Source organism: Megalops cyprinoides, chromosome 2 (assembly GCF_013368585.1).
Source record: "Megalops cyprinoides isolate fMegCyp1 chromosome 2, fMegCyp1.pri, whole genome shotgun sequence".
In the NCBI taxonomy this organism is placed as follows: domain Eukaryota; kingdom Metazoa; phylum Chordata; class Actinopteri; order Elopiformes; family Megalopidae; genus Megalops; species Megalops cyprinoides.
In genome coordinates this window covers 68225476-68296621 of record NC_050584.1, presented here as the reverse complement: position 1 = coordinate 68296621, position 71146 = coordinate 68225476, and the positions used below count along the sequence as shown (strand labels likewise).

The following is a 71146-nucleotide window of genomic DNA, read 5'->3' as shown; positions in this document are numbered from 1 at the left end:
GTGTCTCATCCTCCTTAAACTCTGCTGATACATAGAGAATCTTCCTCCCAGCCTTAGTAACTTCATCGTGCTTGTTTTGGTCATATTTAACCTCCTGTCCATCATAGACCCCTTGAATAGCTGTGTTGATGAGATCTCTAAATGCTGGAATGTTGCCGTATTGCTTTTGTAAATGACCCTTATCTTTCAGTATGAGGAATATCCTGACAGGGTCCTCAGCACACACCCACGCTGCGATCTGAAGGAGGATGCTGACCAGCAGCACTGATCTCAGCCCAGTGCGGGAGGATGCCACGGCTCGAGGCGCCATCCTTCTCTCCCTCTCTCACTCTGTAATGAGACAACAGACAAACCTTACAGTGGGCATTCTTTAATGACCCAGCCTGGCTCCAGCTCTACAGAGGGAAAGGGGTATAATGAGCCAGCCTGGTTCCAGCTCTACAGTGGGAAAGGGGTATAATGGCCCAGCCTGGCTCCAGCTCTACAGTGGGAAAGGGGTATAATGAGCCAGCCTGGTTCCAGCTCTACAGCAGAAAAGGTATATTGAAACAGAGTTATTTTTCACCCATTCCTGATGTACTGAAGATGCCATTCTCACGTATGGTTGTACATACACACTTATCTGGTATCTGCTGTAATTAATAGATGATCACTTTGAAGCACAATGGCAGGACAGCTAAATGACTGACCTTCAGAAAGCAGCTGAAGACTTGACCTCTGGATGAATATCATTTATGGTGAGACAGGGAAATTGACTGGAACGCTGATCTTTTTCTAGCAGAAGAGGAAAAAGTAGAATAGAAAAAGCATCATGTTTCACCCAAAAAACAATAATCAGATACAGACATTGTTAAAAAAACATAAAATATCACTCAGCATGCTTTTACATATATGTGCTCTCTTTGACTTTTAGCCAGTGCAAAATTCCACTATATTCCACTATTCCCCTGTTTGGAGCTGCCAGTTCTACATTACCTCGCATTTATGCTTTGGAATTGCATGCAATGCGAATGTGAATGTGTCTGTGAACATGGCAGCACTCTGTGATGATAATTCATGTTCCAGCCATGGCAATATTCACCATCAATCAATCATCATCGAACACAGAGATCTTGCAGTTGACTGCACAGCCCTACCCAGCGTAACAAAATCTGATTTGTGATAAGCAGCTAAATCCCTTATGTGACCGGCCTTTGTCTCCTCTCATTAAGCAATCACACAGCAGTGCTTAAGTGAGACGAACACAGTCCTCTCATACGCTCTGCTGGTTCAGACACGGCAAGCCTCACAGTTCTCCACAGTGAAGTAGGCACCGAGTGGAGGATATATTTCATCCAAGCGCTTCTCAGGCTGTTAGCTGATTACTGGGAGTGGTGAGATTGCCTCACCAACCTGCCCACCCTTATTCCCAGAGAAAAGAAGCTGTAGCAAAGGGCGAGAGCAGTCACCCCACCCAGCCTCAAACCTGGGTCTACAGGGTGCCACACCTGCAACTTTGACCGCGACGCCAAAGAGCCAGGCTTGTTGGTATGGCAGTCAGAGGGCATACTCAACCGTAGTGACAGCACTTTGTCACACTGCCCTGCCCTTCAGGAAGCACACCCATGCATGCCCAGTGTGTGAGCCGTATGGCGTCAGGTAATGTGACGGAGTGCCATCACTACGGTTGAGTATGCGCTCTAACTGCCATACTAACAAGCCTGGCTCTTTGGCGTTGTGGTCAAAGTTACAGGTTTGACACCCTATAGACCCTGGTTCAAAGCCAGGTGGGGTGACTGCTTTCTCCCTTCACTACAGAAGCCATTACAGCAGTTAACAAAATGCACCTCAAAAAGATACATGAATGTAATAGAGGTCAAGTGCCACTCACCTTGGGGCTCTGCAGTTGAGTCAGACTTCTCCCCTCTGTCATTTCTTTTTATTGGCATTTTCTGCTCAAGAGTGAAGCAATGGGGGGATTGTCTGTTTCATATTTGCACATTTCTAATATTTACATATTTTCATATTTCTGTTCATATCACCAAATATAGATACTAAAAAAGTAGTAAAACAAAGAATGGTATCTCAAACCAAGGATGGCTGGTTTGCAAATTCCTGACAGAGGGAAGTGTAAAAGGTCAGGACAATAATGATGATCCTTTCATTCTAATGAATTTTCACATTTGGCAAGAGTTCAAGAAAGGACATGTTTTTGGTCATGTGTGGACTGTACCTACTCCACCTATGCACAGATGTTTTTTGGCAACCAGTCCCACTTGTCACATCCATAGCCCTCTAGCCTGTGATCAGTTTAGATGCACGAGTAAAATCTCACAAAGTTGAGGGTTTTTGAGGCCCTTTTCATATGAGGTAGTTCTCAAGATAAGGACCATCATGACAGTGTCTTCAGCCTTAACTGTCCAGTCATGTAGTGGCATACCCTGCCCAAGGAGAGAATATTAATCAAACAGTGTAAAACATCAAACAAACTGCATGTTTACTTTGACCTTTGACCTCTTTACAAACAGAATTTTCCCATGTGTGAAAATACCTCAAGGTCAACAGTGCCAGGCTCAGTCACAGATCCCCACTGATTTCTGTGGGTTATTTATTCCTCGAGTGTCACTGCCATGCAGTCGGACTGTATGAACTAACAGCTGATTAACGTTACCTTAGATTTTATTCTGCGTTTTCCATGAAGGCTGGAGGAGAAGCAGCAGGCAGCAGTTTGGTATAGTGCTCAGGCAAAGAGCCTGTAGGTCACAGGTTGTTAGTCTGATACCCAGGTGAGCCCCTGCTGAAGTACTCTTGGGCAAGGTGCTTAACCCATAATTGTCTCAGTAAATATCCAGCTGCATAAATGGATAACATTGTAAGCCATGTAAGTTGCTCTGGATAATGGTGTCTGTAATATATATGAGTGCACTGGCCACTCTTTCAGTGCAGAGGCAGAGGAAAGAGTCAGGGATTACAGTCAGACAACATTTATTCCCTGTTGCTACAGCCTAACTGTAACCGAAGAGCAGAAGACGAGGATGCTGTGAAGCTGCGGGAGCCCAGCTTCTGTGGGCGAGTGTTGGAGAACATGAGCCCCTTCCGGGGGGAGGGCCCAGTCAGTGGCTCCCAAGAGCTACTGGAAGGGACTGCACCGTCCCTTCACGGGGCGGCTGATCAGGCCAGTGAGCCCTCAGCCACCAAGCACCCAGAGGCAGAGGCCCAGCTCCTCAAGAGAGCTCAGTGAGGCAGCTTTCCGGAAGAGCCCACTGGTTTGGAAGCAGGCAAGCCGGTGCCCTTCAGCAGCCAGCGGACAGGCTCATTGCCCGATTCGGCTGGCTTCAGCCCTGTGCACAACGGCCTGCCCTCCGCCCTGCAACCCTCCGACTCCACCAACACGGCCTGCCCTCCGCCCTGCAACCCTCCGACTCCACCAACACGGCCTGCCCTCCGCCCTGCAACCCTCCGACTCAACCAACACGGCCTGCCCTCCGCCCTGCAACCCTCCGACTCAACCAACACGGCCTGCCCTCCGCCCTGCAACCCTCCGACTCAACCAACACGGCCTGCCCTCCGCCCTGCAACCCTCCGACTCAACCAACACGGCCTGCCCTCCGCCCTGCAACCCTCCGACTCCACCAACACGGCCTGCCCTCCGCCCTGCAACCCTCCGACTCCACCAACACGGCCTGCCCTCCGCCCTGCAACCCTCCGACTCCACCAACACGGCCTGCCCTCCGCCCAGCAACCCTCCGACTCCACCAACACGGCCTGCCCTCCGCCCTGCAACCCTCCGACTCCACCAACACGGCCTGCCCTCCGCCCTGCAACCCTCCGACTCCACCAACACGGCCTGCCCTCCGCCCCGCAACCCTCCGACTCCACCAACACGGCCTGCCCTCCGCCCTGCAACCCTCCGACTCAACCAACACGGCCTGCCCTCCGCCCCGCAACCCTCCGACTCCACCAACACGGCCTGCCCTCCGCCCTGCAACCCTCCGACTCAAGCAACACGGCCTGCCCTCCGCCCTGCAACCCTCCGACTCCACCAACACGGCCTGCCCTCCTCCCTGTGAGAGGACACAACAGAGAACCCTCGGCATGGATGATGTGGCCCTTTGGATCGTTCAAATTTCCACAGGTAATTTCGGGGGGCTGTAGAAAAGGGCCACACTCCTTCGTCCCTGTTTGTGCACACAACCCTCACCTCTCACAGACCCTTTGCTTATGACTCTTATAACCTGCCCAAACCGGTCCTGCTGCTCCCCTTATCAGCAGGACCCCCTGCAGGTAACCTGAGGCACAGCACACCCCCAAGGACGGCCCCCAGGTCACCATTTGCCCTCTGACCTGTCCGTATCCTTTGGCCACCAATGGGAACCCCAACAGGGCCAAAGGATTTGGGACAATATAAAAGTAGTGGTGACCTCCCCCACCTTAGTACCACACCAATTCCTGTGGGGTGAAGAACTGGGGAGACCAAACCCTTGGGGACAGATTATTGTGTTGTTGTGTACGTCCACACCATGCAAACTCCTCAATAAAGTTCTGAACCGGAAACATTTACATTTATTCATTTAGCAGACGCTTTTATCCAAAGCGACTTACATAGGTTACAGTTCTTTACAATGTTATCCATTTATACAGCTGGATATTTACTGAGGAAATTGTGGGTTAAGTACCTTGCCCAAGGGTACAGCAGCAGTGTCCCAGCGGGGATCGAACCGGCAACCTTTCGGTTACGGGTCCTGCTCCTTATCCACTATGCTACACTGCCTTCCTGACCCCTGTGTCCTGACTGACACACCACTTACAACAGCAACCTTTTCCTGAACCCAGTACACAGGTGCACCTGCCCCCTCAGTTTCAATGATATTCAAAAAAGAGGCAGAGAGAAGAGAGAGGAGAAGTTCCAGAGAAGTTGCAGGGAGAGAAGATAAGCAGTGGAGTTAGTCAAATGCTTTTATAACCTATTCATGCCTCTAGATTACAGCCTAATGAGAAAAGAAACTTTTGTTTCTTCGGTTACTGATACCAGTCATGCATTTTTTGAGCACAGACGTTTGTACATTGAAAATGTTAAACTAACTTTCTCAAATCTCAAATCCTACTTAAACCTAGATTTGCGTTGCTTACCTTTTGTCAAGCGATGACGTTCCTGAGCTCCCACGTGAAATATCGATGATCGTCTCCAACTAAACTACTTTGTTCACTGCTTTTCCTTCCAAAGTTTTCACACATTGATTTCTTTAAGATTTATAAAATCAGTTACAAAACCTCGCAGCCTTCCAAAAGGAGGTGTTGAATGCTTTCATGGGGGGTTATTCTGAACCTGTGGAATCTACTACAACACAACTCCTGGCCAGGATACTGAAATACACTCCTGCTGTTGCGGTGTAGGGAGAGTAAAGAGAGTTAACTGCCTTAACACGGAGGCAAAAGGCATGAATAAAATACCAGCCAGAGCTCCGACTAGCTAAGCGGTCAAGCTGACCTCTATGGCCCGGCTTCGAGCCCGGCTGTGTCATCATTAGATGTGTGCATTAGGGTGCAGTTACATTCTAGCGCCGTTAAAACACCAAAGTAGTTACACTCTGAAGTGTTTAGATGCCAGTGTACCTATACAGTCTAGTATAGTTAGACTCCATAGCAAGTTTTGTTCCAGAGCTGATATATATATATTATACAGCACTCAGAAGAGGAAGTGGGGACATCAAACCAAACCTACAGAAACACCAGGATGGTTACCTGTTGTTTGAGTGAGAATACAGCCAAAAGGGTGGGGTCACATGTGTTGGAAAAATTATGTTTTAAAAAAAATCCATCACTGTTCCATCCAGGATTTGGACCAATTTGGAAACTTGGTGAAAAACGTCAAGTTATCTGCCTTGGATAGAGATTGTTATAAACCCGTTTTATTCCATAGGACGTATGTTGATTAATTTTAAATCTCTTCAAAAGCAATAAAACTATGTACACCACATGAAAAAATGAAATGTAATCAGTGAGTTCCAAATGCTGTGAAAGAATTTATTCATGCCATGTGAGTGAATCACAGAACAGGCATATATGCAAATATAGACACTCATGTACAATTACCTTTCAGTTACAGGAGCCACAACATACAAAACAGTGCCACCATTTGGATGGTACAGTATGTTCCTCTTGCCCTAGCTTCCATAAGGCATATTCATACTCAGAGGCAGGCACTACAGGAAATGTAATAGTGTTCTTTGTCTTATCATCCCATTTCATTCGAATCGTTATTCTGCCATATTTATACTTTTCAGATGTGAGCACAGCATTGTTCGTAATCCAAACACGAAAGGTCTCAGCATTTTCACCGTTTAGACATGATCGAATCAAGCTTTTTTCAGAGCCCTGTTTGGCATTGAGGATCTCATAGGCAGTGTGTTTTAACTGATTGGGTACATAAACGTGATTTTGTGATGGCTCTTCTGCGTATACCCACCCATTAAAAGCTATAACTTCATCTATCTTTTTATCATGGGCATTAATATGTTTTAAAAATGTTTCCAGGTATTTTCTACCTTTCTGGCCTCCAGCATTGCAGGCATACGCTATCAGTTCTACTCTTACTGATGGTCTGATATGAAGTAACGTGAATAATTCAGTCAGTGTGTTAGCTAGACCATGAGGACCTTCACCAAATACTATCCCAGTTTGTTTTTCACGTTCAAATAACCCATGAGTATCCAATTGTATGGACAGCTCTTCAGCCTGGGATACCATCCTTATGAAATTGTCATCAATGTCTTTCTCAATGAGCTCTTTTTCTCCTTTGACCATAGACTTCCAAGAATTTACAGATTTCCTAACAGCAAGCTGCATGCAGCTGCCTTTCCATGTGTGTGCTAATTTAACATTAAAGAAATTGGTAATATGTTTCTCCTTCTTATCTATGTACAATATTACACATGGGAGTTTTCCATAGACATCAATCTCTGACTTGCTCATTTTAGAGACTACGTTGTTCACAAACAGCTCTTTCTCTTTTAGGTGATCATTTTCACATTCTAGCACCACTTTAACTCTTTGTTGTGGATGTTCCTTTTTACCCAAGAGGTCAGTCAGTATATGAGCGAGACCATCCTCATTATGAGTGCCCACTCTCAGCTTACCCTGGTTTACATTACAGCCGGACTCAATGACGATGGTCACTTGATCTGCTTCCCTGATTCTCCCCTGAAACTCAGACTTCTGTGTGGATATCCATTTGTCTTTAATAAAGGAAAACATCTTCCCCCCTGTTTCATCGTGCACAACTAAAACAGTTCCCTTCAGAATGTTGAGGAACTCTTTTTCATCTGTCTTTTTAATTTCATTCACTTTGCTCTTGAGCTTTTCCTTGTCAAGTTTAAATGCTAAATGCAGTCTGACCCTCGTGCTTCCAACACCAACGCTCATGTGCTTTTCTTTGGTCTTCATTTCAAACGCCTCCATGAAATTGTAGCCCCACACTGTTTGTGTAACAAACTCAGGGAACACCACAGTAACAGAGATGTCTTTCCCCTCTGGGAAAATGCCAGAAACTATTTCAGCTAACTTCTCTGCACTTCTACCATTACCCCAAGTTACTGCCGCCTGTGTCTCATCCTCCTTAAACTCTGCTGATACATAGAGAATCTTCCTCCCAGCCTTAGTAACTTCATCGTGCTTGTTTTGGTCATATTTAACCTCCTGTCCATCATAGACCCCTTGAATAGCTGTGTTGATGAGATCTCTAAATGCTGGAATGTTGCCGTATTGCTTTTGTAAATGACCCTTATCTTTCAGTATGAGGAATATCCTGACAGGGTCCTCAGCACACACCCACGCTGCGATCTGAAGGAGGATGCTGACCAGCAGCACTGATCTCAGCCCAGTGCGGGAGGATGCCACGGCTCGAGGCGCCATCCTTCTCTCCGAAATCGACGAAATCTCGTTTCCCCGTCAGGCGCCGTCCCAAAGCTGGCGTGTTTGTGACAAAATGGAAAGCTGTAAAAAAAGCAGTGACGTTTTTGAATAACAGGCTAATTTCGATTGTTTTGTTTTTGACCAAGAGCATGCAGATTAGCACAAAGAGCAGCCTTATACTATGTGTTTGCTTTATCATCTGTTCTCTATAAAGCAAAAATGAAATATTCAGAATTGGGAGCATCCAGTGAACCATTTCCTGGTGGAGGCTACTGCTACTCAACTGCAGTGATGTAGAAATGTTATGAATCATAAATTTGATCTTCTATGATGGCAGGAAGGTAACTATGACCCTATGACCCTACTTGTATCTTTTTTTTCAAGATTAGTTTGACGTTTACTCATTATTAGTCCTGTCAAAAGCAAAAGATGTAGAAAGGCATAGTACTATAGGCCAGCTCACTATGTCTCATTGCAAATGTTTATTTGCTAGCTAACCAAATTTGAGGATGTCCGAACTAAACTAACCATTTTCAGCCTTAGTCTTATTAAATGGAAAACAAATAAATGTGCATTAGCTGGCTAACTAACTGGGCGGATGAGACATCTGACGGGACATAAAGTGTGTGCAATCAATATGGTAACATATGCCCGACAATTCATCAACCATTAACTACTTCTGAGACTACAGTAGTGCCTAAACAGCTTAGCGGTTTACATTGTATTCTGTGTAGCTTGCTGTACAATCAAGCTACACAATCAAGCTTCAGTTTGGCCAAACAGTAAATCAGTAGTAAGTTTTTTTGGCTCGTGCTGCAGTTCACTTTTGTGCTTTTCCCTTTTTGCAGCCCTGTTTGGAAACACCAGTTCTTACTAAACCAGCCTCTGTAGTTATGCAGCAGAGCTGAAACGAGAATCCTGATACACTCACAAGCAGACAGCAGTTATACAGACTACAAGCCCCATAATGCACCACAGTGGAGTGGGTATCGGCTGGAGGATAGATGCTACGCCACTGACGTTATCCAAGCACGGCAATCTGCCAATTGCTGGGAACCGGGGGACAAGGATGCCCTTGCGAAACTGCAAAAACTGGATAAACATGGCTGGTTTGGAATCTGCTCCGCGTGCATCCAAGACGAAGAATATGAATATAATAACATTTAACAGAATATGTGCCCCTTAAATGTACCTTACAAAAGAAAAGTTGATAAAAAGTTCAAAAATGACTCACCGTGGGGCTCTGCAGTTGAGGCAGACTCCTCTCGTCTGTCAGCTCTTTTTATTGGCTTCATCTGGTCAAGGAAGATCCAATAGGGGAGATTGTCTGTTTCATATTTGAATATAGATCATGCCCAGAACCAAATACAGACATTAAGAAACCAAAAAATGACAATAAAGTAATAAAACAAAGAATGGTATCTCAGACCATTGCTTGTTGAACAAATGACTGCTTTGCAAATTCCTGGCAGAGGTAGGCGTAAAGGGAAAGCATGCGCTTTTATACAGACTCACGTATAGAGTCCACTCACCCCACCTGTATGCAGATGTTTTTTGGAAACAATCACGCTTATCACTTCCAAAAACACAGTGTGGAGGGCTCATGGTCAGTCCTCATGTCCAAATCAGCCTCCTTCTCTGTGGATCCCCTCCCCTGGATGTGTTAGTAATTGTCTTGGACCAGCTAATTGGTTAATTGCCTACACCCCCAACTAAAACCTAACGTATAAACCTAACCTAAAACCTAACGTATAAACCTAACCTAAAACCTAACATATAAACCTAACCTAAAACCTAACGTATAAACCTAACCTAAAACCTAACATATAAACCTAACCTAAAACCTAAAGTAGTGAAATACAGGTGTGTGTCTGGAGAGCAGGTCGGACTTTGAGCATTTTTGCTCTCTGTGTTCAGGCTGCTTCCTGTGTTGTTGATGTTTTAAATAAATTCTTTAAGATTTTGAACAATTTTCTCCTGTTCTTTTTTACGCACTGGCCAGCATCAACACAATAACATCTTTTCAGAGAGAGGGAAACCATGGCGTTAGTAACACTCTTTTGCTAAGGCAAAGGTGGGTGATCGTAGCACTTGTTAGCAAAGTCAGAAAGGGAGAAGAATAGCGCAACAGCAGTAGTATTATCATCCCGATAATGAGCGAAGGAGTCCTGTTCAGAACACAGGTGTCTTGTTCGCTGTGAGTGGTTCGTTATTCATTGTTCATCCTACATTTCCCTAACAGCCTCTTAGGTGCGTACACTTCTCTCAGTTTTTACCTAGAGATCGTATCATATCTATAACCAGAGAGTACAGGAGTAAAACATCAACGCCGCATCGCTATGCACAGCTACCGCCCTTTAGTTCCACCTTCTCCCTTTCCTTTCCAAAACCCGTGAATGTCGTTACACTTTTTTAATCAATTGTCCTATTTTCTCACCCTGAATAACCTGCAGGACCCCAACCAGACTGGCCTCAAGGCTGACCACTCTACCGAAACAGCTCTTTTGACCCTCACAGATGCACTTCACCCTCCTAGTCTTCTGCACCGGTCCATCTAGACCTCTCTATGGCCTTTGACACAGTGAAACACCATGTCCCCCTGTCTATCCTGATGAATAGGAGAAGGTTGGGAGATATTGTCTAGAGAAGGGGTGAGCGGATCCCTTCCAAGAAGCACATGGCTGACTTTCTCTTTTCTATACCACCCTCTTTCCACAACCTGTTGAAAAAAGGGGACTCAACATTAAAATGGCTCTTTCTATAAAATGAAACATACGCGCATGTAAATAGCATGAAATAAAAGCTAAAAGTTAGTCTCTACTTTGGTCTCATAGTCATGTTTTGATCTCAAATGCAAATGCCTACAGTAGCAAAAATATCAAATTCTACTCAACTGTTAAAATACTTTTGCAGGGCACTGTAGCTTGTCAAACAGCCACAGACTGGAGGAAAAGATGACCCAGGAAATGAGAGGACAGAGAGTCTAGTGAGAATGAGGGAGAAGACAGGAGCATGAATGCTGTACAGCAGTGGCGGCTGGTGAGCTGGAAACAGGGGAGGCTGAAACATTACCTTTAAACCTATCATTACTTTCAACCTGTTCCCCTTTATCCTCCTTGATCAACAATAAAACAAATAATTCACACAATAATTGACACCAATCGCGTAAATGGAGTAAATGAGTATGCTCGCGAAAACAGCGCAGATTGTCTGAAGTTTGTGTGCTTGTGAAAGCTACAATGTGAGATTGTTTAATTAACAAGGATGGCATTTATCGATTTAAATTACATTAAATGCTCATGACACATCACAGCTTTTGTGAGGTCTGTGTTCTATACGTTCTAAATGTTCATTGCACTCAACCTAACCTAAAAGTTTATTCTCAGTAATTTAAATCGATCTAACTAAATTTAGCTCCGTTTTGTAATTTGAATTTTGTAGCACAAGAAAGCTATAATGTGAAACATTTAAGAGAAAGCTTTGGGATTACTTGCCACTTAATTGTTCAAATTGCCATCCTTGTTAATTAAACAACCTCATGCTGTAGCTTTCGCGCACAAACTACAGACAATCTGTGCTGTTTCGCGAGCATACTCATTTACTCTATTTACGCATTGGTGTCAATTATTCTGTGAATTATTTGTTTTATTTTTAATCAAGGAGGATAAAGGGGAACAGGTTGAAAGTAATGATAGATTTAAAGGTAATGTTTCAGCCTCCCCTGTTTCCAGCTCACCAGCCGCCACTGCTGTAAAGTCAGCTGAAAGCTGCTGGGTACGATCTGACAGACGGAAGAAACAACAATGGAAGAAAGAGCAGGGGGTGAGAGAATATAAAGCTTAACAGCAGTAGGTGACTGTGGGGGTGGACTCAGGTTGCAGGAGTTTAGTGGAAAGGGGAAAGCCAAGTGGTCAGATGGAGCGGGGAAACTGTGAGACCAGAGGTGGTACAGCTGCTGCTGCAGGCTGAGGTCAAATGAGTGGAACAGGGGGAGGAAGCCAGTACTGGGAGCTCACAGAAGGGGGTTTCACAGAGGAATCAATGGGGTAGCATCTTCTGGGACAGAGCTGGGCAGCATGTCCTCCTCAGTGACCTGCTAGGCTGTAGCGGGCAATAATTAAGCAATAACTGGGTGATAACCCAGTGTAATAATTGGGCAATAATTGGGTGATAACCCAGTTGGATTAGTGATCATTACAGCATGATATTCAAAAGACTAAACAGAGATGAGAGAGGGGAGGTTCCAGGGAAGTTCCTGGTAGAGGCGATAAGCAGTCCGTTCCCACCACACAACCCAGCAGCACAGGGTGTGTAGCTGCAGGTGTGTGCAGGTGTGAAGAGTTAGGCAAATTGCTTTTATGACCTATTCATGCCTCCAGATTACAGGTTAATGAGAAATGAAACTCTGCATCCTTTTGTTTGTTCACTTACTGATACCAGAGCCGGCCCTGACCAATTTTGTGACCTAGGCAAGATTTTAGCTGGTGCCCCTTGCATCGCAGCCAATTCCACCACCACGGTTAACTGTGGTTTTAAATTATTCTTTATGGTCAGAACATGACAAACACTTGCCAAACAGTAAAATTCTTTTTCAGTCCCTTTTCCTCAACAAAATAAATATCTTAATAGAAAATTTAAGTGCTGCAGTGTGATACAGCACACATGTAAGATGGCTCAGACTGCAAAGCTTAAAAGTGTTTTAAAGGATAATGTCAATAAATAAAACAATAAATAAACAAAGAAATCTTACTTCTGGTCAGCATGCCAAACCCTTTGTACAGACGGTCTGGAACATTTTGTAAGTGTTTTAGCTAACAATGTAAACAAAATAAATAGACAAAAGAAAAATCTCAACTGTGGTCAGTATCTTCTGTACAAGTTTTAAACAAGCAAAGCCATTACCCTTCAAGTTACGGGCAAGAAAGGCAAGTCTGTCTACAGTCTCAGGTTTTAAAGCTGTGACAGCTGATAAGCTTCTTGAATCCCTCATTTTCGACAGTGCTAATGGGAAGCATGTCTTTTGCAATGCAACATGTTGTTGCATTTGTATGTCTTTGTGTCTTTTCGTTTTTTTTTTTTTTCTTTGCTGTACGGCACGGTGCTAGAAAATGGTGATACGATAGTTTGCTACTGGGTACTGGCCTGGTGCTTGTCGAGGGTCCAGTAACAACACTCGTTTGGGACTGTAAATTCTTACCTTCTGCGTGTTCTAACGGGTAATATTGGTTCAAATGATGAAACAGGTTTGTGGTGTTGCTTGTCTTTGATGGCACGTGTCTTCAGCACAGTTTGCAGTGCACGCTGCTGTTTTTTGTCAGATTGTAAACAGCCAAAATATCTCCAAACTAATGAAGTTGAGTGACCTTTCTTGTCGGCGATGTCTTCGTCCTTCGAGCTGGTCATGGGCACTGCTTTTTCTTCGGTGTCGCTCATTTCCCTTATTTTGCTTATTCCGCTCCAACTGCAATCCAGTCAGCCACTGTGTCTGTAAACAATACCACATGCTGGCCTGGCTATACCTCTCACCGTGCAACCTAACTGCGCAATGCATACCTCTATTCCTGCGACATGATTGGCAGTTCATGATTCATTTCTGTGCATGTTATCTAAGCATGAAAATTAATTATATCGAACATTTGTTATATTTCTATCGAGGAAAATTATATCGCGATAATTATTGTTATTGTTTTATCGTCCAGCCCTACGATACAACTATTAATTACAAAGGGGGATGGAAAAGGAAAAGCATTTTAATTGACTATTGCAAGCAGGGCTAACGTTGGCTGACTAGAGTAAGATGTCAATAAAAATGTATGCCTGGTTTCTTGAGGCAGACAGTGGATGGTTCGTGCAGCACACTTAAAAGAAAAAGTGTATTTCTCAAAATTATGTTGTAGGTTATTCCCCAAACACCTGAATAGTCTTTCCAACTTTCCCTAATGAATTTAAGGTGGGAGTAACTGACGTTAACTGTAGCTATTTATTAAATAGCGAATGTTACTATCTTCCAAAGTGAACTAGTAACACTCTGCTCCATCGATACCTACTATGCAATGGATAAACTATTCATTCATCACATTACCTCTGTCTGCTTCCCGTTTTTCCTCCTCTTCTCTTCTTGACATGACATATATTTACATGATATATATATTTGAATTAGGCTACTGATGTTAATCATATCACGTTTTACAGTCAGTGTCACTCACTAGTTCAGATAACTCGCCCATCCCCCACAATCAGGTAAGTCTAACTAAGAGGGTCCCCCTCTTAACGGACAGGTGATGCTGAGGAAACCCAGAAAATAGGCTATGTAGTTATGTTGTTGTTGGCTTTTTTGTGATATTTTTAAATAATAGCATTAAAATAGTAAAAGTTAAAAATTTTGAACTTTTGAACTTTTTTTTCTTCCCTCATTTGGGGCGTCCCTAGCATTTGCCTACACCGCCTATGCCACGGGCGGCTCTGACTGATACCAGTCATGTGCTGATTTTTTCCAGTTTGAATACTGAAGATGTTAAATTATAATCTTCCGAAATCTCAAATCCTGTTTAAACCTATAGATTTTCGTTAGTTACCTTTCGTCAAGTGATGACTTTGCTGTGCTCCCATGTGAAATATTGAGGTTCATTTCCAGTTATTGTACTTTCTTCACTGCTTTTCCTTCCAAAGTTTTCACACATTGATTTCTTTAAGGTTTATAAAATCAATTACAAAACCTCGCAGCCTTCTTACAAGGGGTGTTGAAGTCTTTCATGGGGGGTTATTCTGAACCTGTGGAATCTACGACAACACAACTTCTGGCCAGGATACTGAACTACACTCCTGCCGTCGCGGTGTAAGGAGAGCAAAGAGAGTTAACTGCCTTAAGACGGAGGCAAAAGGCATGAATAAAATACCAGCCAGAGCTCCGACTAGCTAAGCGGTCAAGCTGGCCTCTATGGCCCGGCTTCGAGCCCGGCTGTGTCATCATTAGATGCTGACCGGCCGAAGCATCATTAGATGCTTCGGCGGAACAGTGGGCTCGGTTCCACCTGGGGATAGCGGTGTGCAAGTCGGCCACGGGTTTGTGCGTCTCTAACAGACAGCGTCGATGCGCGCTGGTCAGCTGGGCAGATAACCTGGTCAGCCCAAAGCTGCACATGAAATGGCTTCCTCCGACTCACGTCTGTTTAAGCTTCACACAGGGACTACGATGTGAGGAGAGGTAGTCCCTTTCAGAAGGGAGAACGTGTTTGTCTGTGCTCTCCTGCAATGTTAGCAAGGACTGTCGCGCTGAGAAGCAACCCTATGATAAAACTGGGCATTCCAAACTGGGAGAAAAGGGGGAAGACGTTGCGCATTCCAAATTCAATAAAATGAAACAATTCAACAAATAATTTAATACCAATAATATATCAACCGTTATTTATTCTGAGTTTTTGAGCCTCTACATATTTACATTTATTTATTTAGCAGACGCTTTTATCCAAAGCGACTTACAAAAGTGCATACAGCAAGTATAGCTGTACAGTACATATCCAATAGGGACATGGACTGATCTGTTAGATTTAACGATAGTTCAGTGAATTTGTCTGTTCAAAACTGACGTGCTAGTCTTTAAATTGTTCCATCGCATTGTGATGTTTGTCTGGATTGTGATTTTTTGCAACCGACTGAATTTTGGCAGAAAAATTTGACAGTAGGGGACAGGGGACGCTGAAGGGCAGAGGTTGAAAACCCCGGCTTCAGAAAGTAAAAGTCCTACCATGTATTTGTTCTAGCCATTCACTAAACAAGGTGATTTCACTAATTAGCTCCTCTACCTGGCTCTAGAGTTGTGCTAATTAAATTCGGGTGGTGTAATGCATGGGTGGAACAAATAGGCCTGCGTGGCAGGACTTTTACTTTCTGAAGCCGGGGTTTTCCACCTCTGCTGCAGGCTGAATGCCTTTCACTTGCATTGTGGAATATAACGTTTGCACCTCTGAGCAGTAAATCAGTAGAACACACATCCGAAGATCTCTTCTAACAGAGGAAGGGCGAGGAAAGGGCGTCAGCGATAAAGATTGATTCAGCACAATATATAATTACAAAAATATGCTCCCAAATATTAAATATATTTATGTAAACACTGCGCGGACTCTTCTGCTGCATTTCTTACTACCCATAATGCAACGGTTCTAAAGGTGACAGAACTTTCAAAGGTAACAATGGGCAACAGGTAACAATAGCACAGTTGAACCGACACTATTTGGCGTGTTCTGTTGCTGTAGCAACCAACAGCAAAACTTACCTACACGCGTCGCCGAAAGTTCCTCGGAACAGTACGGTAATTACCTAAGCCCCTGTTCATGTAACCGGTACTCACTGACAATGGGAAAATTATAACAAGCTAAGTTTGTGGAACTTTTGAATTTCTGAATATGCTAATCGTAGGGTAACCTGTAAAGCCATCCGCCTCCGGCAGCGCGCTAGTTTTGACTGGTAGTAGTAGCCTAATTAAAACGTTATTGACTGATTTCAGAAATAGCTGGCTTTGGGACACGGAGGAAATCAGTAGGTTTTATGACAGCTCTTAAAGAGTGTTTAAGTCACTTTACAGTGACACTCAAGTTAGGATATCCATGTCAATAAAAAACTAGCCACCTGCAATTGTGTTATTCCAGATGTAATTAATGCCTCGATAACTAACTAACCTACAAAACCATTAACAACATGTTCGAGGTAATCCGTAAAAACGGCAAGTCAAGATAACTAGACTCGTCAGACGTAATCATACATTAGCCTATAACTTACTGGAACGAGATGTTTTTGTAGAATTTTTATAGAAAACCTGCCATTAAGCGGTTGGTTCCGATATTTACTATTCATTCGTAGGCAGAGCTATCTGGCTATGCAGGTTCGCAAAACTGCAAGCGAACCGCTCGCTAGAGCTGCTCCGTCTCCACCACGGAAGCGTCGGATAGATGTGTTGGCTATATGTCGATGAATAACGTCACCCCCTGTTATATCTGACTGGGTAGAGGGATTGTGCTTTAGGGCCTGTGCTGTGAAGGACAGTGTAACTGCAACGTAACTGCTTCAGCGCGAAACAGCGTGATCACAGCGGAGGCGTGTGATCACAGAGACCCGTGGATGGGCCCGCGGCATTGTTTTCCGGCTTTGTGCTCTTTGACTCTATCAGCTCTTCTGTGTCTTTGCCCCATTTGTCTTTGAAGTGATTGTTACGTATGTTAAAGGGTCTTGCAGTTATTTTGTAAGTCCCCCTGGAAAGGCCCGTCAAAAAAGATAATAGGCTAATAATAACAACATTACCCCCTGGAAATGCCAGTCAAAAAAGATAGTAATAATGACAACAACAATAATCATAATGCCCCAGTAGGTCGCATCATTCTCCGGTGGTCCCAAGAAGGAGCACGGTGGTGAGGCCAGGCAAGCGCCAGGGACGCTTCCGCGGCAACGTCAGTAATAGTGAGTTTTATTCATTTATTTTCCTGTCACAGTGTGGTGTTCTAGAGAGGCTGGCGCTAAAACGTTGTTCATGTTTGTTAGTCCTGCCCCTAAAACAACAAGGATTGGGTCAGGTGAGCGTCCCGGCTGCAGCGGCGCGCATGCTGTGGTTCCCGGTGGCAGCGCACCGGACAGCGCTGAGGCGCAGCTTTGTGTCTGATAGGGAACGCAGGAAAACACGCACCCACCCCCGCCGGGGCAGGCCTCAGCCGGCCCGCCCACTGCTGCGGCTCCATGCCAAAGCTGCCCGAACAGCTGCCAAATTCTTAGGAAATGAAAAAAAAAAAAAAACTAATCTACTAACATGCCCAATCACATCTACATACCTCTGTAAATCTTGTGCAGCAATGTGAAGACATTTTACACCCAATTTTACTATAGTATGTTATACTAATAGTATACTGTTTATTTAGAATAAAATCACGAAATAACAAATCAAATCTATCTCATATTTTAGATTCTTCAAAGTAGCCAAAATTCTGGGATGGATTTGTTCAAGGTATCTGACACTGTAACCTCTCACCCACTAAGCTTCACTCACTAGTGAAGTTACACTCTAAGCGTGTGTAACTTCAATCTCTGCCTGCTCTCTTTTAGGGGTCGGGGCATTTCTCGCAGATCGCCTGAGCAATGGAAAAGAGAGAATGTGCAGAAAGGTGAGAACGAGGCTATGTGAAGTCTCTCAGCTCTGCCTTTACTCACAGAGTAAGGCTTTTATCTGGGCTTGAGTCATCAGTGGTCAAACCAGCACTTAGAGGAGGCAGCCCTCTACCAGACTTGTCTTTGCCCTGAGTCTGTTTTTGTTTTATTTTTTACTTTGCAATCAGAAGCCTCAGAGCTCAGAAACACACCTCAGGCAGGGCTGGACCTGGGAAGTTAGGTTATGGCTCTAAATCATGTTGATTGGCTGGCAGAGAGTAGCTGTCCACCTGGATCATGTAATAACGCAGTGCAGTGCAGTGATAGGGACCCTGTGCTGCAGGAGATGCAGTCTGTCCAATGAGACGTTAGAGTGTGGTTTTGACTCGCTGTGGTCTTTACAGGTCCAGTGGCAAATACTGACAGAGTAATGTGTTAGCCAGGGGTCCTGGTCAAATTCCTGACCCGGCTTTTTTAATCTCACCTCCTAATCATCACCCACACAGCTGACTGGCTGTGCCACTCATTACATTACATAATTATCATTTACTAGACACTTTTATCCAGACTTGACTTATATGGGTAACAATTTTACATGTTATTCACTTACACGGCTGGATATTTACTGAGGCAAATTGTGACTTAAGCACCCAAGAGTACAGTAGCATGCTCCTGCAGGGAATCAAACCAGCAACCTTTCGCTTACATGTCCTGCTGCTCACCCCTGTGCCAGCTCCTCGCATTCCTCACCTTGGGTCCGCAGATCATCGCTCTACCCTTTCACTGTGTGAAAATGATTTATTTACTGAGGGAGAATTTTGCCACAGTAAGGTTAATTTGGCTGTATGCTAAAACTGAATGAAAACTGAATGCTGTAAACTTTTTGTAAACATCTCTAGAGCGGTGGAGCTCCATGCACTCCCTGTGACACAGGCAGACAGAAGGCCCCCTCCGAAGCCAGAGCTGGGCACAGAGGAGGGGGCCGGCTCCATCGCTGAGCCAGTCTACACCTGCAACACTGCAGTGCACGCTGAAGAAACCCAGGAGTCTCCGGAGAGGGAGATGGAGAGGGAGATGGCCCAGCTCCATAACGCGGCCACAAAGATCCAGAGGACATGGCGGAGATACATGGTGAGTGTGCTGACAGCTTCTGGTCAGCGCGTGTGCGTGTGTGTGTGTGTGTTCATGTGTGTATGTTTTGTGTGGATGTGTGTGTGTTTTTGTGTGTGTGTGAGTGCATGTGTGTCTGTGTTTGTGTTTGCATGTGTCTGTGTGCATGATTTTAAAATACTTATGGGTTCACTTAGTGTTTTGAAGGATATAGTAGAAGTTGTGTAGAGATGTATGTTTAGCAGAATTGAGGCCATTGTTATAGAAATAGAACTGCCGGCCAGAAGCAGATGGGCCCCCCCTCTGAGCCCAGTTCTGCTCAAGGTTTCTTCCTGATAGGGAGTTTTTCCTTGCCACTGTTGCCTTAGGCTTGCTCTCAGGGGGTCTCAGGCCTGGGAACAATGTAAAGCTGCTTTGTGACAACTTGTGTTGTAAAAAGCGCTGTACAAATAAAAATGAATTGAAAAAAAAATGAATTGAATTATACAGGCCTAAACTGATTGTCTGTTGAGAAATACAGCAAGTCGAGTCTTCACTGTGTGCCAAATATAGACTCATATTCTGTACATCTTCACTTTCTGTCCACTAATCTTGACAGCATGTGGCTGTGAAAGTCTAATCATAGGTGTCCACTATGGGCCCATCCAGATTGATAGAGATCAGTGGATTTGTGCAGTTCTCTGAATGACCCTCGCCCATCCGCTGCCTACAGGAAGTCAGAGTCTTCAAATTCCTCAAAGACCTTCTGAGCTTCAGGAACGAAGGAGATCCTCGGCACCTGCTGAAATTCATCAACCCCAGAGAGGTGTGTCGAGCTGTATGCACTTGCATTGCTCTGGAGGTTACACACTGGGTACTGTACTAACACTGCTACTGATGCATGCTCATTTTAGCAATGTTCTTCATCATTATGATCAGTCACTGTTCGGTACCCAAGTTCTAGTTGCCCTTGGGGCTTCTGTGATAGGCCTCACTGAACCAATCAGACAGCTCAGATATGTGGTGTCATTGTCTCATATGTGGCGTAATTTCTTCCCGATCTTCCCTTGTCCGTTACTATGGATGATGTCACCAGTGTGATGTCACTGGTGTGACGTGACTCATGGCTTTCTCTTGTTCTCAGGCGGACATTTTGGATGCTGCCGCAGGGGTGTTTGTCAGATTCAGACTGGGTGGGGTGAGTGCAGGCTGTGCTTTTATCTTTTTAACAGAACCAATGGGATCATGGCTGCTGCAAGCCCCTCCCAACCTTTTTAGACAAATGTAGCATCATAGAAAAAACCTAAAATAGTTATGATCAGTCACACACATTCAGAGATGGCAGTGTGTAAGTACACTCATTCAGAGAAGGTCGTGTGTAAGGTCACACTCATTCAGAGATGGCCGTGTGTAAGTGTACACTCATTCAGAGATGGCAGTGTGTAAGGTCACACTCATTCAGAGATGGCCGTGTGTAAGGTCACACTCATTCAGAGATGGCCGTGTGTAAGGTCACACTCATTCAGAGATGGCAGTGTGTAAGTGTACACTCATTCAGAGATGGCCGTGTGTAAGTATACACTCGTTCAGAGACGGCCGTGTGTAAGTGTACACTCGTTCAGTGACGGCCGTGTGTAAGTGCACACTCATTCAGAGATGGCCGTGTGTAAGTGTGCACTCATTCAGAGATGGCAGTGTGTAAGTGTACACTCATTCAGAGATGGCCGTGTGTAAGGTCACACTCATTCAGAGATGGCCGTGTGAGAGGTCACACTCATTCAGAGATGGCCGTGTGAGAGGTCACACTCATTCAGAGATGGCCGTGTGTAAGTGTACACTCATTCAGAGATGGCAGTGTGTAAGTGTACACTCATTCAGAGATGGCCGTGTGTAAGTGTACACTCATTCAGAGATGGCAGTGTGTAAGTGTACACTCATTCAGAGATGGCAGTGTGTAAGGTCACACTCATTCAGAGATGGCCGTGTGTAAGTGTACACTCATTCAGAGATGGCCGTGTGTAAGTGTACACTCATTCAGAGATGGCCGTGTGTAAGTGTACACTCATTCAGAGATGGCAGTGTGTAAGTGTACACTCATTCAGAGATGGCCGTGTGTAAGTGTACACTCATTCAGAGATGGCAGTGTGTAAGTGTACACTCATTCAGAGATGGCCGTGTGTAAGGTCACACTCATTCAGAGATGGCCGTGTGTAAGTGTACACTCATTCAGAGATGGCCGTGTGTAAGTGTACACTCATTCAGAGATGGCCGTGTGTAAGTGCATTCTCCTCTCACTCATTGCCCCACTGCACCCTGCAGAGTGAATTTCCACCGAACATCTACTACAAGATCTTCACTCACCGGCCCATCGTGGACATGTGTGCTAACAGCCCCCGGGATTACACCCACCCCGTGCTGAAACAGGCCCTCCCCAAACACATCCACAACCACGGCGCTGTCCCCGTCACAGACCGGTCCGGCTGGTACCGCCGCGTCGAGAACAACGGCTGGAGGGTCCTCTCGGGCAGGGTGCGCCACAGCGGTGACATCATCACCTCTCCACTGTCATCAACCTGGTGATGTCATCCGCCCCGTGACATCGCTGTGGGTGGCAGTGTGCTGTAGTGGTTATGGAGAGCAGCCTGTTACCCAGAGGTTGCAGGTCTAACTCTGTGCTCTGCTGCTGTATGCTTGAGCAAAAGCTTTGCACTGAAGAGCTTCCATGATTCCCAGCTGGAAAAAGGACAAACAAATAAAAGTAAAGCTCTGTAAGTCGCCCTAGAAGAGAACTTCAGCTGAGGAAGTAAATAACGTCTACCTCAGAGGTATCCACACTGTGTTAGTTATGGTCTTAACATTCAATGATTCATCGTTCATTTAGGTTAAAATGGACTTGTGTCTCTGGCTCAATATATACAGTCTCTGAGCCAAGTTGCTGGACACATTTATGCTCTTCATGCTACCTGGTCAGTCACTACAGCCACATGATAGAATTCTGCATCTTCCACCGCGCGTGCAGAGGGTCGCTGTGCTCCTCTGGGCTGCACTACATGCACACACATCTGGAACTGGGGGGTTCTAATGTAACCCTGACCAACATGGCCACCCAGGCAAGAGGAGACAGAGCGCTGACATCACCATGTTTAGTTAACATTTAAGGATGCAGTGAAGGAATCGTGATTAATATGTAGAAAACCTGAAAAATAGAAGATGAGCAATAACTACACCTGGATCGTTTGACAGCTACGTCAGTCAGCAAAATGTTGCGTCTGACTGTCCAGTCTGACTGCAAACACACAGTTTACATATGCAACTGGCTGTGGGTTGTCTGTAGAAAACATACTCTGGTCAATGCTTTCCGGTAGTGCAGTTTAAAATGCAGTAGAACAATGCGGATTAGTCATAGTGGGTGAGTGAGTGAGTGAGCGAGTGACTGAGTGAGTGAGTGAGTGAGTGAGTGACTGACTGACTGACTGACTGACTGACTGACTGACTGACTGACTGACTGACTGAACGGGTCAGGTGACAGACAGTAACGTGAGCGCTATGTGAGTCTCCTGAGGGTCTCCCTCGTCTCTCTCTGGGGCCAGTGGTCACAGTTTGGAGACGCGGTCACCATGGAGACCAGCACCCAGAAGAAAGAGTTCCAGTACTCCAAGCCCCTCCGCTGGCAGGACAGGGAGAGGAGGAAGAAGAGGAGGAAGATCGAGTGGATGAAGAAGATGTGAGTTCTCAGCTGCTGCTCGACTGACCAGGATTGAGGCCTGTTGGAATCTCATGAAAATATGTATCTCATGAAATATGAAATGGAAGGATAAAAAAGTACTGCATACAGTCTAATTAAAAATGTATGAGGTATATATGAACATACTGGCATATAGTAAGTTGAACAGTAGAGTCTTCATCAGGGACTGACTGCAGGCTGCTCGGCCTGTGTGGTTCTGTCTTCACCTCGATTGCACTCCCTTCACTGAAAGAGGCCCATCTGTAGGTGTGAATGGCTGGCTGTAAGGACAGGCATAAGCCAGCATAGCCTTGCTCTGTAGCACCAGCGTGGTGGGTGTTCACATCATCGCCTTCATGGTGTCAGTTTGGCTGGCTTTATTATCAAGACTGTGTTGGTTTTCACAGCAGAGGTCTCAATGTGAGCCTGGAACCATTTAACTTTAAACCTTTAACCTTCCTCAACCCTCAGACTCCACAGATTGGAGTTATAGAATCCCTCACCTCCTATTGTCTGTCTTTCTGTTCACTACAAAGCAAGTCACCTGTGTGCAGGTACAGTGAGGGGTTTACCTGTGTGCAGGTACAGTGAGGGGTTTACCTGTGCGTAGGTACAGTGAGGGGTTTACCTGTGTGCAGGTACAGTGAGGGGTTTACCTGTGCTCTCACCTGTGTGCAGGTACAGTGAGGGATTTACCTGTGCTCTCACCTGTGTGCAGGTACAGTGAGGGGTTTACCTGTGCTCTCACCTGTGCGCAGGTACAGTGAGGGGTTTACCTGTGCCCTCAGCTGTGTGCAGGTACAGTGAGGGGTTTACCTGTGCTCTCACCTGTGTGCAGGTACAGTGAGGGGGCATTGCGGGCTCAGACAGAGCATCCAGATGCCACACTGCTGGTGCATGAGACCACACAGTGCATGATGGCGGCTGTCGACCAGCTGGGGCCCAATCAGATCGTAGAGTGGGAGGTGGACGAGCTGCTGCAGTGGACCAACGCACTCAACTATGAGCAGTAATGTCCTTTACACACAGCACACCATGTGCACGGTTAATATCCATTACACACAGCACACCATGTGCACGGTTAATATCCTTTACACACAGCACACCATGTGCACGGTTAATATCCATTACACACAGCACACCATGTGCACGGTTAATATCCATTACACACAGCATACCATGTGCACGGTTAATATCCATTACACACAGCACACCATGTGCACGGTTAATATCCTTTACACACAGCACACCATGTGCACGGTTAATATCCATTACACACAGCATACCATGTGCACGGTTAATATCCATTACACACAGCACACCATGTGCACGGTTAATATCCTTTACACACAGCACACCATGTGCACGGTTAATATCCATTACACACAGCACACCATGTGCACGGTTAATATCCATTACACACAGCACACCATGTGCACGGTTAATATCCATTACACACAGCACACCATGTGCATGTTTTCTGGTCTCTGTAAAATCAGTGGGGTTTGCGTGGTAAAAGACCTGACTGACACTGGTGGCCAGGGTTTGTGATGGTATGATTTTTAATAATCCTCATTCTTCCAGGTACATAGATGGTTGGAGGAATTTGGCCACAAGTAATTCATCAGAGGCCTCTACGGGTAAGAGTACAACGAAGAAAGTCCATTTCAGACATCCACGTTACGTTAGCATGTTAAAACGCAACTACTCTCACCCCTGACACCTGTGCTTTCCGTCCTTAGATTATTACTTTTTTATTCACCATTATAAAATTAGCACAAAATAAATAACAGAGAGATTTAAACTGACGAAAAAGGAAATGTAAATACGTTACTCTATATTTCGGAAGGACATTTCCACCCATGCTTAGCCAAAAAGCCTGTTTCGGGAGTTAATTTAAACTGTAGCGCCTCCCTCTGGCTGAATGCGGTGTGACAGCAGCGGTTTGTGCCCCGCTCAGATGCAGGCGTGGTTCTCTCCCGGCTGAGCCCGTCCGAGGTCTTCCAGCTGCTGGTGGAGGACGGCCACGCCGCGACCCGCAGCAGCGCCCGCGTCTCCGGCCTTCCCTTAGCGAGCACCCTGGATCACAGCTTATGACAAGCAAACGTTAACCGGCTACAAAGCATACAGCAAGCTGGCAACTTCAGCGCGGATCGTCACCAACGGCTTGTTAACAGCGTGGTTTTAATAAAAGTGTTTGTTTTGACAATAAGCATCAGCTTGACGGGTGTTACTACGCTTCAGCGTATGGTTGAAAAGTTTTACACGTGTACGCTGAGGAAGGAAAATGGGGGGAAAAAAAGCTACCTAGGGGGCACCCGGATTTGAACCGGGGACCTCTTGATCTGCAGTCAAATGCTCTACCACTGAGCTATACCCCCAAACCTGAATTCTACTCCTCTATTTTCATTTATAAACTTTATGTAATTGTGTGACTGTATTAATCTAATTATATATTAATGTATTAATTGTATTCATATACAAATCAATGTATTTAACAGATAAATTCTATTAACTAGTTTTGTTCAAACCCCTAAGAATAATTTCAACGAGTGCTTGCCTGACGCTTGTTGCTTTAAGCGGAAATTACGTCACACACCCCGTGTCTAAAGCGCGAGCCTCGCTCGTGAACCGGAAGTGTCGATCCCGTATCCTGGAGCTGGTTGTGTACAGAGCGGCCTTCAGCAGACGATAAATACTCAAAGATGGTAACTGCGCTCTTCTTTAAACCTGTTTATCACATCTGTGTTTATGTTTTAAACGGCGTTAGTCAGCGGTGGTGGGTGATTGTGTTAAGCGTAGCCGTGTCAGCGTTTCTTTTGATCAATTGCTCGGATTTGATTAGTCACTGTCGCTAGCGGGAGTAGAGCAGGGTCATGATTTCAGCCGGTTTGTCTTTAATTCGATGTGTAGTTGTCTGTACAGTTACTGTTAGTGGCATTAGCCGTATAAGAATTACTTTTTCTCATGAATTTACATAGGCGTTGAACTCTGATTAGAAGGATCGGTTTGGTATTAACCGAAACTGAAAGCGCGATGTGTCTTTAACGGCGGTGCATCATGTGTTTGTCTGAAAGCCACTTGAGATGCAGTGTAATGCAGTTGTGTGGCGAAGCTGGCTGCTTGACTTTCTGTGGATCCGTCAAGTTTTAATGTAGAAACATTGGGCTGCAGGATAGTTGTATATCATGTCCATTCACTGTTTTCCTAACTAGCCAGCCAGATGGGTGTCCAACACAGGTTTTTTCTCATGATCGCTTTGACTTTACTGAAACATCAGTGGCCAATGTAGCGGTCCAGCAGTATTAAACCACATACTTTGTATGGTGGTTGGCGTGTCATTAACTGAAACTTGTTGCAGAACACCCGCGGTCTCCGGTCCCAGCTGAAGGACAGCGTCCCGGTGACGGGTCTGTGTCCGCAGGCCGGAGCGTACGGAGTCCCCGACACGCTTCGAAAAGGGTGAGTTCATATCATGATCCAGTTATTTTCACAAATCCTTTCTCTTTCTGCATTACCTCGGTGAGCCACGTCCTCTCTGTAGACACACACTGTGTGCAGGGCTATAACTAACAGTAGAATGTAACTGAATACATGTTTGTACTGTTCCTCTTTGATGAAGTCTTTGCATTTCTGCATGATCAAAAGCTAGTCCTGGAAAATTGCTGCGGTATGTGTTCTGTGGATGGTGCAGCTGTGTTCTTAGGTTTTTGCAGTGTAGCCTTTGGGGTGAAATGTGTTGCTATGTATGTGTAGAATGTCTAATTGCCCCTTGCTTATGTAAACCGTTACAGTTTTGCCCACTGTTCTTGTGTCCCTGTTTGGTTACAGCTTTAGCAGTGTGAAGAATGAGCTAATCCCGAGTCACCCTCTGGAGCTGTCAGAGAAGAACGTAAGTACTCTCCTAAATTGAACTGAAGCACACGTCTCTGTGTCCATAAACTCCACACTGAACTGAAGCACACGTCTCTGTGTCCATAAACTCCACACTGAACTGAAGCACACGTCTCTGTGTCCCTAAACTCCACTGAACTGAAGCACACGTCTCTGTGTCCATAAACTCCACACTGAACTGAAGCACACGTCTCTGTGTCCCTAAGCTCCACTGAACTGAAGCACATGTCTCTGTGTCCATAAACTCCACACTGAACTGAAGCACACGTCTCTGTGTCCCTAAGCTCCACTGAACTGAAGCACACGTCTCTGTGTCCCTAAGCTCCACTGAACTGAAGCACATGTCTCTGTGTCCATAAACTCCACACTGAACTGAAGCACACGTCTCTGTGTCCCTAAGCTCAACTGAACTGAAGCACATGTCTCTGTGTCCATAAACTCCACACTGAACTGAAGCACACGTCTGTGTCCCTAAGCTCCACTGAACTGAAGCACACGTCTCTGTGTCCCTAAGCTCCACTGAACTGAAGCACATGTTTGTGCCTATAAACTCCACTGAACTGAAGCACACATCTCTGAACTCCACACTGAGGCGTCTCTGTGTCCCTGAACTCCACACTGAGTTGCTCTGTGTCCCTGAACTCCACACTGAGCCGTCTCTGAGTGTCAGAATGCTGCTTCCTGCCCTTCATCGCTCTCCTCTGTACAGTTTCAGCTGAACCAGGACAAGATGAACTTCTCCACCCTCAGGAACATCCAGGGCCTCCACGCACCCCTCAAGCTACAGATGGAGTACAGGGCAGCGAAACAGGTATGGCTCATTATGAAAGCTGTATTGTGAGAGATGTAATCCCCCCCCTTTCCCCAACACTGAGTATTAATTTCACTTCCCTAGCATTATGCCTGACATGGCTGGTGTGGGATCTTGTCGGTAAGTTGTATTTTATCTGAAGGGGCATCCATTCCCCTCGTTCACTGACCGTTCTTTCTCTTACCCTCATCTTTGTGTCGCCCCCTCTGCTCCTTTCCCCTCGCACTCGCCCATCTCCCCCCCCACCCCCGCCCCCCCAGATCCAACGACTGCCTTTCCTTCAGAGTTCCAACATCGCCCTGGACACGCTCCGAGGGGGTGACGACAGCATCGGGTTCGAGGACATCCTCAACGGTAAGAGAAGACGCTGGGGGGAACTGGCTCTTTGAGCACCGTGAGAAAGCTGCGTGGCCCCATGTCCTGATACATTCTGATTTGTCTAAAGTTTTTCAGAGTCATTTAACCCTTCATTTCATTGTTGTAGTTAAATAACTATGTGACCACCCCCCCCCCCCTTCTAAATAGACAGTTACAAAATCATCATTATCTGCCCACCGGTAAGTGATTTGCATCAGGCATCCAAGGAAACTGAAGGCAAGGGTGTGGGCGAAAGCTTCGCTGGTTAAAGGTGACTCACAGCCTCTGGAAGAAGCGCGCTGCTATAAACCTTAATCTTAAATGTGTGAGGTTAAAGGTCTCACAGTCAGCAGCCTGAATACTTTCAGCAATTTGAATACCCTTTTAAATGCAGTAGTGTAGCATAGTTGTAATGAGCAGGGCAAGTAACCAAAAGGTTGCTGATTCGATTCCCTGCTGGGGCACTGCTGTTGTACCCTTGGGCAAGGTACTTAACCCACAAATGCCTCAGTAAATATCCAGCTGTATAAAAGGATAAAATTGTAACTTATGTGAGTGGCTCTGGATAAGAGCATCTGTTAAACGACAGTAATGTAATGTGATGTAATGTTTACTTGCAGATCCGGCACAGAGCGAGATCATGGGAGAGCCACACATCATGGTGGAGCACAAAATGGGTCTACTCTGAGTGTGTCGGCCTGGGCTGTCTGCCTGCTCTTTCTCCGCTGTGTGTGTGCGTGCGCGCGCAAGTGTGTGTGTGCGCGCGCAGCATCGTGCCACCACAGTCCGGGAGCGCACACCACACATGGTTTTGTATGGTTAGATTTCCTGTGTTTCTAATAAAAACCCCATCCTTCATGCTGTTGTCTCACATGTGTAAGAGGCGTGTATCTTTTTTTTCCCTTTTTAAGTTGTGCTGAGTGTCAGATCAACCCTATTGCAGTGTGGGCTTGTAACAGGAAAATAAAATATATGCAGCTTGTGTTCCGTACTCATGTATGCAGTCTGTCTGTGGATAGAAGTCCCCATGCTTCCAGCTGTGTAGTAGGGAGTGCTTCACCCTGTCACAGAAATAACAACCCCATTGGCTGAATTTCCTCATGTCCACCCTTGTCCAGAGGTGTGCATGACTGAGAGAATAATAACCGATTGTGGAGCTTGTGTCAAAAAAAAAATTAATAAATAATCAGCAGCGTGGAAGGCCAGAAATCAGCTCCCTGTCCTGTAATCTGCACGCTGTCGCTCGGGCGCTCTGTGCGCTGAACACTGAGAGACGTTGAAAGGTACGTCTCTGCGAGCTGGATCTGTGGAGCGGAGCTGCAGTGGAGCCAGAGGGGGGCGTGTGTCTGGAGCGGAACTGATGGAAACCCTGTGGGGTTGGAGTCACGTAACCACTGCCATGCCTACTGCCCCAACAACACACACAGTCTGATATTTACAAGACACTTTTATTCAGGGGGATTACAAGGCAAAATGCTTTCAGCGCATTTCACAGGCGAGAGCACATAACAGTGATCGATAACCGAGATAAAAACAGCACCGAAGCAGGAGCGCACAACAGCAGTTGTTTTAGGATACAGATGTAATACATACATATATATTACATAAAACTATCCTTCAGAGAAACATGCTGTAGGGAGTACTGTGTTTCTCGCATGTCACCGCATGTCTCATACCTATATCTGTGCCTTACATTATACCATCATACCAGCCTGCAGCCTGACAGTGATCTGTATGACCTACATCAGAATATGCCAGATCCAACCAAGGGTCCGGAGTGGTCGAATATCAGGGCGCAGAAATGGTGACAGTGAAGGATCTCGTGCAGAGGCACGTTAACAGACATGGCGTTGATCGACATGCACACCAGTCCGGAGTTTTAAGCACAATGTGGTAACGCCGGAGGTGTGATGTGATACAAACTGAACAGGGACGCAGCTAACAGTGGGCATCGAGCCGCAAATCAGTCCTGTGCTGGCTGTGTAAGAAACTCACGATCATATTGAGTGATATATCACAGTAACATTCTCTGCCGTGTGCTCTCAGCGTATGATGGAATAACAACACGTGTGCTATAAAAAAAGCCCTTCTGTTAAGTAAAGTGCCTTATTAAAAAACCTACACATTCTACCCTCAGAAAGGAAAGCGTTATTTAATGCAATGTCCTACAGCGTTATACATAGTGATTAAGTCTATCCCTACTAAGAAAACGTGACCAGGATTTCAATAACTTGAAGGACAAAGCAGCATTTTTCAGTTTGTACAACATATGAATTTGATTCCTTTTCCTTTTCATTTCTCTATATATTACTCTGATTGTTCTGCCATTGCATGATACTCTTTTCTTCCCATCACTTTAATGTCATATCTGGTATAACTTGCATAATTTCCTTGTGAAGCTCTCTGTGACAATTTCTTTGATAAGGGTAGTGTATGCGGTAAAATTTGATTGGTTGATTAGTGCTTCTCTTTTCACGACCAGATATGAATCACCCCATCAGAACCTCCGGACAGTAAGTACTCCCCCTTGTGGTCGAAAATGACGGTCTGGACGGCGTCCTCGTGCCCGACCAGACCAGTCACCCGCAAGGAGGCCAGATCCAGAAGTTTCACCTCGCCGTCGTTACTGGCCACGGCCAGCGTCCTGCCCGACGGGCTGAAGGCCACCTGGTTGCCGGGGTGAGGGCCCATGTCCACGGTCTCCACGGCGGCCACCTTCCTGACGTCCCACAGCTTGATGGCGCCGTAGGAGTCGCAGGAGGCCAGCGTGTCGCCGGCGGCGTTGGCGCAGGCGTGGTTGCAGGAGTGCAGGTGCCCGCGGAAGGTGTGTCCACGCAGGCCGGTGCGGGCGTCCCACAGGGCCAGCGTCCTGTCGGCGGAGCAGGTGAGCAGCGTGCTGGAGAAAGGCACGAAGTAGACGGCGTTGACGGACTGGGCGTGGCCTCGCAGCGTCCCGCGGCAGCGCTGGCTGTTCAGGTCCCACACCTTGCAGGTGGTGTCCAGGGAGCAGGAGGCCAGGAAGTGGCCGCAGGAGTGGAAGGAGCAGGCCCAGGTGGCGCGGGCGTGGCCCTCCAGCGTCAGCACGCAGCGGCCCCGCGAGAAGTCCCACAGCCGCACCGTGGCGTCCCCGCTGGTGGTGGCCAACCGGCCGCCGTCCGGGTGGAAGCTGCAGCCCGACAGCCAGTCGCTGTGCCCCTCCCCCGTCATCAGCGCCTCCCCCTCGGGCACGCCCCACACCTTCCACAGCCGGTCCTCCCCGGCAGAGGCGACCACCAGCTTTTGGGGGTGCAGGGCCAGGCAGCTGATGGGGAGGGCGTGGGCCCGCAGGGAGGCCGTCAGACGGAACCCTGACACTTTGGAGGGCAGCGCCCCCACCAGGGCCAGGTGCGGGTTGACGCGGGTGTCGGTCGGGAACTCGGTGTCCCGGGGGTGCTTGCTGAGAGAGCTCCGGGCAGGGCCTTTGGCGGGGTCTGTGGCATCACTCTCTGGGCTGCGTTTCGGTCTCCACGGGTCCCTGGAGGCTGACCCGGCCCCCGGCACCGCGGGGTCAGCTCCCCTGGCTTTCACATTTCGGAGGCTGACCTCCAGGCCCTGGAGCTGCCCGAGCGCCCTGTCTCTCTCCAAACTGACCAGCATCTTCTGCTTCAGGGCAGCCTGGTACTTGTCCCTCAGCGCGGTCAGGGCCGGCTCGTAGGAGGCGTAGTGCTTCTTCAGCCGCCTGAGGTCCTCGATCAGCCGGTTCTTCTCCTGGGCCACGCGTTTGTGGTGCAGGCGGTGAAAGTCCCTCTCCTTCTGCAGCTTCACCAGCGCCTCGCCGGCTTTGAAAGCCGCCTCTTTGTAGCCGTCGCGCTCCCTCCGCGCCTTCTCCAGCTCGTTGTCCAGGAGCTGGTTGTGCGTGTACACGTCGGGCACAAGCCCCACCTGCTCCGCGCTCAGCTGGCCCCGCTGCTCCATCTCATACCACTCTGTCTGGAAGCAGTCCAGAGTTCTGTGCATGCCCATTCTGACCAGGAAGTTACGGAGAAAGTCGTCCACCACCTCGGGTACGCTGGAAACCGGGTGCCTGGCCGCGGAGACGCTCTTCGACACCGGACCCGCGTCATCGGTCCGTTCACGCAGCGCTTTCACTGCGGCTTCGAAGTCCTCCTCACCCTCTGTCAGGCTCCAGCCGTCATCGTACGGCACTTCTTCATACTGATAATCGTACTCTGAGTCGTCGGGTATTGACACCTTTTCCAGATAGTACGCACCGTCCTCCGGTTCTCTCACGCTTTCCGTAGCCATGCTGCTCGCAGCCTCGAAGGTCAGTTTTGTTTACTGTCGCCATGGGCACCGTAGAGCGACCGGTGACAGGTTAACGCGAGATTTTTACGTCATTCCCGAGAAAGAAAGAACCAATGAAACGCGTCTTCTTGCTCTCGCGTCTAAATTTTCCAATATGGCCGACTACCGTGAGGCGCCCTTGGCGACCCGGCCAAAAACATTGGACCCGGAGGAGTATTTTAACCTTTCTCCGGAGCAGAGACGGACGGAGGAGGAGCGGGCCGCGATCCGGGCTCAGCTGAAGAGGCAGTACCAGCTGCAGCTCAACAACCCGCATCGGAGAGACCTCATCGTAAGCGGAGGGGAACGGCAGAAGGGCAGAGGGAGCTAACTGAGCTAGCGCTAGCTAACGATAGCCAGGGTCTGTCAGAACCAGGGACATGACTGATAGTGCCAACACGATCTTATGTACAGCATTTAATCAGCAAACCTGGTCTAGAAATCCTGCATGTGGCTAAAATCATTTATCAAGCTTAAGGACACCATCAGCTTGGTAGGTTACAAATAATCAGCAAATGAAGTGGAAGGAAAAAGTCATCTGCAATTTCAACTGTCCTGATCAGATATAGATTAGCTTGCAGGCTACGCGGCTGTCGTGGTGAGGGTATGGATGGTTATGAGATGCACCTGAAATAACTGGCTGTCTTTATCTAATGAAAACGACCAGCAGCGAGGTCAAACTCCCGTTACAGGCAGACTCCGGTAGCTGGCTAAATCACACCTGTTGGCAGCGCTGGATATTTTCCCCAGTTTTCGGAAACCACGCAGAAAACAGTTTACTTCATTAGTAATGTTTGCATGTAGTCCCACGCCGTAGGTGCAAATAATGTCAGCGATTAAGTGGTCATTCGGAAATCACTGTTCTGCTAGTTGCTTACAGAACTGAACTTCAAACCTTAATCTTAAATGTTTGAGGTTAGGCCTCACAGTCTTCGCCCTGAATACTTTTGGAAATCTGAATGCGTTATACCGTTGTGGCATAGTGGTAAGGAGCAAGGGAAAGTAACCGAAAAGTTGCCGGTTCGATTCCCTGCTGGGGCACTGTTGCAGTACCCCTGGGCAAGCTACTTAATCCAGAATTGCCTCTGTAAATATCCATCTGCATAAAGAGATGGAAGAATTGTTACCCATGTACGTCGCTCTAGATAAGAGCATCTGCTAAATGCCAGTAATGTAATCGATGTTCAAGGTAATTCTGAAGCAGAACTATTCGTGTGTCTTTGATGCGTGTGTGTGTGTGTGTGTGTGTGTTTTCAGGAAGATCCAGCCTTGACGCGCTGGTCTTATGCGCGCACCAACGTCTATCAGCACTTCAGACCCACCACAAAAACGTCGCTGGGGGGACTGATGTTCGGCCTCTTGCCGCTGGTGTTCTGGACGGTTGTCTTCAAGAAGGACAGGGTGAGTTACGCGTATATCCGTTTCCATTGCATGCTGTCTTACTTCTCAGCTGCGCGGTGTGCCATAATGCAGTTGGTTTTAAGTCGAATAGATTCTCGATGATGAACTATTGGAAATGTTCTCAAGCATTAAAAAAATTAAGTCATGGTAAATATCAGATGAAAACTTTTGAAATTATTAAGCAATTTGCCCTGTCAGTCTGTAGCCAGATTTCTCTCCTTAAAGCGATGATGCAAGCCAGTAATACCAGAGTTTTTCATTGGACTGGACAGGGAACCCTGTCATCACCCAGATTCACGCAGTCATGTAGAGTGGCGTACAGCCTGATTGTTTAGTTTAGAAACTGCGAGAAAAAGTTTTCTTTCTCCATGAATCATCCGCCATTGAACAGACCTGAGCAGCGCCCGCTGTCGATCTTTTCAGTCAGTTCCTCGGTGTGGAATCTTGCGCGGCACTACGCTTCTGATCCCGTTGTTTTAGTGTGAATTTAGTGTAAGTTCGGTCATTTATGAACACGCAGCTTCAGTTTGAAGCTGAAGACGGTGAGCTGTCTGAGCTGAGGGATTAGCCGAACAGCAGGCCGATAGCCGCTGCTGTGTGGAGTTAACAGACTCTCCTCCGTCTCCAGGACCGCAAGGAAGAGCTGATCAAGGAGGGCAAAATGGACCGCAGATTCAAGCTCACCTACTGACGATGGCAAGGGCAGATCAAAGGCAAACCACGGACTTCTCATGTCATGTGTCATGTAAAAATATTAATTATTACTCGTATAAATAAATGTCTTTCTTGTGGAAGAATCTGAGTTGCTGTATGTTTGAAAAACTGAGAGTGATTGAGGCTTTATTGCTGCTCCTGATGTTGTGTAAAGGCGTGGGCCTCAGGTGCTCAGGTGAGGTTCCCAGGTAAACCCTTACCAGTCAGGAAGCGTTCCGGCACAAAGTGGCTCACATGGATCACACAGGTGGGGGCTGCACAATGAGTCACCCCCCCCCCCCCCCCCCCCTAAACACGCACACACACACACTATTAAATGTGAGGATGTGATTCTTACCTGTGGTGTGCCAGGTAGCACTTAACTTTGTTCCTTACTTACCTCTTTTAATACTTCTCGATAACTACTCTTAGCATAGTGACTTATTTGGAAGTCGCTCTGGGTAAGAGCATCTGCTAAATGAAGTAATGTAATGTAATGCCGGGTGTGTAAATGCAGTTCATTATGAGCACACATGAGCCGGTAATGAGAGGCGACCTGTTCTGCAGTCAGGACATGCTCCAAAGTACGGGGGTGCAGAAAGGGTCCTGCATGTATTGAAATGCAAGACTGAAGGTCTCACTCTGCACCTGCGGGCGAGGTGTGGGGTGCAGGGCTCGGGATGTACAGAAATGGGATTATACAGCACATACGGTCAGCAAGAGTGGGAGGGGCTACAGATGAGGTGATAACTTTGGGAGGGGGAGCTGAAAACTCATTGGCTGATAAAATTTAAATGATGATTCCAGCATGTAGGAGGCCTTGAGTGTGCATACTGGAAGCCTCTGACTTTGTATACTTTACCTTGTAGTAGTGAGGGAGCAGCAATAGGCTGGTGTCCTACAGATTAGTGTATGACTGCGCTGGAGCCAGGGGGCTGCCTGCCACGGTCCAGTGTCTGGGGGCTGGATTTGCACATTGTGGTCCGTCCCAGAGAGATTCAGAGGATTACACAGAAACGGGAACCTCCGGTTTGAGACCATCACTGTCATGTGACATAGCATCCCGGAATGCTGCATTCCCTTTGGAATCTATGAAAAGCAGACGCATTATGTTCTTAAAATGAACCTCGGTTCCCTCTGCCACCCCCAGCTTCCCCACACCATGGTTACAAACGTGAGCTGAAGGTGAGACAACAGCACACAGTCCTTCGCTTTGAATGTCAAGCAGCCGAGGAGTCAGGAGTTTCGAAACTCTGCAGTTTGGTTTTATTGCAGCTTTCCTATGAGCACGACTTGTTCATGGTTCACAGCCACACCGAAAACAGCCTGATTGTCTGACAGCCAGGGAAGAGAGTGAGCAGCCATTTTCTAATGACCAGCGGAGGAAGCGGGCGGGTGTGCTGGGAAGGGCTGTGAGTGCAGATGGGGTTTGCACAGGATTGTGGGAGACGTGTGTGACGGAGGGAATGCTGTAATTAACCCATTTGCACACGCGAGTGGGCCTTCTGCTCGGCATCCTGGGAAATGTTCACCTCGCTCTGCTCTGCATGGCGGTGTGTGTGTGTGTGTGTGTGTGTGTGTGTGTGTGTGTGCGTGCATGCATGCGTGTGCACGTGTGTGTGTGTGTGAGTGTGTGTGAGTGTGAGTGAGCGTTTGTGCGTGTGTGCACGTGTGTGTGTGTGTGTGTGTGTGTGTGTGTGTGCACGTGCGTGCATGCATGCGTGTGCACGTGTGTGCATGTGCGCGTGTGTGTGAGTGTATGTGTGTGCGTGTGTGTCTGTGTGTGTGTGTGCGTGCATGCATGCGTGTGCACGTGTGTGCATGTGCGCGTGTGTGTGAGTGTATGTGTGTGTGTGTGTATGTGCATGCGTGTGTGTGTGTTGTGTGCATGTGTATGAGTATGGATTGTGATAGTCCATCCTGCCAGGACTTTAAAACTGTTTCCCATCACACATTAATAGCATATTATTGATGAGCATAGTGAATGTGCTGTGTTGGGTTACTTAGAGAGGTGATTACAACATGTTTGTGTGTCTGTATTTGTATGTATGCCTATTGCTTTGCTGTTTTACGCATGTCAGTGCTGCAGCACCATGACAAAGATTAGATCTGTGAACTGATTGGCTGATAGGCCCTTCCCTGGCTGTGTGTGGTCAGCTGAGGTTCTGTGCTGGTCTGCGGGGCTGGAACCTGCAAGGAGAGAGTCGCTGCATTAGTTATGCCTGTGTCTGACTCGCGGTTAAACAGATGGACAGACCACTTGAGAGCAACAACTCAATATGTTTTTGAAATACACAATAGCCCAGAATGACAACTGATCAAAAGATGTCATCCAAAAAGGGGATCAAATTCACAATTCTTTTTCAGCATTCAGTTTTCTCCCACATATCTCTAAAACATTTCAAATGACATTATGTAGAACCTTTCAACAATATCTATCATTTCTGGCCATTTTTTCTGGACTGTAAGCGATGGTCTGTCACATCTCAGGACATTTCTTTAACCAGAGTTCTCTACCTGTGTGTGCGCATGTGTGTTTTTACCTGCTTCAATGTTTCTCTGTGTATGTACCTGTCTGTGTGTGACTGTACCTGTGTCTGTGTGACTGTACCTGTCTCTGTGTGTGTACCTGTCTCTGTGTGACTGTACCTGTCTCTGTGTGCGTACCTGTCTCTGTGTGACTGTACCTGTCTCTGTGTGACTGTACCTGTCTCTGTGTGCATACCTGTCTCTGTGTGACTGTACCTGTCTCTGTGTGCGTACCTGTCTCTGTGTGACTGTACCTGTCTGTGTATGTGTACCTGTCTCTGTGTGACTGTACCTGTCTCTGTGTGTGTACCTGTCTCTGTGTGACTGTAACTGTCTCTGTGCGACTGTGCCTGTCTCTGTGTGACTGTAACGGTCTCTGTGTGACTGTACCTGTCTCTGTGTGACTGTACCTGTCTTTGTGTGTGTACCTGTCTCTGTGTGTGACTGTACCTGTCTCTGTGTGACTGTACCTGTGTCTTCATTGCTCTACTGGCTGCCAGGCCTCCAGTTGGGGTTGAAGTGACTCTTCAGCGGCTCCCAGCACTTGTAGTAGCTCTTGTCCAGGCGCTGGCAGGTGTCCAGCCCCCACCTGGTGACAGCCATGCTGAGGGACGACTCAAACATGAACGCCTGAGGGAAGAGAGCCACCAGCAAAATGCTAAACGAAAATAACGTAATATAACGTGCTGGTCTGAACTGGTCTGAACTGGTCTGAAGCAGCACAGACACCCCGCAGAGCACGGCTGCTTATCTCTGCTCTCTTTTGGTCCTTTAGATTAAAGAGGCACATTTCAGCCCTCATTCCATGCTCTCACCATACCTATACTGGGAGAAGCACAGAGAGCATTCAATGTCTGCATCTGTTAAATTATTTTTTTGGCAAACTCTTATCCAGACATTTGCTTATCTTATGTGGAATCCAGTTTATATAGCTGGATATTTACTGAAGCATTTTTTTTATTTTACTTTGGTGTTGCCTTGTGCCTGTGTATAACAGCAGTGCTGTCTCTCACCTGGGGATCACACCAATAATTAGCCCTAACCTCTTAACCTCTCCACTCTGCTGCCATGCTTCCTGCTCAGAGGGAGAGCTGTGTTTGTAGGTGCACCTGCGGTACGGATGCTGGGTATCACAGCAGGATGGTATTCCTCTTGTAAGTGTAAACTCTGCACTGTATTATTCTACATTCTCTGTTTTGCCGTTTCTGTTTATATGGTATTAACTGTATCTGTATCGGTACCATAGAACCCGTAATGATTCTAGAGCATTTCCTGCATCTATCACAGAACCCGCTGTGATTCTAGAAATTCAGTCTGACTTCCTGTGTGTGCAATTGCCCTCAGAATAGCAAGTCACAGCAGGACGTAATTTGTAACTGCAAAATCTGCATTGTAGTAATTCTACATGTTGCATTCTGCTATTTCTGTGCTTCTGTACTTCACGTTACCATGGTTCCCTCAGCTACCCTCTCCGGCTTCAGGACGGCGCTGCTGTTCTTCTCGAAGCAGTCTGCATCCGGCCCGTGCGGGGTCATCATGCTGTGCAGACTGGCCCCTCCCGGCTGGAAGCCCTCCTCCTTCGCCTCGTAATGCCCTTTGATCAGGCCCATGAACTCACTCATGCAGTTCCCTGCAGGGGGCAGCAGGGGGAGCTCTTACATAACACACAGCACTTTGCAAACCTCTCCCACAGGCTGTGGGCCTGGCGATTAGGAAAGGAATGTGTGAGGAATGACTGAGATTTAAAAACAGCATGACAGACCTTGTAATTGTTGAAACTCGCAGGGGAGTAATAATAATATGTTCAACAGAACCATGCAATCTGGTGCAAGCAGGTACGGCCACCTTAGAGCAAACACTATTCTGCTAACATCATCTCGGCAGCTGACAGGTGACTGCTGAATCGCGGAGTCCTGAGGGGTGAGATGACCGACCCCATAACCACATAACCACCCCTATCCCTGGTCATCATTGGTCGATGACATGGGCTAGGATCGAACCCGCGCTTGGGGAGTGGGTTGAACTGGAGTGTGTGTGTGTGTGTGTGTGTGTGCGCGTGTGTGAGAAAGAATGTGAGTGAATGTGTGTGTGTGTGTGTGTGTGCGCTTGTGTGAGAAAGAATGTGAGTGAATGTGTGTGTGTGTGTGTGTGTGTGCGCGTGTGTGAGAAAGAATGTGAATGAATGTGTGTGTGCGTGTGTGTGTGAGTGTGTGTGAGTGTGAGTGTGTGTGTGATGCTGTCTCGGGTCTCACTGTGGTAGTAGGGAGGCCTGAAGGTATGGTCGGCCACGCCCCAGCGCGGGGGGAAGATGACGAAGTCCGCGATGGCGACACCGGGGCGCGTGGATTTGGCTGTCAGCACGGTGAAAATAGAGGGATCCTGGAAAATAGAGTGAGACAGAGACTCAGAGACAGGGCACTGACACAGTGAGAGAGTCCTAACACCTGCGCTGATGCAACACTGTGTGTGTGTGTGTGTGTGTGAGTGTGTGTGTGTGTGTGTGTGTGTGTGTATGTGTGTGTGTGTGCGTGTGTGTCTGTGTGTGTGTGTCTGTGTGTGTGTGCGCACGCGCGTGTGTGTGTGTGTGTGTATGTGTGTGCACGCACGCGCAAGTGTCTGCTAGTGTGTACGTGCATACATGCACAAGGATACAGTTATACTGGCCTGACATCACAGGCTTATGTCCTTGAATCATAGCAAGCAATGGGCGGGTGTGTGTTTATTCAGTGGGTTCAGAACAGCCCACAAAGTGCTGTGTGTGTGTGTGTGTGTGTGTGTGTGTGCGCTGTGGGGTGGGGGAGTTCAGATGAGCTGTAGGCTCTCACCGCATGGTCGAATGCCACACAGTTGATGACCATGAAGTTTTCCAGGTTGTACTTGTAGGGAGTGTAGTTGCCATGCCAGGCCACCACATTGAAGGGAGAGAAGTCCTGCAGAGATGGGGCAGATCAGGAACAGATACAATCAGAGCTAAAATATCACAGAGATAAGAGAAATCCCTTTTACAAAAAAAGCTCCATGGCAATTCCTCACAATAACAGACACAGAGACCTGTACACACCACCACCGGGAGAGAAACTGCAGTCTCTCTCAGCTCCACACATAAATAACGGCTTCAAGTTCAACTCATTTGTTGTCATCATAAGAAATATGGTTAACGGTAAGCTATGGCAGACTTATATAATAAACATTAAAAATAGAAAGCTACATAATTCCTCCAAAATATCCAAATACCTTTTCCCCCCTGTGAAACCTTGCTGTTAATACGCACACCATTATACACACAGGGCGATTTAACAGCAGCCTGTTGAAGATGAACCATAACCAGATCATTTAAACTGCCACTAAGTAAAATAACTTTTTTATTTAATTTAACCTTTTAAAAGTTAAATTTAAACTTAAATTACTGAAACACTAGCAGTCAAAAAGGTTTTCTCTTCTCCCACAGATACGCATACCTGTACTTTTACACAAGAACTGCTCATTTAAGGCCTCTCCTGTGATTGGTGGGAACAAAATGTTCGGGGGGGGGGGGGCTAGGTCAGGTAACAGGATGATGTCACAGTGCCGGCAGTGTGAAGGCGGGGTTTGAGGAGCTGAGGGTTTGAACTGGTCACCATCACAGTGGCCTGAGAAAGATCCCATGGAGAACCTCCAGGAGGGACGGGACACCTGAGAGAGCTCGGGAGGCCTGGGAACTGCGCATGGGAGACACGCCTGCACCGCAGCACCCCCACCCAGCAGCACCGACCCGGAGCCAAACCGCCATTACGGCTGAACGGGGATCAACGGGTCATTACACTGACAATTAGCTGCATGAAATTATCAACTCTTCCAATGATCTTTCAGAAACCACCTGTTTTCACTGCTTATACGCTCTGCTTATACGCGCTGCTTATACGCTCTGCTTATACGCTCTGCTTATACGCTCTGCTTATACGCGCTGCTTATACGCTCTGCTTATACGCTCTGCTTATACGCGCTGCTTATACGCGCTGCTTATACGCTCTGCTTATACATCCTGGTTAAAACTAAGCTGAAGATGTGAGAAGTAGGGCTGACTGTGAAAGATGTTTCTGTTTGAATGAATCTCTTTTTTTTTTATGATACGTTCTGTCTTTTCCCCTTTATCCTCCCCTCCTCGGTACCATGTGTTACACAGTAATTGGCCCTGCCAGAAAAGGGTCCTAAACTTCTAATACTGTGCTGCTGGGAGAAGAATGGGGTTGTGGGGTGGCTGCCGCTGTGAAATTTCTCTGTCATAATTGTTAAAACCCCAGCAATTTTATGTAGCACTCCACTGATAATGTTGCTGTGAAGCGCCATTCAATAAAGGCTCTAAAATCAATACAATTCATTATAGCAGCAGTCTTTAGCCCTACCACCCCCCACCTCTCCAAACACACGCACACACACACACACTCACATGCTCACACACTCACACGCACACACACACACACACACAAGCTCACACACACTCACACACACACACACACACACTCACATGCTCACACCCATTCACACACACACACACACACACACACACACAAGCTCACACACTCACTCACACACACACACACACACACACACACAAGCTCACACACTCACATGCTCACACACACACACACTCCTACAAACAGGTAGACAGACACACACCCAAACACAGCATCCTCCTGCACCCTGGGGACTTCAGAGCCCCTGAAGGATGCAGCCTCCAAGGCATTACAATGCCACAGATAGCTCCAAACCACCAGGCCCTCTAAACCTGATTAAAACTGAAACACACACACACACACACACACACAAAACACAAACATATTGGCCCAGTCAAGCAAATAATAAGTTAATTTGAGCAATTTCCAATCTCAGCTGGAGGACGAAACAGTGGATGAGCCAGCCCCATCCCCAGCCCCGAGCCCTCGCTCCATCTCTCAGAGGGAGGGACGGGGGGGACGCTTTGGGCCGAGGGGCCAGGCCGGCACCGGGCTCCGCTCCGAACGTCCGCAGAATGATGAAAGGGACCTACTTCTTTCCCCCTTCCACGAAAACCAACAACCTGTGCGCCTTCCCATCATGCTCCAGTGCCTGACGCTGAGTTTTGTTTTCAAATTCCGCTGTAATTCTAACAAGCTGATCTAATTATTTACTCAACACGACGTCTCAGGAAAATCGGTTTGAGTGAAATATCCTAAATTAGAGCTTCCCAGTTTAACTCACGAAATGCTAAGCCCCTGAAAAACATGCAGGTGTTACATGAGCCTGTCCAGAGCAGAGGGAGGGACGGAAATGATTGGTGGAATCAGAGCAGAGGGAGGGGCTGAAATGATTGGTGGAATCAGAGCAGAGGGAGGGGCTGAAATGATTGGTGGAATCAGGGCAGAGGGAGGGGCTGAAATAATTGGTGGAATCAGAGCAGAGGGAGTGGCTGAAATGATTGGTGGAATCAGAGCAGAGGGAGTGGCTGAAATGATTGGTGGAATCAGAGCAGAGGGAGTGGCTGAAATGATTGGTGGAATCAGAGCAGAGGGAGGGGCTGAAATGATTGGTGGAATCAGAGCAGAGGGAGGGGCTGAAATGATTGGTGGAATCAGAGCAGAGGGAGTGGCTGAAATGATTGGTGGAATCAGAGCAGAGGGAGTGGCTGAAATGATTGGTGGAATCAGAGCAGAGGGAGGGGCTGAAATGATTGGTGGAATCAGAGCAGAGAGAGTGGCTGAAATGATTGGTGGAATCAGAGCAGAGGGAGGGGCTGAAAGGCAGGCAGGACAGCCCCATGTAGAGGCCCCTCTGACCCCTACACATGCTCGCAGTATGCTGTGTACACGCCATGACGTCACCCCCGCTGCTGGTGGCCATGCTTGCTGTCCAGAGCCCTGTGGTTCTTCCAGTCTTATGCTGTGCGTACACGCCACAGTGCATACAGCTCACACACCTGCCATAACACAGCATTCTACACAGACTCTGCACATCCTACATGCAGTAAATGCACGGTGCTCATATCACACACCCTACCTCATACACAAAACGCAACCTTCTCACAAGTCAAACATACTCAACATCCACTCATACCACAACGAACACACTGTACATACGGCATACACGCAACCCGTTACCTGCAGTGCTCACACAGAACACACGGCTCTCTATGAGCACACACACCTGGTGGGCGGCGAAGAGCTTTCCCTGGTACTTGTTGATGACGGTGTAGCCGCTGGGCACTGTGCGATCCTCATACCATGCCACCGGCACCAGAAAGTCCCTGGGATTGGCCAGACCATTGGCACCTGCGAGGGAAGCCCAGCCAATTATGTGACTTCAACACAAAGGCGCTCCACGGGCATGTGCAGATGTTGAGTACAACACTGAGTGTCAGCTCTGCTTCACTGAGGTAGGTGAGGAAATCAACACAAAATAACAAGACTAAAAATAACCTAGGGTGGAAAAGTTCAGCCTCACAAACTAAAACATGATAAAGTTTGAAATGAAATGAGAGTGGGTTTAAAGGAAACAGTTTGGCTGAAATCAGTCACAGAATTGGCAATAATATGATAAAGTCTGGCGGAAAAAGAGATAGTTTGAATTAACAGTTTATATGACACTGCCCCCCCTATGAGAACAGGGGGTGTGTCAGGAGTCAGGGGGGGCTGTGACACACCAATGGGGCCCAGGTCTGGCAGCTCAAAGTGGGCACCATACACCTCCAGGACGTAGCCTCTCGTCTCCCCAAAAACGTCCACGCTGAAACGCATCCCTTGCTGCAAAAGCACAGGTGAGGGAGACAGGTGAGCCGCGCTCTACTCCAGAGGCGTGAGATGCACACTGAAACGTGAATGCTGGAACACTTTTTAATGTGTTTCAAGGCATTGTTCCCACGCAGTTTAAATGCTACTCTCAGCATACCCTGTAGCTGAGTAAAAAGGTCTCTGTGGTTGTGCTGTGAGAATTTTAAACCCGGGGAAAGTGTTTGGTTGGCCGTGTCGCATGTGGAGAAATCAGCCGTATAAGAGCTATTGGCCTGGCGTGTGCTGGGTGCGTCTGAATAAACACCTTCCCTGGGGATAATTTTTAAAAGCTTGTCAACTTTGCCAAGAAAATATCCATTTAATTTCCAGCTGCATTTCTGCATACACGGTTAAAATAATAGCTATAAGGTGGATTGCTGGTGTTTTTCCACAGAACAGCCGTCTGCATCCTGTGTGCTTTCTCCTCGTGTGACCTGGAGTGAACCCCCTCCACACAGCCGAACGTGGCCGTCACTCTGTCATGGCACGTTCACCGGTGTTTGAGCTCCAATCTCAGGCCTGTAACTCTGCCTTTTGGGAGCACCGAGATGATCTGTAATGAAGCTGTGCAGAGCCTCACTCTCACCTGAATTACACAGATCTCATTGGGTTCCACCATCATCTTCCCAAACTCTGTGGTGACCAGGATTTCACCCTGCTGTGGAACTAAGCAAGGGAAACAGAGCTTTTACTCAGAGTACCTTGTGCGCTACATTACCCAGAGTACCTTATTCACTACATTATCCAGAGTACCTTGTGCACTACATTACCCAGAGTACCTTGTGCGCTACATTACCCAGAGTACCTTATTCACTACATTATCCAGAGTACCTTGTGCGCTACAATACCTAAGGTACATTGTGTACTACATTACCAAGAGTTCCTTCTGTACTACATTACCCAGAGTTCCTTATGCACTTCATAACGTAGAATTCCATGTCCACTAAATCCTCTGTTCACTGATTTTACAGAGATACTTATACTTACTTATTTTAAATTCCCAGCCAAATTTTTGATATTACAAGCTCACTGTAGCAGTCCAACTCTTTGTCTTCCTTGCACTTTGCATTAAAAGGTATGTTTAAGAGAGTATTTCTGAGCTTTCTGACTGTACACCATATTGGAGTCTCTCCTGCATTAGAGACTCACCAATGAGCAGATCTCCATCCGAGTTGTAGAAACACCTGCGTATTACAAACCAAATGACATTAAGGAATGAAAGAAATATCACACAGAAGCGTGAGATGGAAGTGTAGTGAGATCGAGTGGGCAGGGTAAAAACCCCGCCCCCAGAGTCAGGAAGGGATGTGCACCTGTCAATCATAGAGGTGTTACAGGTGTAAACGTGGATGGCGATCCCGTTGCGAGCTTTAGCATCCCCCGCTCCACACACCGTGTGCAGTCCCTGCAACAGCCGACACACAGAGAACAGCCAATCAGAACGCAGGGATGTGTAAGGCAGACACACAGAGAACAGCCAATCAGAATGCGGGAATGTGTAAGGCAGACACACAGAGAACAGCCAATCAGAACCCAGCAATGTGTAAGGAAGACACACAGAGAACAGCCAATTAGAACCCAGGAACATGTAAGGCAGACACACAGAGAACAGCCAATCAGAACCCAGGAATGTGTAAGGCAGACACACAGAGAACAGCCAATCAGAACACAGGAATGTGTAAGGCAGACACACAGAGAACAGCCAATCAGAATGCGGGAATGTGTAAGGCAGACACACAGAGAACAGCCAATCAGAACCCAGGAATGGGTAAGGCAGACACACAGAGAACAGCCAATCAGAACCCAGGAATGTGTAAGGCAGACACACAGAGAACAGCCAGCCAATCAGAACCCAGGAATGTGTAAGGAAGACACACAGAGAACAGCCAATCAGAATGTGGGAATGTGTAAGGCAGACACACAGAGAACAGCCAATCAGAACCCAGGAATGTGTAAGGAAGACACACAGAGAACAGCCAATCAGAACCCAGGAATATGTCAGGATGAAACAGAGCAGAGCCAATCAAAACTCAGGAAATGGTAAGTTAGGAGCAGAGGAGAGCCAATCAGATCCAGAGAGTGTGTGAAGTGGATTCAGAGAAGATCCAGGCACATGTAGAGCAGACACAGAAGCGGCAGCAGAAGCAGGGAACCCATCAGATGCAGAGGAGAGTCTGTCAGAACCCAGAACGTGTGACACGACGTTACTGCTCACCGTCACAAAGTCCACCTTTTTCTCAGAGGCTTTGGGAATGATGAACGGCAGCCAGCGAAGCTGGAGAAAGCGAGAGTCAATACACTCATCCACTGTACTGTAACACACTCATCCACTGCACTGTAACACACTCATCCACTGCACTGTAACACACTCATCCACTGCACTGTAACACACTCATCCACTGCACTGTAACACACACATCCACTGCACTGTAACACACTCATCCACTGCACTGTAACACACACATCCACTGCACTGTAACACACTCATCCACTGCACTGTAACACACTCATCCACTGCACTGTAACACACACATCCACTGCACTGTAACACACTCATCCACTGCACTGTAACACACACATCCACTGCACTGTAACACACTCATCCACTGCACTGTAACACACTCATCCACTGCACTGTAACACACTCATCCACTGCACTCATTTACTGTAACACACACACACACTGCACTCATTTACTGTAACACACACATCCACTGCACTCATTTACTGTAACACACACACACACTGCACTGCAACACACTCATCCACTGTACTGTAACACACACATCCACTGCACTGTAACACACTCATCCACTGTACTGTAACACACTCATCCACTGCACTCATTTACTGTAACACACACATCCACTGCACTGTAACACACTCATCAACTGTACTGTAACACACACATCCACTGCACTGTAACACACACATCCACTGCACTGTAACACACTCATCCACTGTACTGTAACACACACATCCACTGCACTGTAACACACTCATCCACTGCACTCATTCACTGTAATACACACATCAGCTGTATTCATTTACTGTAATACACACATCCACTGTATTCATTCACTGTAATACACACATCAGCTGTATTCATTCACTGTAACACACACATCCACTGCACTGTAACACACACATCCACTGCACTGTAACACACTCATCCACTGCACTCATTCACTGTAATACACACATCAGCTGTATTCATTCACTGTAATACACACATCCACTGCACTCATTTACTGTAATACACATATCCACTGTATTCATTCACTGTAACACACATATCCAGTGTGCTTCCCCTTCACATATCCTACTGCAGTGGGAGTTTCAAAGAACCTCTGGGCCTTTGTGATGTCATAATCTCATCTTTACTGAACATTGCTGATGACAGAGCAATGCACTGATCAAGCATTCTTTACCGGTGTGTTTACAGACGTGTAACCACACAGGCTACACCTAAAACCAAAGCGAATGTCAGCATTAAATAATTCAAGGATAGCCTTATGGTTACAAGGCCACTGTAATGATTACTCTGGTCACATTTTGGAAAATGAGTTGTGGTGCATGTTGCCATAAGAACCCCCCCCCCCCCCGCCCCCCACCTGGTTTGGGTCGGGCTCCACCTCATCCCAGTTGTCTGTGAGGTTCCCATGATCCATTGCAGTGAAGGGTTTGTGGCGGACAGAGGGCAGGATGCGATACAGCCAGCTGAAACCACACGCAAGGACAGGAGTCACGGCCACACCCGTCCAGCCGTTACACAACATTACCGCAAGATTACAACAACACCGGCACAACTCTTTCACTCCCACCTGAACGTGACCCAGTTTAGCCGGAAGGATACTGCAGACTGCTCGATAGCTCACACCCTGGTCTGTGTTACAGTATAGTAAGGAGGAGTTAAACTGTGAATACTGTTAGTTAGCAGGTTTGGGGAGGAGACCAGCCCATCCAGGGTGGGAATCACAGTCTCCTGCTGTACGGCACAGCAGCATCAACACATTGTGAACGCATCAGCCTTAATGAGATCGCACAGCTCCCTCCAGCTTCCTGTCAGGCTAAAGGATTAGAACACACACTGATCAAAGAGGCTCCTCCAGTCCCTCTACTGAGTCAGTCTCTTGCACCGAGTCACTCTATTCCACTGAGTCACTCTATTCCACTGAGTCACTCTGTTCTTTATTCCACTCGGTCGCTATGTTCCACTGGGTCACTCTATTCCACTGAGTCACTCTATTCCACTGTGTCACTCTATTCCACTGGGTCACTCTGTTCTGCTGAGTCACTCTATTCTCTTTTCTCTTAAACTTGCAAAAAAATATTTCCCCATTTCATTCTACCATAACATTTCATTTCATCAAAGTGATTCAGCCTGCCTGGCTGAGTCACCTACTTCACAGAAACATAGAATTACAGTAAGAAAGCTGTAAACCTGGCTAAACCACAGTGCCAGGATAATAGTGGTGTATAGACTGTGAAGACTTGTAAAAATGTGTGCGCATACATATATATATATAAATATATATATACATAACTATAGATATATGTGTGTGTGTGTGTGCGCGCGGTGTGTATGTGTGTGTGTGTATGTGTAATACGAGTATGTCCCCCTGTGTAGAGATTAGCTGACTGCACTCCAGCATCCTCATGTGGCATGTTTAATCCCTGGCCAAGGCCTCGGGGGCTTTAATCGCCCTCCTAAACAGACAGGTTTGCCCTGCAGCAGGTAAGTGAGCCCTATATGCTATGGGGACCGCCCACAGTGAGGGACAGTGGACAGGCGAAGGCAGCCTCACTATTGGTGCATCTCATCTGTCACATCATCATCATTCTTCTTCAGGGGCAGCCAAGATAAATCTGTCACACAGATTGGCCCGTCCTTAATCGGAGTCGACCGCACAGTGGACAGTACCTTCTCTTATTGGCTGACCGCGGGCAGGTGAAGGCGGAGCCGGAAAGCTGCTCAGCATACAGCCCATAGGGACACACCTGAGGGTTGTTCTGGAAAAAACACAAGACGACTTGTATCATGAAAAAAGGGGGTGTGTTTGTGAACTGTAAAGATTTTTTGTTGCTTTTTGCTTCTAATTAAATTCGTTCACATTAGTATGCTTTTGACTTTATGTCACAACCCAAAAACAGACTGTGACAGAGAAACCAGGGGTGAATTAAATGAGGAAATATGGAGGTGCTCATGGGAGATGTAGTCTGGAGTCAGAGGCTGAAGCCACACACCAAACTCCAACTCCCATGAGCACCTACAAACATGGAACTGGCACTATGGAACCAATCACTATTGTAATACCATCACTGCGCCCAGCACCCAGATAATGTTACGCTGCTATATGACATGAGTGGGTATCAGAACCCCAAAATTAAACCACCCACAAACCATTAAATAAGATGTAAAAAACATAGCCCTGTTGTTATAAATAGTGTTCATCAGCCTGTCTTTACACTGACACCATCTGCATTCTACCCTGATTGGTGGGGCCAGTGTGGCAAGGCAGTTACAGCTCTGCAAGCTGACACCTGACCTGCAGCAACATCACTGTCCTTCTGAACAAAGCACTCATCTCCCCCAGGAGCAACGACCTCGGCTGCCTGATGCTGGGTAATGAGGTGTGCCCGGTGCCTTACTGCGGGCAGAGAAAGGCCCCCTGGGTACTGAGGGAGGGGGCAGCGGAAACACCCTGTGGTGTGTGAGACGAGGGAGCGCTCAATGCAGACGTGTAGCACACTGTGTTACCTGTCCCTCAGGTAAAGCACCTGGGCAGCGGGGATCTTCAGAGGCAAACTCGTTACCAAACCCGGTCAGATACTGCAAAAGACCAGAGCCGTAAATCAAACAACACTACAGACAGGCTTCTGTCTCACACATCTGTTCTGACTCTCATATCCGTCTTTTTAAAACCGATTTAGTCACATGATGCAGGCTCTGTGTGAGGTAAGACTCCTGCCTGTATATAGGCCTAGTTTTTTTCTCCATGAGGACTAGCCTGGACCAGTAGTGACATGACCTTTTTGGTGCAGACAGACAGAAAGACGTACACAAACACAGAGACAACCCCTCTGATCGGAGGCAACAGCACAAGTTGTGTATTTCCTTAGTTTCCTCCTAATTACGCGTTACCCTTCACTCTTGATCCATTCCCAGTCGCAGTGTCCAAGTCCACGTCACCTGTACTTTAATGCGGGTTTATATTTATCCCTCTTGGTGTCACATTAACACGTAAGTGACTGCATAGTTATTTGATCTGATGGTGATATGTGGCAGGCATTGATGTTTGCATATGTTATTGGAGTCTCTCTCTTCACACACAAATGCTATTAAAGTCGTTGTGGTGGAGTCTGGCGGTCGTGCAGACCAGAGAAATAGCGCTGAGTCATGGCGGGTCTGCAGAAACTGCGCGGTCCGCGGACCTTTCCCGCAGCCGCCCGGAGGACACCACGACGCCGTGTCCACAATCGCGTGTCAAAAGTTGGTGCCAATATTTCAGTGGTCCCATTACTGTCGTTGTAGTGTCAAACACTCCATACTGCTGTTTAATCCATGCCATGGGGATATTAATTCGCTTCTTATAATGTCTACCCACTTTGAAAACTACCGTTCTTACAAACCCGTATAATGTTTCATATTAGTGCAAATGATCATTTTAGAGAAAGACAACATAAACAATAATCATACACTCCAGTATGGAATATAGCCCGATACTCCTGGCACAACATGTTGCTCAACAGTGTAAGAAGATGTAAATGCTCGTTCTATAAGTTCGGTTCAAACAGAAGAAGAGCAACAATATGCGCAAATCTCGGGGATCTGAAATCCCAGACGACTTTCGAACGCTATTTAAAACCACCAGCGCTTGGTCAGAAAATGGAAAACAGTATATATGTTTAAGTCTTGTTTAAAACCAGTGAGTGATGTGACACATTTTCAATTCCTTAGTGTTAGCGCAAACATAACAAATTTAACTCTGTTTTCGGTTCGGTGTTTTCTTTGTTTTTGTCTGAAAAACCAGTGCTCCTACACCCGTCCCAGCGCAGAAGCTACAGCGAGGGGGGCGTTCGCGGAGAACATCTGGGCGATACTGTTTCCAGTGATCTGATTGGTCCGGGCGGAACGCCCTTCACGAACTTGGCACAACAATATATGTCTGTTATATCGTATTATATTCATACATATTGTGTAGAAACAACCGCGTATCTCGTATCTCCTTTTTGAACTTTTATCATTGCAAAGGTTAGGAAAATTTTCAAAAGATACGTTTCACACCATTCAGCTGCAGGCACGCGCTTTGCGCGGTCGGAGACAGATGTGAAATTACCTTTGAATATTTGAATTGGAATTTTTACAAAAGTAAAGTCGTTGTGCAGACGCATGCATAAGGGCACAATGTGTTAACTGTAAGAGACGAAGCCTTACCTTAAGCCCAGCCATTCTAAGTCTTGCAGGTTTTTAACCTCACTAAAACTGATTAGCCAACAACACGCAGGTTAAACCTCAACTAGCTTTGAGGGAGAAATGCGCTTTCGCAAGCCTGGATCCAACGAGCGCTCCTCGTGTCCTGTAGCCGAGTGAGCGAATTTCGGGAGGTTTGTTGAATCCAAGCTATTTCTCAATATGCGTTTAATTGAACCCAGACACAGTTGGTGACGTCACAGCCCCCGCCCGGGTGCGAGGCTCCATAGGTGGACGGCCTGCAGATGCGTAGCAGACCCGCGGTACGGGGAGGGACCGGGGGACAGGCGCTGCGGAGAGCGAGGGTCACGATCGTGCCTTCTTTTAAAAGTTTTTTAAATCCTCCCGTTTGCTACCTCATTGCTTCTGCAGATACACTAATATCACGAGTCTTTATACAGAGGTTTATGGACCCATAGAGCTTTTTTTCCCCTCAAACGTTAAAGCCAACACTGGAAAAAGCAGAGAATGGCTTTAGAAGAGATTTATCTTGCGAGCTTTATCGCCATTCGTCATTTATGGTCATATCAAGAGGTGTTGATCTGAGCCACTAAAGTCAACGAGCAAGTTGCCTTTTTGTGGCTTGTTTAGAAATGATGATAGACTTGGCTGCAGAACCGATCGGCAGCGCACTAAGCCTATATTGGATCTCTCAGGTTGAACGCTGTTGTGCATTTAGCCCTTTTATGTGCAGCCGTAGTGCCTTTGCTTTTAAATCACTACACAAGCACATTCCCCAGGTGAGTAACGGTGAATTACAGCGCACCCCCGGCGCCGGAGAAACACTGCAGGAGTGTAATCATGAGAACACTCTCAGGTGTAACGCGCAGGTCATGTGTAACCGCTAATTAGTCAGAACAAACGCTGTAGCACTGCACTCGTCCATACGCTCCATACAGAACATATGATCCATATGCTCATCTTCAGAAAGAGCCATTTATCTATGAGAGATATCAGGCAAGCTAATGGAAAACACTAGCAGTCATTACAGCTGTGCAGCATGCGAGTTAGCTGTAAAGTTATGTGTTATGTGTTTCTGCTGCTTTCAGAGCGAACCTTGTTAACATTGGCCCTGCTTCTGTCTTTAGTTTTGTTGAAGGTGAAGTTACCCATTCCATACGCTCCTGCATCCTGCAGCCTCTTCAGGACCTGGTCTCACCCCGGCAGTGCTGAAATCGATAGCTTACAGCTTCCTTACCTGATGATGCTGAGTGGCCCCCTAATACTGTCTGTGCTGTGAAATCAGGAAGATCCGGCCTCTGCTCTGTCCTTTCGTCGTCACTGATCCCAAGGTTAAAGGCCCTCACCACTGCAATATGAGATTATGACCTGGGCTGGCCAGTAAGGTGACCCGTTAATGCAAATAGGTGTGGTGATGCAGTGGCACACTGTGTGAATAACAGCAGCGCAACGCCTGCCTGAATTCATTAGCTGAGGACAAATGGCAAAGCAGGAGCATCAACCAGCACACCAGGCCTGGGCTTACTAAACACAAAACATTCTCACCATAACAAGAAAGGCACCATCCAGAAGCAAATGCATATGGATTTTCAATTCATTTACTATATGCTTAAGCCAAAATATATTATTGGTAAAGAAATTGAGTAACTTACAATGTGAATAACTTGGAATAGGCCTACTGACAAAAACCCATGCTATATTTATGTAATTTATTTTTGGCAAACAGAAAATGAAAAGGGATAATGTTTCTGCAATATTATGGTAAATCAATTTCCTTTTCTCATTCTTTCTTCCATTTCTTTTTTCTTCTCCCTTTTTTTCTGGGGGGGGGGATGGTGGAGTTGGGGGGTATGAGGGGGGGGGGTAATGATGGCAATTCTCATAGCGAGGCGCAAATAAAGTCTCGGCGGCAGAAGTAACGGGTCTCCAGCGAAGCGTGAGGCGAGAGTCTGAGCTCCTGCTGCCAGGCAGTTTAGTGTGTGCGCTCTCTGTGAGAAAAACCTAACGCCGGAAAATATCCCGGCTCAGTCTGCGGAAATCGATCTGCCCTCGGAAAAATGACTGATTTTAATTTTGCCTCCGCATTTGATGACAGAATCTGGGGCGGGGGGGGTCTTTGTGTGCGTTTCAGAGAAAATCACTGTGAGCATCGATGTAAAAAAAATATATATTATACATATATATTAGACTCAACACGTATGCATGTGCTCACTGCGTTTGTGTGTGTGTTCACTGCTGGAGTGAATGGCGGGGAGGCGAGTGGCGGGGATGGCGAGTGGCGGGGATGGTGAGTGGTGGGGATGGCGAGTGGCGGGGATGGTGAGTGGCGGGGATGGCGGGGCGAGTGGCGGGGATGGTGAGTGGCGGGGATGGCGAGTGGCGGGGATGGTGAGGTGAGTGGCGGGGATGGTGAGTGGCGGGGATGGCGGGGCGAGTGGCGGGGATGGTGAGTGGCGGGGATGGCGAGTGGCGGGGATGGTGAGTGGCGGGGATGGTGAGTGGCGGGGATGGCGAGTGGCGGGGATGGTGAATGGCGGGGATGGCGGGGATGGTGAGTAGCGGGGATGGTGAGTGGCGGGGATGGCGAGTAGCGGGGATGGTGAGTGGCGGGGATGATGAGTAGCGGGGATGGCGAGTGGCGGGGATGGCGAGTGGCGGGGATGGTGAGTGGGGATGGCGAGTGGCGGGGATGATGAGTAGCGGGGATGGCGAGTGGCGGGGATGGCGAGTGGCGGGGATGGTGAGTGGCGGGGATGGTGAGTGGCGGGGATGGCGAGGTGAGTGGCGGGGATGGTGAGTGGCGGGGATGGTGAGGTGAGTGGCGGGGATGGTGAGTGGCGGGGATGGTGAGTGGCGGGGATGGTGAGTGGCAGGGATGATGAGTGGCGGGGATGATGAGTAGCGGGGATGGTGAGTGGCGGGGATGGCGAGTGGCAGGGATGATGAGTGGCGGGGATGATGAGTAGCGGGGATGGTGAGTGGCGGGGATGGCGAGTGGCAGGGATGATGAGTGGCGGGGATGGCGAGTAGCTAGCGGAGCCTAGCTGCTGTGCATGTTGCTCCTGTTCGCCTACTCTGACCTCCGACCTTGTCAAATGTCCCGGAGTCCTGACAGATTACTGCCATGCCCTAATATCTGGCCATCCTGAAGTCTACAGCTTGAGTGCTTATGCATGCTGGTATGTGCATGTGTGTATGTGTGGGTGCATGCACTTTCACACGTGTGTGGCAGGAATCATACAGCTGAAGGATCTGTGAGTTTCAGGGTCATCAAAGCACTCTGAAAGGACCTCAGTACTGACCTCACCACCGCATCTACCTTTTAAATATATTATACCATATCGCTGTATACTGTGTAAATATACTATACCATGTCATGATACACCATTTAAATACACTATACCATCTCATATCTACTTTTTAAATATCTTGTTCTGTGTCATTACATACCTTTTAAATATTCTACACCATCTCATCATATACCTTTTAGGTATCCTATAACCTCAGTATCTACCTTTTAGATAAACCACACACCTCACAGTCTCTCTTTTCTCTTTGACACTGATATACCACAGGATCTACCTGTCTGTATCTCCGGCCTCAGCGTATAGCATTTTTGTGGTGCTACATTGTCTCAGCATCGACCCTTTACTTTGACTCTGATTGATTAGTCAGGCCTTGTTCTGAAAGGCTCTGATCACAATAGGCGATTGATTATTTTCCCGGGGACACTGATGAGGAGCAGCACTGATGTGGCGGTGAGTGGCCCGTCTCCGGGGTGAGGGGGCCCGTCTCCGGGGTGAGGGGGTCGTCTCCGGGGTGAGGGGGTCGTCTCCGGGGTGAGGGGGCCCGTCTCCGGGGTGAGTGGGCCCGTCTCCGTGGTGAGTGGGCCCGTCTCCGGGGTGAGGGGGCCGTCTCCGTGGTGAGTGAGCCCGTCTCTGTGGTGAGTGGGCCCGTCTCCGGGGTGAGGGGGCCGTCTCCGTGGTGAAGGGGTCGTTTCCGGGGTGAGGGGGCCGTCTCCGTGGTGAGGGGGTCGTCTCCGGGGTGAGTGGGTCTGTCTCCAGGGTGAGGGGGTGGTCTCCGGGGTGAGGGGGTGGTCTCCGGGGTGAGGGGGTCGTCTCTGTGGTGAGGGGGTCATCTCCACGGTGAGGGGGTTGTCTCTGGGGTGAGGGGGTCATCTCCATGATGCCTTCCCAGTCGCCGCAGCTCATTGGCCGGTTCGTTCAGAGCCGCCACCCTTCCGGGCATGCCGCTCAGCCCTGATTGGATTTGCCAGGATGACCCGATGCTTCCATTTAAACGTAGCGCGACTCTGTGTTTGAGTTTGGCTCTAGCGCCCACCGGCGTTTTTATGTAAAGTGGTTTAATATGAGGATGGAGCGCGTGCCTGCTCGCGGGTCGAGCCCTGCCCCTTCCGTCCGCTGCCTCTAACGAGAGCCCAATTACATCCCCCTCTGCCCAGGAACCTCTCCCCTGATGGCCGTGCCCAGTACACTGCTGTAAATACACACACACACACACACACACACATGCGTTTAAGCTGCCTTTTTTTATTACTGTCCCTGGGTTTTAGACATCAGAATGCCACAGAATAGAAAATTACACTCTCTTCCTACGGAGAAAATTGCTTTGTAATTGCTTGGTTATAAAGATGTGCTTTCAAAAATAAATAAATAAATAAAAATAAAAAACCACACACACAAACACAGGTACTTTTTGGAGGGAATCTCATATTGGTCCGTTGGCACTCCTCACTCGCAGTTAGCGGGATGGGGGGGGGGGGGCATGGGGGGGGGGGGGGGGCATGGCGTTTGTGCGGCGCGTGTGAGGAGATGGATTAATGGTCTTTGTTGCCTCACGCTCACACACAGGGACCACGCCCGGAGCATGACACTGCTGTGTGTTAGGGCCTGTCGAGCTGACGAGGGCTGGGTGAGGCATTGAGGAGGAAAAAGGAAGCGGCTGATTCGTCTAGCTGAACCCCCCTTTATGATGTCAGCTGCAGCTTCCCCAGGGAGCCACGGGATTGGCTAGTGGGGCGTCTCTGATTTCACGTTAGTTATTGTATTCATTTGTCGCTGATTTGTCAGTTCGACTTTGTTTCAAATTTATTTGTTATGTATCATATTTTTACGGTGGAAGTTGCCACAAAGCACCGTGCACAGAACATATTATTCCCCAACCCCAGGGAAAGGCAGTCAAGAGACTCCTGGAAACAGTGCAAATGTTAACAGTAGAATAATGTGAAAAATACATCAGTTTACTGCATCACTTTAAAATCTAAGGGCAGTATAGCTGACAGGGGATGGCATGGTGGGCTCAGGCAGGCCATGAGGGGGATCCTCCATCCAGCAGTAAGAATGGCAGGGATGATGTGTTTCCCAGTGCGGTGATGGTCCAGGCATCCTGTCCATTGAGGCAGGGAAACGATAATTAGCAAGGGGCGGGGCTGCAAAGGTTTTTTGCACAGGTGGCAGGAGAGAAGAGGGAGAGGGGGAGAGAGGGTACTGGTTAGAATTTGATGGCCAGGTAGTCTACAGAGCCACAGTGTGCAGCTATGCAAATAAAATGTATTCGTATTATTAATATCTCTGATGCATCCAGGAGAGTTCAGCTAGATCACTATCTATGACCCAGAACTGACCTTCAATCTGAGAGGGGATTTGGGGAAAAACCATTAGCGCTGTCGGGTTGGGCTTATATGCAGCACCTACTCTTGACACTTCTACAGTGCTGGTAATACTGCACAATGTTGATACACCTGCACAATCTTACTGCACCTGCGGTATCCTAGTATGGCTGTAAAATGCACACCTGCATGATCCTGCTACACCTGCATGGTATCGGTGCACCTGTAGTTACAATCCTGGTCTGCCTGTATGCTGCTCTTTCCATCTGTACCTGTGTTTTCCTCCTGATTATAACCTCCACAAATATGCTTCATACCGTCAGTGCAATGGCTACAGCCCCTACTTCTCCTGGGAGAGAGGTGGAGAGAGAGACAGAGAAAGGGAGAGATGAGAAGAGGAGAGGGAGAGAGACGGAAAAGGAAAGAGAGAGGGGCAGAGAGATGAGGGGGCTGGGCATTAGGATTCAGCTTAAATTGAGTGCACTGGTTGGTGAGAGTCGTCTCTGTGACTCTGTTAAAGCGGTCATCCCGCAGCTCTTGCGTGACCCCGGCAAAGGCCTGCTGGGAGACTGAATTTCCCATTAAGGCTTCCTGGCGGCGGGGGTGCGGGGGGGGGGTGTGGGGAGGGTGTGGGGGGTGCGGGGGGGCTGCAGACGGAGCAGGATATAGATTGCATGGCTGCTCTTCCCCCGCCGTGATGCACAGGTCTGCCGCGCTCGCATTAAACTGCTTTTCTCTCCCAAATTGGTCCGGGGCCAGAGGAGCGAGCCGTGACCCTGCCCCGGTGGCGGGTTTAACGATTGCCCCCCCACCCCGGACCTAGCCCAAATCCCCCTCCCCCACACACACACACAAACATGGGCACATGCAGACACAGAAACAGCACAAATGTAATAAAGGCGTGCACAGTGGAGACGGAGCCGCGTTTCGGAGGGGGTTCAGAGAGTGGCCTCGCGTGGACTCCGCCCGCTCTGCCACTCCGGTGCGAGGGGAGTGGGTACGCCACAGCCAGGGGGGCAGACCCCCCCCCTCCCCAGGACCCTGGCTAACACCATGCGGGCAGTTCAAGGGACTCATGGCAGGGGTGTGGATTTTGGGTCTGTCTGCAGCAAATTGTGTGCGACGTCCCACGCTACACAGCAAGGCGTCTGCTTCGAGCACAGACTGACCCTCGCAGCCAGGGTTCCAACAGCGACCAGGACAGCTGCAAAACAAACTGGCCTTGTCCCACTCGGGACAGGAGAGGAGAGGTTAGGGAGAGGTTAGGTCGGGCAGAGTTTCTCTGTCCCACCGCTCACAGGCACCCCGGGATTGGTCAGGTGTCTGTGAGTCTGAGTTGAGTGAGTTTGGAGTAGCACCTATCCTCCAATGAGCGCCCACTCCGCTGTAGTGCACCGTGTGGTTCTCAGTGCCGTGTATCACAGGATTCATCTCCCTCTGAGGCCAGCGCAGGGGTCTCCACGGTGAGAAGAGCTTAGTGCTGATTGAGAGAAAATGCATGAAGGAAAAACACATTAAAAGTTATTGAATATGAGCCATGTCAAGTTTCTATATATAGCACAAAAACTGCTCAGAAATAGATTGAAAAATCAGCTGAGACAGCTTTAAGATGTTTTTTGGGTTGGGTTTCTGTAGCGATTAGATGTTCAGTGGCAAACTGATTTCATTAACACACACATATATAGGATGGAAATCCCATCCATTTGCACAATTCTGACCATGAAATTTAGGGTTAGGGTTACACAAGAACGGAGCCAACACTCCTCTCTGCAATACAACAAACGCATGGTCTGTTAGTCATTACTGACCTGTGTGGCTAATACTGAGACAAAGTGGACCTGTTTTTCACAGGAAGTTATATCATTATACTCCACCCCTCACTGCGTAGGTGTTTTCAGAACACCTCTGTGTTGGGTGGTGTTTCTGCTACCGCTCCCCATAAACCGAGCGCCCCCAGAACTGCACTTACTCTTTTATTCCACTAGGTGTCAGTAAAATCTCTTTATCGGAAAAGTTGTACTCTCGGTTAGGCCGTTTCTGCTGCTCGGGGAACGGGGACGGAGACGGGCCAGCCTTGCTGACTGTGTTTATGTTGTTCTGAATGTTATCCTGCCAACGCCCGTGTGCGTGTCAGTGCTATGCTTATTGATATTTTAAAGTGCATCACACGTAACTTGCTCGAATGTAGGCTACTACATTGTATTTGACAGTAAAGTACATTTGAACTGAACTGAGAGGGGGAAAGACAGAAACACGGAGAGTCAAGTTAAGTGACAGAGAAAATACCGTCTCTGTTCCACCAGCCCGCAAGTGCAATTGCCAACCGGACAAAATCGCGTCGATTGCTGAGGGCATCACTGACAGCTCAAGAGAAGCTTCGGATTCACAGTCAACTCGAAACGACCACGACGCTGGTCTGTATAGAACCGTCGTAGAATCTACTCACGTCCTTTTACGCCATATAGCAATGGAGGTTCTGGGCACGTACTACACGTTTTTCTACGATCCTGAAAGACTTCATTACAATCAGACCTGAGCCCTACTGTCAGAAGAAAAAAAATTGCTCAGCAAGTTTCACAAGTAGCAGCTTTTTAAAGAATGTCTTAAATGTCTGTGCTGATGTGTTGTATCTGTTCTGTGTTTGTCTCCGAGCAGAGTATTTAAGAAAAATTTCTCTTTCTCTTTCTCTTTTACTTCTTTCGTGCCTTTTTGAGAGAAATATTCAGACGGTATAGTGCATTGTCTGAGAACAGCGGGCAGCAGACCGCACTAACAGCCGATACGTCGTAATTAACGAGATCATTGTAAATAATGAGGTGGATTACTGGATGTTTAAACGTCACTTGATGCATTTGGGTACAACAGTCTGCTATTTAAACTGCTCTGAAGCGGTTCAGGGGCTGAAGTTTATGACATCATCAATACAATCAGTAAATAAACGAAATTAAATTTGGCACTACAAGGATACTGTTGTCTGGCAGTGGCGTGTGATGAGACACGGGTGAAACACTGAAAGAACTGAAACTAATTATTTAAATGAAAGTTGCAGCCGTCTGCAGCCGCCGGTCTGATTATTCATAATAAAGAAATTTCTCTTCCGTGCAGATGACGCTTTTCGCTCCGCACACAGGCTTGTAACTGTTGTTAAAATGGGCTCTGACAATATGGTATTCCCTACACAATTACACAAGCAAAAGCGTATAAAAATAACAACTTTCACAAGATTTATATTTGAAAATATAACAACAATATATACGACATAGCACTTGAATTCCTTTGACCATCAAACTGAAACAAAATACCTAAAAATAATCATTAAAAAAGTGAGATGAATTTTGGCAAAGATCAGTGTCGGTGACCTGGGCCTGGCCGCTGACCAGGGCGCCACAGAATGTCCCGGGGTTCCAAACAGCGACGGCTGTGTCGTCATAGAGACCTGCAGGTGACCATGCTATGACACGCGTGCCGCGCTCAAAGCACAAACATGTGTATGATCATAATGAGGTTACTAAATCCGGGAATCGGAAAGCCCAGGCTTACGTTTACATTTTGGCATTTAGCAGACGCTCTAACCCGGAGCGACTTCCAATGCGCAAATATGTCAAAATAGCATACAATGGTCTTTACATTTAGTTGTAGGTTTACATTTATTATGGACTTAGTGTCCTCTCCTCCAGCAATAAACATTGGAGAGAAAGAACAACTGGGATCCTGACAACCACGTAGGCCTACGCGTCACCCACTGACAGGCATAATATTTATTTATGGTTTAGTATTGTATTAGGAGGACATAAATATGATCGTCACCATTGTCAATATGTCACCATTTTGTAGGCCTATTTGTTGTTGTATCACACATTTCACATTTGAAACGTTACTTTGGCGATGTTGTTGTATGGCCAATCCCGCCTGAAATCGCACTGAATTTAAAAAAAATGACATCCAGTCTAACGAGCAGCAGCTCGGTGAAACAGCCCATCTGCGGCAAAACGCGCCTGGCGCCCCCAACAACCCCCTCACGCAACTCCCAGCGCCTCTCCGGTTTCATGCGCGACTCTGGGTTTAAAGTGAACGGAGGGAAGATACACAATATTATGCCAAAAGCACCAGGGACAAAAATATTCCTCCCCGAATAAAATACCACCAACTCATGAGAGACATTCAAATGACGGCTTTCCGAAGACACTTGCTTCCTGCTGAGACTGCGATACTCTGGGGTTCAAGGCCCATTGTGCCGAGCAAAAAAACAGCAACATAGAAGCCCCGCGAAAAGCGCCGTTTTATTGTAAATAAAGGAGCACTTGCAGGTACATTTCAGGGAGATTTCACTCTGATGGCATCACGGGAGACATTTTGAAGTCTATGGCTCAGGTGCACGGAAGGGTACGAGGGCGCCTGCGGCCCGAATGACCGCGCCCGCCGTTCCCGAGCGCAGGTGCGGCCGCTGGTCCTTTCCGCTTCCGCACGGTCACGTCGGTCTAAGCGTAGAAATGCGGGGTTTTCAAAGGTCCCTACACCCCCGGAAAATCCAACACGATTCGCTCGAAAATATGAATTTTATAACACGCAGTTTGTCTCATCACACCGTTTTCAATCATTTACATAAAACGCAGACAAGGTCAGATAGCAGCGAAGTCTTTAATTAATCCTAATCAACTTTCATTTGCATCGTGGTATTTGTAACTGTTATTACAGCTAACTGAATAAACGGACTTCTTCAATTTCAAGGGGGAGAAAGACTCGATTTGATAAGCACGAGAAAGAAAAAAGAGCTAATAAGGGTTCATTAGCATACATTAGTTTGATGATCTTAATAAAGGCTCGTGGGATGATTCTCCCAGAATCTGCGCATCTTATCAAGCGCGTGCTAGTTGGGCAGCGGTGAAAAGAGGCGCGAGGCACTAACGGCGGCTCATTAAATATCTGATTCAGGCCACATGGACATGATCCACTCTGGCTAAACTTTGACAAACGATCAATGGTCATATCAATCTCGTCACAAATTGCTTTTTTCACAAATGAATTCGCGTTATTAAAACAGTAATCAGTAGAGAAATTTGTCCACTAAGTTGCAGCACCTTATTTTTAGAACCTTTTCACCTGAGAGAACTTTAGAGGAGCTATTCCACGCTCCACATTCCAGCAATCAATAAGAACACCGAGATGATCCATAATGTTCTCTGCTCATCTAAAACTAATTTCATAAATGTAATGACGCGTTCGTAAGATAACTTCCTGGCGTACACATATGCATTTGAAACATGCTTTAAGCATTCCCGAGGGTTGGTTTTAATGCTGCTCTTTCGGACAATGCCATAGTTTGCAATATTGTGACCATGTTGTTGAGAAAGTGTATGGTAGGCTACGTTTTCGCAAAAAGGCCAGAACAATTCCAACGGATGTAGGGCAAACAACGAAATAGAATACGAATAGTTTAAGTACGGCAATGAAAGGTTTTAACCAAAAGGCATATACAAAGACGTCTGTGACATTATCTGTAAGCGTTGATAGCTTCGGGTGGCAATGATCTCAGAGATAACCAGCGGTGCCGACGAAATAAGATCGCTTCAGTATGCAATATGTGTATTTTTATTTAATCTTTTAAGAGAAAGTAATCTTCGGTATAAATATTAAGTCATCAATTATTTTTTTACATAACTTCAAATTATCGAGTCAGTTGAACGAAATTAGTGCCCTTTGTTTTTATTGTAACGTATTGCTGTTGAAAATTACAGTTGATCACAGCGTTCAAGACTGCTATTATTGTTCTGTTCATCGCGTGTCATTCTAAACTCGCGCTAACAAAGTCAATAAATTGACTCCCTCGCACTCTTATTATGCGGGTTGTTAATAACCGCTAATTAACTTTGCTTACGCGCGCGCCTAAAAGCTCTTCTTTTTGTCCTATCTTCCAGGCAGAGCAGCATCCAATTATGTCACAGCAACCGGAATGGAGAAAAAAACACCCCTTTGCGCCGCACATGGGCCTATCACGCGTTCACACTCGACGCTCGGCTTCTTACACAGCTGATTCGCCTGAAAAGTTCCCGTGTTTACCCTGTTGACTTTGTCAGCGCTTGATCATTCTGCCCAAGGTCGAGGCATAGCCCCTGCCACGCGCCCTGCCCCTCCTTAATATCTCACTGGGTGATTCTCTCCAGGTAGAAATACGCACTCAACATTTCCCAGTTTTATGCAAACATGCTGGGTCAGTTGCATCGACGCGAGCAGGAGTCTAAACCTCGAGTTTAAACCGTAAGACAACCATAAGACCAATGGACTCTTTGAGAACTGGAACGAGGAAGAAGGGGCCCTTCCGGTTCAGTGGTTCAACAGCGCAGTGGTTTGAACTCGAGGGCATTATATTATACCCTATTATATTATAAAATATTATATTATTATAACACCTCCCATTATACCACCTATTATACCAATGCTTTTCGTGTTATGAGAAAACTCTCTGACTCGGTAGCACGGTGGGAGGTTACAATAAACCACATGGAGAATCCTAACACCAGCTCTGGACGCTGGACTTCACTTTCGGACGGCATCTCTGTGAAACTCAGCGCGGGACGCATCAGTTGCGTCAGTGACGACTGGGGCGTTATGATTAAAGCCAGGAGCCCGCGCTGACCTCGTATTATTTCTGCTAATACAGCAATAAAAGTGTTCTTCCCCCGCCACCAGGTAGGGGCTGATCTCTTTACAGGTCGAGCTTTTACTCTTCGACCGCTCAGAATCCTCCAGCCGGCATCCTATTCTCATTTTCAGAAATGCCCCAGTATTAATAATTCACCCAAATCCGATTCATCACGATCAATGAAATGTGTTATGATGGTGAGAATGGCGTGAAAGGAACAACCAAATTGGCTATCATGAGAAACACTTAAGATTGTGTTAATTAATATGCAATTATGCACAATTACCAAGAATCAACCTTAATCAATGGAATCAGATATGTAATTAAAATTTAGACATAACCTACTTTACATCAGTTAATGATTAATTAGTATTAGACACATTTTAGCATACTCACGAGTTGGGGCTTTTTTTTCCTCTTTATACCTAGAAAACAATTTCTGATCACACCAGGAGATGGCGCTAGTGGAAAATGCGGTGTGGTGAATGGTTACTATTTGTTGACTGCAGAAATGTCCACACATTCTCTCTACCGACCGACGTATGAACAGACCATCAGTCCATCTGCTTTGGGGGCAGGGAGGAGACGGGGCAGAGAGATCCAGAACGCGGCCTTTGGGCCCATACGAGCGTTGGGACAAAACCGTTTGCTTTCCATAGCCGGCCGTGCGTGACACCCCGCTCCCCGGCCTCCTGCCCTGGCCCGAATCGCCTCGGTGTGGAGTGAAGTGTGCCGTTGCACACTGAAGCGATCCATCTTTAATGACACAGAAAAAAAAATCCAAATCGATTGTTTACAGCAGAAATGATTAACTTAGGTTGTTGGTGCGCAAATATGACACATTTCAAGCACGTATAATGAAAGAACAGGTTAATCCCCGGGTTCCTCCGTAACTATTCACCCGCATGCGGAGCGCTAAATAGACTGAAAATTGAAAATATAAAATTGCGCTTTTATAATGTATGCGCGTAATTAGCGCGTTTAAACACGGCGCGGATGTCCTGCTGCCGATAATCGCGCCTGACATTTCTTTTCTAGGGTTAATAACAGAGCATGGCTAAATGAATCAAATGTGTCCCTAAATTATATAGCGCCTCTAAATATCAGTCTATATTACGCGTCTGTTTGTGACCACGGGGAAAAAAACATTTTATATTATTATTATTGTCATTATTGTGTTGATCTGCGTACAAATGCCTCCAAAAGTTTCTGATTCAATAAACGCAATAAATTATTTGTAAGTAACATGGTACAAACTACCAACCTTGGGTTTAAACTTCACGCTTCAAAACAACCAAATAATTAGTGACGCCGCAAAATAGTGTTGTGATTTTATATAAATCGCGAAAGCGCAAATGCAACAGCTTGATTACATTTATTAACACTCCCACAACATTTATATAAATCTTCACCAACTGTCTTTTCTACAAGACAGCAGTATCTAAGCACTGAGCAACACTGACGTAGGGCGCTGAGATCAGAGATGATAGATAGACAGATAGACAAACAGACAGACAGATAGATAGATAGATAGATAGACAGATAGATAGATAGATAGATAGATAGATAGATAGATAGAAAAAATAGCGACACATTGCATCAATCTCAAATTACAAGTTCATTTGTTTTTTCAAATATGTCTTCAATGATATGTTCAGTTACATTTACATTTATTGATTTAGCAGACGCTTTTATCCAAAGCGACTTACATAGGTGACAGTTCTTTACTGTGTTATCCATTGAAAGCACGCACAAAACATGCAGGACACAACACTATCAGTAGCTCGCATTTCTTCAGAAGTTAGCAGTCTTACTTTTCTCTCTTTTTACACTTTCTCAAAATATATTTTTATTATTATTTTCATTCTTGACAGTTCTCGCCACATAACGGAGCAGGTACATAAATAGAGAAGAAAGAGTAAATTGTAGCTTGTTGAAGTTTTGGGATTGAATTCTGAAAATGATCCTTTTAGCGGTGATGGTTTTGAGCCGCGCATGAGGTCGCGCCATTCGCAGCGGGTTAAATAGACTTTCATTTAAAATTACATTCTCAATCTATCTCGCCTCTCTCTCTGCGTTATTGCAAGGGGAGAAAGCGTTCAACCCGCAGTATCCTTACAGAGCAATTGCGCACTATTATCGCCACACTATCACTTTTTAAGTCAATCATCTAAGTCGTTTAAGATTGCTTCGGCAATTCCATTCTGAACGTTATACATGAACAGAAGTCCCGAGACTAGGCAATTAACGAGTTTTTTTTTTAATGGATAAAATGTAATGCTCATGTTTTTAAAATACAAAGGGGTCTAGTTATGCCTTCGTTTCCAAAGGTGAGATTCTCTCATCTCTATTAATTCGTTTATATTAATGTACCATCTGACGAATTAGATGAATTATAACTGCTTCCAAACAGTCCGTTTTAAAAAATATAATTTTCATAAATAAACGTAGCATTGAAAAGCGCTATACTGTAAGTGAATTTATCTGACGTTTGAAAAAGCATTTGTAGTATTATTTCTTGATTATTTTATCTGAATTCAGTCTTTTCCATTCAGTTATGAAATATTTGGTAAAATATTGTCATCGATAAGGGTTTATACCCTGCTAAATGCAATCACTTTTTATCTTATTTGTGTTTCTTTATATTCAGAGCCTAAAAAAATAAAAATGAACGGTCTCGTTCCGGACCTGTGTTTTTGTAATTAGATATTGATCTGCCCATATGATGTTGTAACAGTGTCCGAACAGAGATTGCCGAAAAGTTCATTTTGCCTAAGTCTGGCGATGCAGTCCATGTTAATTCTTCAATAAGCAGACATTAACAAACTGTGGCCCGGAGCTCGCGTTACGACCGCACATTTCACCTTCCACGTGCCGCCGGTTTCAATTCGCGAGAAAGCAGCTGCAGCAGCAACTTCCAACACAAGCGTTTTTCACAGATAAATAAAGTAAATGAAATGAATTACTTCATATATATATAGAGAGAGAGATAAAAAAAGGTTGTATTAAATTTATAGGAATTTAGAGGAACACTATTTTTTCAGAGAAGTCAATGAATTTATATTTGAGAGGTAATACCAAAAATAATAATAATAATAATAGGCCTAATAACAATAATAAACGTTCATTCGGCTGATTCGCAGCGTTCCCTCAATTAGTGGCGAAAACACGCGTTGTCTATTGCCACCTGCTCGCTGACGGGGTATAGCTATGAGTTTTTCTTAAAAAAAAAAAGCATCAGCTAACGAGGTAAATAATACAGTTCAGTCATCCGAGTTCAGTCATCAGAGTTCAGTTCATCGGGTCGGTACTCCATCTCGAGGTTTGATTTGTTCTTGTAGTTGAACTTTAATGGCAAAGAAAAGATAAAGACCATCTTTTTTCCCTGGGAACCAATCAGATTGGCTATACACGTCAATGTAACAGAATCGCGAGCGAAGCTGTTGCGGCTCAGCGCACATGTCATAAGTATCCGCGAGTTAGACGCGAGAGAGGAGAGACAGGGGGGTCGAAACATCGAGAGCGCCACGCATTTACTCACTCCTCGAAATTAAAGGTCCACCGGCCATACGGGAACAAAATGAGCAGTCAATACGAGGAAGATATCTCTGACAGAACCGAGTGCAAAAGTAAATCTCCAACTTTGCTCTCCTCGTACTGTATAGACAGTATATTGGGCCGGAGAAGCCCGTGCAAAATGAGGCTGATAGGCACGCAAAGTTTGCCGACGCTGCCCGGCAGAGCGGAGCACGACAAGGCGATTGAAGGTAAGGCAACTTTTACCAGCGTTGACTGGCGACTCCGCCGCAACCTTGTAAAAGTTGTGCTCGAATCCCTCGGGAAAGGCAGCAAACGCGGAGCCGCGCTCAGCTGTCGGGACCGCGGAGTGCGTAGCGCGCCGCTACGGTGCGATTTTCTTTGTATTATTTTTTTTATCGATGGGCTGCTCATACCGACAAATACGAATAAATAATGTAATTTATATATTTTTCAGACATGAAGAACGCAGCAATAGATAGTGTGTACCTGTGGGTGTCAGTAGAAGTGTTTGTCTAATACACGATTTAGTGAGCGATCTCCTTAACTTTTAAACCCTGGCAGTGCTAATCGGAATTGTGTGAACATACCCAGAAATTGCATACAAAAGTTTGCACTAGTATCGTGTTTCAAAAAAATATATATATTTATTTTATTTTACAAGACTACATTTAAAATTGATTCCTTATTGCATATGTCTATTTTTATTACACTATTTACAATAAAGCAGTTTTATTTTTAGTATACAAATACACGGCATAAAATGTATTCTTTGACATATTATTATTCTTATTGGAATATGAAAGAAAATAGGCCTGTATATTTCACTCCATGAAATCACAGCCAGTAGGCCACAGTAATATTGTGTGTCGTCAAATGTCAAACGGTTATACATTGGGCAAGGATGTAGGGGTTTGAGTCTACATATATTTTTATTTTGTTGAAAATGAGATCAACAGCTGAATTCCTCTGGGTTTCTATTCGTAGGCTCTCCTAAAGATGGCTTGTCCTTTGACTCGGAGATGCACCTGCCGCCTAAGCTTCGCCGGCTGTACGGGGGCAAATACTTGGACACCGACAGGGGCTTTCACGAGCTCGGGGAGAAGGGAGAGCGCGACAGGCTGCTCGACCCGACCTGTGACAACCTGAAAATCATCCAGGCGCCGCAGGTGAGTATCAGCCGCAGCAAGTCGTACCGGGAGCACGCCTCCCTCAGCCAGGGCGCGGGGGACAAGAGCCCCGAGCGGCCGGCCGAGGAGCTGGTGGAACTGGGGACGCTGAAGTTCGAAGAGGACGCGGTAAAGGAGGAGCTGTGCCGGGAGGGAGAGCTGTCTCCGAAGGCGGAAGAGGGACTTCACAACGATGGGGATGTTAAAGACGGAGAGGACAGCGTGTGCTTATCCGCGGGCAGCGACTCCGAGGAGGGGATGCTAAAGCGCAAACAGAGAAGATACAGGACTACCTTCACCAGCTACCAGCTGGAAGAGCTCGAACGGGCTTTTCAGAAGACGCATTACCCGGACGTCTTCACCAGGTACAGCACGGCAGCTCCTCTTCGGTATTATGTAACAGACTTCACTCATTACGAAGGGCCGTCAGATAATATTAAACTTTCAAAACTACGGCTCGCACCTAAAAACACAACCAAACATCACCTCTTGATGGTCTGTTTATTTTTATTATTATTATTATTATTATTATTATTATTATTATTATTATTATTATTAAAAATACTAGTAATTTCTACATTATTCTATGCACCAATGCCACAGTCCTCATCGGCCAGTTTTTACATTTCAACTTATTAAAACATATATTTAAAAAGAGGAATATTTTACTGTAACTCAATGTAATGGCAACACAATGGTACACCGTTAATAGTAATGGTGTAACACAAAAATAACTAATCATCTCCGGCCTTTTTACACGGACAGCAAGTCATACTAATATGCACAAATCTGCTCCGTGTATTAATATTGACTAACATATTCTAAAATATTCAGATGGTGGTGTTTCCGTTCAAACGTGAACATATTTACTGATTTAATAATAAAAAACAGCTCCGAAAATAAAAATGCGATACGTATTGCTCCGCTTGTTTAATTTAAAAACTTTGGGTATATTCCAAAATTGACATGGATAATGTCACCTTATCCCTATCCTGAAGCGAACAAGAGTTCGAAACACAATAGATCATGTGGCACACTTACACGGCTTTGTTGCTTGTCATATTGTATGCAATGAACAGTTATTACTGATATAGATATTATTTACATGTTGCACTGTGTATGTGCAAACTGAACCATACACCAGATAGAGGTTTCTGGGCCTCCACGGACTCGAGTTTACGCGCCTACTAACCCCACATGGGTCCATGGTCTTAACTTTAATTCAAAAGCAGTATTTGCATTTCCGACTCCCAATTCATATACATATGTAGAGGACGGCTGAGTTTCGGAATTATTGAAATTTTATGGGTTTTGTTTACTTGCTGGTTTTGTTGTATTTTTTTAGATTATTAAATTTTTGCATGTGTCTGCGTGCGAGTACTGGCATTTTTGCAGATTTAAACAATTGCTGTAATTAATGTATTTTCACGACCTTTTTTGGTCCTACAAGAAATTAAATTGGCTGGTTACATGCAGGAATTGTTTTTTTTTTTTTTAACCCGCTCGTGAAGGCAGGCGCATGAACAGATACCGCCCATAGACAAGTGGCCTTCGAACTGACTGCAGCATTCCAAGATCTTAAAATCACCCCAGCCGTCCCCTCCTCCCCAGCCGCTGTCGACACAAATCTTTTCCCTTTTCAGAAGAGACGTGTACGAGTGGACAATTAGTTATCGAATTTCTGTGGAACGGGCAGAAGTATTAAATGTTTAGGGACACCTCCATGAGATGAACTTTCCACGCAAACCGGCCCATTGTTTGTCCTAACACTTCACTGAAGAAGAGGAAAAAAAAAGACAAAAAAAAACAGGCATGCGTGCGCTTTAATGCAATTCATCGTGAGTGATTTGTAGAAACGCCACAGAGTAACGTATGAAAGTTGGACAATAAGACTGCGCCAACCGCGCAGGCGGAGCGGCGGCCAGGCCTTCGGCAGCGGGCAGGTGGCCCAGCACACAGCGCAACTCTTTATCGCGCGTCCGCTGAGTAAATACGCTGTAACGGAAACGTTCAAGATAAGGACATCAGTAGATAATAAATAAACTAAATTTGGTCAGAAAACGGAGATAATTAATTATTCGCTGAATATTGTACAGCATATATTTACAAGAGAAATGTAACTGTATTTAACGTAATTACTCATTTCAGTCCTGAATTATTAATTTCTGATCAACAGGCCAAGGCACCAGACACGTATTTCTTCATGTCACTACATATAAGTACAATATCACATAATATACAATATACAATATTATATTATATTTTAGTCTCATTAAAAATATCAAAACTATTGTGTCAGACTCATTCAGCTGTAACTGTTGTCGAGCCGGGAAATGCGGGGTGTATAAGTAGCCTTTGTGCCACCATTAGTGGATGGCTGGTGTCCTGGAAGAGACGGGAGATGCAGGAGTCTTTCAGCTCAGGAAAAAGCGTGATTTTGACGCTCTTTTCTCCCTCCGTAGAGAGGAGCTGGCGATGCGGCTGGACCTGACCGAAGCGCGAGTGCAGGTAAGCGCCCTTTCAGTTTGCATTTCGGTTGAGTCTTTGCATTCAAATCTGACATAATGCCAATTAAAAATATTGGCAATTAAAAATAAAAATTCTTGATTATAATTTAATAATAATATCACAGCAGCAGTAGTTATTATTATTATTATGATTATTATTATTATTATTGTTGTTGTTGTTGTTGTTATATTTTAGTATACATATCCTAATAATTTTTTGGTTGTAGCTATTTGTCAATTAATCATTAACAAAAGTAGTTGCAGTGTTTTGCAAGTCCAACTCCAAACGCATTTCCAAAAATCACTTAGGCCTATTTATTTTAAAGCGTTATTTCATATTACTTCAATTTTGTGTAAATAGTTTTGTAGTAAAAGTACGAGGGATGTCTGAAATTATATTTCTTTTAGCTCTTATAAACCCTTTACAGTTTTGCCTTTGAATTCCTTTTAACTTAACTCGGGCTGTTTGAAAAGAGCCGGTGGTCCGTTTAAAGAGGTAAAATGTCGGCACGTAGGTTTATATGGAAAATATAACGGAATTATAGTAATTTTCTTAACTTTATTAAATGGTGTGAAACGCGAAGGGCTGCTCTACTCTCCCGTTATCG

General features: G+C 46.5%; 5 protein-coding genes and 1 non-coding gene across 6 annotated transcripts in view; 3 read left to right on the top strand and 3 right to left on the bottom strand.

Annotated features, from left to right (window-relative positions):
- Positions 1–25140: 25140 nt before the first annotated feature.
- On the bottom strand, positions 25141–25212 carry trnac-gca. Its single transcript has one exon. It is a non-coding gene; the product is annotated as a tRNA-Cys (tRNA).
- Positions 25213–25454: 242 nt separating this feature from the next.
- LOC118773251 (proteasome maturation protein) lies at positions 25455–28975 on the top strand. The gene is made up of 6 exons (XM_036522104.1): positions 25455–25539; positions 26193–26293; positions 26663–26723; positions 27435–27536; positions 27797–27890; positions 28514–28975. Exons 1-6 carry the CDS (start codon positions 25537–25539, stop codon positions 28579–28581), a joined length of 429 nt encoding a protein of 142 aa, XP_036377997.1. The 5' UTR covers positions 25455–25536; the 3' UTR covers positions 28582–28975.
- A 1390-nt stretch (positions 28976–30365) lies between these two features.
- On the bottom strand, positions 30366–32177 carry LOC118796222 (sperm-associated antigen 16 protein). Its single transcript, XM_036555020.1, has one exon. The coding sequence runs from the start codon at positions 32175–32177 to the stop codon at positions 30366–30368; it is 1812 nt and encodes a 603-aa protein (XP_036410913.1).
- Positions 32178–32322: 145 nt separating this feature from the next.
- On the top strand, positions 32323–34367 carry ndufb4 (NADH:ubiquinone oxidoreductase subunit B4). The gene is made up of 3 exons (XM_036522499.1): positions 32323–32508; positions 33474–33617; positions 34246–34367. Exons 1-3 carry the CDS (start codon positions 32332–32334, stop codon positions 34306–34308), a joined length of 384 nt encoding a protein of 127 aa, XP_036378392.1. The 5' UTR covers positions 32323–32331; the 3' UTR covers positions 34309–34367.
- A 1811-nt stretch (positions 34368–36178) lies between these two features.
- Positions 36179–51226, bottom strand: hgd (homogentisate 1,2-dioxygenase). Its single transcript, XM_036521571.1, has 15 exons — positions 51060–51226; positions 49383–49454; positions 48546–48634; positions 47236–47341; positions 45837–45896; positions 44935–45026; positions 44771–44805; positions 44208–44287; positions 43495–43594; positions 42999–43123; positions 39665–39769; positions 39092–39218; positions 38288–38469; positions 37310–37469; positions 36179–36500 (listed from the first exon to the last, which is right to left on the bottom strand). Exons 1-14 carry the CDS (start codon positions 51072–51074, stop codon positions 37326–37328), a joined length of 1332 nt encoding a protein of 443 aa, XP_036377464.1. The 5' UTR covers positions 51075–51226; the 3' UTR covers positions 36179–36500; positions 37310–37325.
- Positions 51227–66905: 15679 nt separating this feature from the next.
- arxa (aristaless related homeobox a) overlaps positions 66906–71146 on the top strand; it is an 8393-nt gene continuing 4152 nt past the window's right edge. The window contains exons 1-3 of the mRNA XM_036522861.1: positions 66906–67092; positions 67850–68396; positions 70494–70539. Coding sequence (XP_036378754.1) covers positions 66906–67092; positions 67850–68396; positions 70494–70539 — 780 coding nt within the window. The remainder of the gene's footprint in view (positions 67093–67849; positions 68397–70493; positions 70540–71146) is intronic.

What these genes read in the sequence shown, in the direction of transcription:
- ndufb4 (XM_036522499.1), top strand. Translation starts at nt 32,332, where the DNA reads ATGGCCGACTACCGTGAGGCGCCCTTGGCGACCCGGCCAAAAACATTG. An exon ending in CGCATCGGAGAGACCTCATC is followed by an intron (nt 32,509 to 33,473) that starts GTAAGCGGAGGG and finishes GTGTGTTTTCAG; the next exon opens with GAAGATCCAGCCTTGACGCG. An exon ending in TTGTCTTCAAGAAGGACAGG is followed by an intron (nt 33,618 to 34,245) that starts GTGAGTTACGCG and finishes CTCCGTCTCCAG; the next exon opens with GACCGCAAGGAAGAGCTGAT.
- LOC118773251 (XM_036522104.1), top strand. An exon ending in CCCGACACGCTTCGAAAAGG is followed by an intron (nt 26,294 to 26,662) that starts GTGAGTTCATAT and finishes GTTTGGTTACAG; the next exon opens with CTTTAGCAGTGTGAAGAATG. An exon ending in AGTACAGGGCAGCGAAACAG is followed by an intron (nt 27,537 to 27,796) that starts GTATGGCTCATT and finishes CCGCCCCCCCAG; the next exon opens with ATCCAACGACTGCCTTTCCT.
- hgd (XM_036521571.1), bottom strand. An exon ending in GCCAGACCTGGGCCCCATTG is followed by an intron (nt 43,124 to 43,494) that starts GTGTGTCACAGC and finishes CTTCCCTCGCAG; the next exon opens with GTGCCAATGGTCTGGCCAAT. An exon ending in CAGGCCTCCCTACTACCACA is followed by an intron (nt 38,470 to 39,091) that starts GTGAGACCCGAG and finishes TGCCCCCTGCAG; the next exon opens with GGAACTGCATGAGTGAGTTC.
- LOC118796222 (XM_036555020.1), bottom strand. Translation starts at nt 32,177, where the DNA reads ATGGCTACGGAAAGCGTGAGAGAACCGGAGGACGGTGCGTACTATCTG.